The sequence below is a fragment of the Molossus molossus genome, unplaced genomic scaffold (genome assembly GCF_014108415.1).
Source record: "Molossus molossus isolate mMolMol1 unplaced genomic scaffold, mMolMol1.p scaffold_m16_p_8, whole genome shotgun sequence".
Classification (NCBI taxonomy): domain Eukaryota; kingdom Metazoa; phylum Chordata; class Mammalia; order Chiroptera; family Molossidae; genus Molossus; species Molossus molossus.
Genome location: NW_023425402.1, coordinates 4,192,951 through 4,264,712, shown reverse-complemented (window position 1 = coordinate 4,264,712; position 71,762 = coordinate 4,192,951). Strand labels below are relative to the sequence as shown.

The 71,762-nt window shown below is 43.9% G+C and overlaps 2 protein-coding genes and 1 non-coding gene across 3 annotated transcripts; all 3 read right to left on the bottom strand.

Annotated features, from left to right (window-relative positions):
- Positions 1 to 26,563: 26,563 nt before the first annotated feature.
- Positions 26,564 to 28,740, bottom strand: LOC118621676 (mitogen-activated protein kinase 6-like). Its single transcript, XM_036249035.1, is given in 4 exon segments — positions 26,564 to 27,689; positions 27,691 to 28,247; positions 28,250 to 28,684; positions 28,687 to 28,740. Coding segments are annotated over 4 exon segments (2,172 nt in total).
- A 4,585-nt stretch (positions 28,741 to 33,325) lies between these two features.
- On the bottom strand, positions 33,326 to 33,432 carry LOC118622065. The gene has a single exon (XR_004957903.1). It is a non-coding gene; the product is annotated as a U6 spliceosomal RNA (small nuclear RNA).
- Positions 33,433 to 34,937: 1,505 nt separating this feature from the next.
- LOC118621122 (HLA class II histocompatibility antigen, DQ alpha 1 chain-like) lies at positions 34,938 to 40,485 on the bottom strand. The gene is made up of 5 exons (XM_036248415.1): positions 40,351 to 40,485; positions 36,482 to 36,730; positions 35,771 to 36,052; positions 35,393 to 35,566; positions 34,938 to 35,223 (listed from the first exon to the last, which is right to left on the bottom strand). Exons 1-4 carry the CDS (start codon positions 40,430 to 40,432, stop codon positions 35,412 to 35,414), a joined length of 768 nt encoding a protein of 255 aa, XP_036104308.1. The 5' UTR covers positions 40,433 to 40,485; the 3' UTR covers positions 34,938 to 35,223; positions 35,393 to 35,411.
- Between the last annotated feature and the right edge of the window lie 31,277 nt (positions 40,486 to 71,762).

Sequence of the window (71,762 nt, the reverse complement as noted above, 5' to 3'; positions counted from 1 at the left end):
TTAATTTCTTTTATTTTTTTGTTACAGATATTTCACCTTTTTTACCCCATTGGCACCACCCTCCCCACCCCACCCCCGCCCCATCCCCGGCTTAGTTGTCTATGTCCATTGGTCATGAATACATGCATATAAATTTTGTGGTTTATCTCTTCCCACTCCCCCCACCCCCTCTTCTGAGGGATGTCAGATGTGCCCTACTTCCATGTTTCTGGGTCTACTGTATTCCTCAGACTGTTATGTTCATTATATTCCATATATAAGTGAGATCATGTAGTATTTGTCTTTTTCTGCTTGGCTTGTTTCACTTAGGATAATACTTTCCAGATCCCTCCATGTCGTCTCAAAGGATAAGAGATCTTTCTTTCTTAAAGCTGCATAGTACTCCATTGTGTATATGTACCACAGCTTTTTGATCCATTCGTCTACTGATGGACACTTGGGCTATTTCCAGATCTTAGCTATTGTAAATAGTGCTGCTATGAACATGGGGGTACATATATTCTTCCTGATTGGTGTTTCAGGCTTCCTAGGGTATATTCCTAGAAGTGGGATCACTGGGTCAAATGGAAGTTCAATTTTTAATTTTTTGAGGTAACACCATATTGTTTTCCATAGTGGTTGCACCAGTCTGCATTCCCACCAGCAGTGTATTAGAGTCCCCTTTTCACCACACCCTTGCCAACACTTGTTGTTTGATGATTTGTTGATGGCGGCCATTCTGACAGGTGTGAGGTGATACCTCATTGTCGTTCTAATTTGCATCTCTCTGATGATTAGTGATTTTGAGCATTTCTTCATATGTCTCTTGGCCATTTGTATGTCCTGTTTTGAGGGGTGTCTATTCAGCTCCTGTGTCCATTTTTTAATTGGGTTCTTTGTCTTCCTTTTGTTGAGTTGTATGAGCACTCTATATATATTGGAAATTAACCCCATATCTGATACATCATTGGCAATGATGTTCTCCCATACAGTGGGTTGCCTTTCCATTTTGATGATTGTTTCTTTTGCTGTGCAGAAGCTTTTTAGTTTGATGTAGTCCCATGTGTTCATTTTTTCCTTTGTTTCTGTTGCCTTAGATGATGTATCAGTGAAAATTCTGCTTCGTATGATGTCCGAAATTTTGTTGCTTACATTTTCTTCTAGAATTTTTATGGATTCATGGGTCACATTTAAGTCTTTGATCCATTTTGAGTTTATTTTTGTGTTTGGTGTAAGTTGATGGTCTAGTTTCATTTTTTTGCATGTAGCTGTCCAATTTTCCCAACACCATTTATTAAAGAGGCTGTCTTTACTCCACTGTATGCTCTTGCCACCTTTGTCAAATATTAATTCAGCATATTGCCTTGGGTCCATTTCTGGGTTTTCGGTTCTGTTCCACTGGTCTATATGCCTGTACTTGTGCCAGTACCAGGCTGTTTTGGTTACAGTCGCTTTGTAGTATAACCTGATATCTGGTATTGTGATCCCACCTACTTTGTCCTTCTTTTTCAAGATTGCTGTGGCTATTTGGGGTCTTTTTTGGTTCCATATGAACTTTTGAAATATTTGTTCTAGTTCTATGAAATATGTCGTTGGTATTTTGATGGGGATTGCGTTGAATCTATAGATTGCTTTGGGTAGTATGGACATTTTAATGATGTTAATTCTTCCAATCCATGAACAGGGTATGTGCTTCCACTTTTCTATATCTTCCTCTATTTCTTTTTTCAATGACCTGTAGTTTTCTGCAAATAGGTCCTTTACTTCTCTGGTTAAGTTTATTTCTAGGTATCTTAATTTATTTGGCGTGATGGTAAATGGGATTGTTTTTTCAGTTTCTCTTTCTGTGAGTTCATCATTGGTGTACAAGAATGCCGTCGATTTCTTGACATTGAATTTGTATCCTGCTACTTTGCCACATTCATTTATTAAGTCTAGTAGATTTTTGATGGAGTCTTTAGGGTTTTCTATAAATAATATCATGTCATCTGCAAATAATGACCGTTTCACTTCCTCCTTTCCAATTTGGATCCCTTTTATTTTTTCTTCATGTCTGATTGCTGTGGCTAAGACTTCCAGTACAATGTTAAATAAGAGTGGCGAAAGTGGACATCCCTGTCTTGTTCCTGTTCTTAATGGAAATGTTTTTAGTTTCTCTCCATTGAGTATGATGTTGGTCGTAGGTCTTTCATATATGGCCTTTATTATGTGGAGATATGATCCCTCTATTCCCACATTACTGATCATTTTTATCAGAAATGGAAGCTGGATTTTGTCGAATGCTTTTTCAGCATCTATTGATATGATCATGTGGTTTTTATTCTTCATTTTGTTTATGTGGTGTATCACATTTATTGATTTGCGAATATTGTACCAGCCTTGCATCCCTGGAATGAATTCCACTTGTTCATGGTGAATAATTTTTTTGATGTATTTCTGGATCCGATTTGCTAATATTTTGTTCAGGATTTTGGCGTCTATGTTCATCAGGGATATTGGCCTGTAGTTTTCTTTCTTCGTAGTGTCTTTTTCTGGTTTTGGAATTAGAATTATGCTGGCCTCATAGAACATGTTTGGAAGTCTTCCTTCTTCTTGAATTTTTTGAAATAGTTTGAGGAGAATGGGTGTTAGTTCTTTTTTGAATGTTCGGTAAAACTCCCCCGTCAAGCCTTCTGGGCCTGGGCTTTTGTTTGCTGGGAGAGTCTTGATTACCTCTTCAATTTCCTTAGTTGTTATTGGTCTGTTCAAGTTTTCTATCACTTCCCGGTCTAGTTTTGGGAGACTGTGTTTTTCTAGAAATTTGTCCATTTTGCTTAGATTGTCAAATTTGTTGCCATATAGTTGTTCATAGTAGTTGTTAACAATCTTTTGTATTTCCGTGGTGTTGGTTGTTACTTCTCCTCTTTCATTTTTGATTTCGTGTATTTGGGTCCTTTTCTTTGTTTCTTGGTGAGTCTAGCTAAGGGTCCATCAATCTTGTTTATCTTTTCGAAAAACCAGCTCTTTGTTTCATTGACCCTTTAAATTGTTTTTTTGTTCTCTATGTTATTTATTTCTGCTCTGATCTTTACTATTTCCTTCGTTCTACTTGCTCTGGGGTTTTCTTTTTGTTTGCTTTCTAATTCTTTACGTTGTGAGGTTAGACAGTCAATTAGAAATTTTTCTTGTTTTTTGAGGTAGGCCTGTAGTGCTATGAACTTCCCTCTCAGAACTGCTTTCGCTGCATCCCATAGATTTTGTGTTGTTGTGTGTTCATTTTCATTGGTTTCCAGGAAGTTTTTAATTTCTTCCTTGATCTCCTCGGTGACCCATTCATTGTTTAATAACATGCTATTTAGCCTCCATGTGTTGAAATGTCTTTGCATGTTCTTGTTGCAATTGATTTCTAGTTTCATGCCATTGTGATCTGAAAAGATGCTTGATATGATTTCAATCTTCTTGAACTTGTAGAGATTTAGTTTGTGTCCTATCATGTGGTCTATCTTTGAGAATGTCTCATGTGCTCTTGAGTAGAATGTGTATTCTGCAGTTTTGGGGTGTAATTCTCTGTAGATATTTATTAAATCCATTTGGTCTAGTGCTTCATTTAGAGTCTCTGTTTCCTTGCTAATTTTTTGCCTAGAGGTTCTATCCAGTGCTGTCAATGGGGTGTTGAAGTCCCCTGCTATGATTGTATTGTTGTCAATTTCTCATTGGAAATCCTCCAGAAGATTTTGAATATATTTTGGTGCTCCTATATTGGATGCATATATGTTTATCAAGGTTATATCTTCCTGTTGGATAGATCCTTTCAATATTATGTAGTGGCTGTCTTTGTCTCTAGTTATGCTCTTCATTTTGAAATCTATTTTATCAGATATGAGAATTGCTACCCCAGCTTTTTTTTGCTTTCCATTTGCTTGGACAATTTTTTTCCATCCCTTCACTTTCAATATATGTGAGTCTTTTGTTGTGAGGTGGGTCTCTTGTAAAGAACATATAAATGAGTCATGCTTTCTTATCCAATCAGCTACTCTGTGTCTTTTTATGGGAGCATTCAATCCATTTGCATTTAAGGTGATTATTGATATGTACTTATTTATTGCCATTTTTGTTTAGTGTGGTTCTATTTTTCTTCCCATTTCTACTGCTATTTACAGCAGTCCTTTTAACATTTCTTGCAGTGCTGGTTTGGTGCTAATGTATTTCCTTAGCCTTTTTTTGTCTGGGAAGCTCTTTATTTGACCTTCTATTTTGAATGATAGCCTTGCTGGGTAGAGTAGGCTTGGATTCAGATTCTTGTTTTTCATGACCTTGATTACTTCATGCCATTCCCTTCTGGCCTGCAGTGTTTCTTGTGAGAAGTCAGGTGAGAGCCTTATGGGGTTTCCTTTGTAGGTAACCTGTTGCTTATCTCTGGCTGCTTTTAGGATTCTCTTTCTGTCTTTAATTTTTGGCATTTTAATTACTGTGTGTCTTTGTGTGGGCCTATTTGGGTTCTTCTTACTTGGGACTCTCTGTGCTTCTTGAACTTGAATGCCTTCTTCCTTCACCAAATTAGGGTAGTTTTCTCTCACTATTTTTTTGAATATATTCTCTATCCCTTGCTCATTTTCTTCTTCTTCAGGGATTCCTATGATGTGAATATTATTACGTTTCCAGTTGTCCCACAGTTCTCTTAACCTGTCTTCCTGTTTTTTAATAGTTTTTTCCTTTTGGTTTTCTGATTGGTTGACTTTTTCTACCCTGTCTTCTAATTCACTGATCTGGTCCTCAGCTTCCTCTACTCTGCTTTTTAAACCTTCCAATATGTTTTTCATCTCTGATATGTCATTTTTTATCTCTTCTTGATGGTTTTTAATTTCCAATTGGCTTATTTTTAGTGTCTCTATGTCCTTACTCATGCTGTTCAGCTTCCTCAAGATCATGGCTCTGAATTCTAGCTCTGTTAACATGCCTAATTGGTCCACATTGATCTCATCTTCGGTGGATGTCTCTTGCTTTTTCATTTGGCTTCTGTTTCTGTGTTTCACCATTTTGGCTATCACTATGGGCTTTGGAGCCTGTCAAGTTTTCCCTTGGGTGTTGGTGTTCTGCTGTTTGTGGCTCCCTCTCCTGTGTTTAGATGAGTGAGGGAGGACCCACGTTAAACACCACTGTCAAGTCTTACTTTCCTGGTTAAAGTTGCTAGCCCAGGAAAGGTACTGTTATCCTCTAGTTTTTTGCCTGGAGGCTAGCAGTCGAGGTTACTTGCTGAGTTTTGGGTTGTCAGTTGATTGAAAAACTCCCTCAGGTGCTCATCACAAGGGGATTTCAAGAGGGTGGGGCAGATGCTGGTTGTTAATGAGCCTCAATTAGCACTTCAATGGCCTACAGGGTGGTGTTGGATCTCCGAGGGAGGAGCTGCTGCCTCTCCTCAGAGCCCTTGGAAGGAGCAATATGACCACCCTCCTGCTTGGCTGCACTCAGCAAAAGCTCTGAGTACCCTCCAAATCCCGAGTGTCCCGACACAGTTCCAGTCCAGTCTGCCCTCCCTCTGCCGGAGCCCAAGGTGAGTGGCTGTGGCTGTTTTAGCCTCTGTCCTGGCTCTGCGCTGTGGAGCCCGCTTGGGAGTGTGACCCGAGGGCGCTGCTCACAGCTGAGGCTGCTGCCGAGCTGTTGTCTGTGGGCTCCCAGCCCCCGTCTCGCGCCTTCGCAAGCCTACCACGATTGAGTCAGTGTCCCTGGTTATATGGTCCTCGCAAGCTGCTTTCCTGTTGTTTTTTTCTCGTCAATTTGTCTGTGTTATAGTTGTAATTCCAGTTTGGTTCTGGGAGACGGTCTGTGTTGCTTCCGTTCACTCCACCGCCATTTTTCTGTCCTGGAGAGCCGTTTTCTAATCAGGGCTTCATCCTGCCATTGTGTCTTGTGCTTCATGTCATTTTCAAATAATGACAGTTTTACTTCCTCCTTTCAATTTGGATTTTTAAATTGTTTTCTTCTTGTCTAGTTGCTATGGCTAACACTTCCAGTAGTATGCTAAATAAGAGTGTTGAGAGTGAGCATCCCTATCTTGTTCCTGTTCTTAAGGGAAATGCTTTTAGTTTGTGCCCATTGAATATGATGTTGGCTGTAGGTTTTTCATATATGGCCTTAATTATGTCATGATATGATCCCTCTATTCCTACATTGCTGAGCATTTTTATCAGAAATGGGTGTTGGATTTTTTTGAATGCTTTTTCAGCATCTATTGATATGATCATATGGTTTTTATCTCTCATTTGGTTTATGTGCTATATCACATTTATGGATTTGTGAATATTGTATCAACATTGCATCCCTGGGAAGAACCCTAGTTGGTCATGATGAAGAATTTTTTTGATGTATTGCTGGATCTGACTTGCTAATATTTTGTTAAGGATTTTGGTTTCTGTGTTCATCAGGGATATTGGCCTGTAGTTTTTTTTCTTTGTAGCGTCTTTATCTGGTTTTGGAATTAGAATTATATTGGCCTCATAGAATGAGTTTGGAAGTCTTCCATCTTCTTGGATTTTTTGGAATAGTTTGAGGAGAATGGGTGTTGGATTATCTTTTAGTGTTTGGTAAAACTCCCATTAAGCCATCCAGGCCTGGGCTTTTGTTTCCTGGGAGTTTCTTGATTATATCTTCAATTTCCTTAGTTGTTATTGGTCTATTCAAGTTTTCTATCTCTTTCTGGTTCAGTTTTGGGAGACCATTTGTTTCTTGAAATTTGTCCATTTTGTCCAGATTGTCCAATTTTTTGATGTATAATTGTTCGTAGTATATTTCAATAATCCTTTGTATTTCTGTGGTGTTGGTTGTTACTTCTCCTCTTTTATTTCTAATTTTGTTTATTTGGGTGTTCTCTTTTAGTTTCTTGGTGAGTTTGGCTAAGGGTACATCAATCTTATTTATCTTTTCAAAGAACCAGCTCTTTTGAATTTTTTTTTTTTTTAATTTCTATGCCATTCATTTCTGTTCTGACCTTCACTATTTCTTTCCTTTTACTTGGTCTGGGTTTTTCTTTTTGTTTACTCTCTAGTTCTTTTAGTTGTGGGATTAGAAAGTCAATTAGAAATTTTTCTTGTTTCTTGAGGTAGGCCTGTAGTGCTATGAACTTCCCAGGACTGCTTTTGCTGTATCACATAGATTTTGTATTCCTGTATGTTCATTTTCATTGGTTTCCTGGAAGTTTTTAATTTTTTCCTTAATCTCCTTGGTAGCCCATTTGTTGTTTAATAACATGGTATTTAGCCTCCCTATGTTTGAATTTTTGTGTGTGTTTTTGTTGTAATTGATTTCTAGTTTCATGCCATTGTTATCTGAGAAGATGCTTGGTATGATTTCAATCTTCTTGGATTTGTGAAAATTTACTTTGTGACCTAACATGTGATCTGTCTTCAAGACTGTCCCATGTACACTTGAGAAGAATGTATATTCTGCAACTTGGGGTGAAATGTTCCGTAATATATCAATTAAGTCCAGCTGATCTAGTTGGTCATTTAAGAACTGTGTGTCCCTGTTAAATTTTGTCTAGAAGATCTATCCAGTGGTGTCAATGGGGTGTTATTCACTATGATTATGACTATGATTAGTTATTCACTATGATTATATTGCTATTAATTTCTCCTTTGAAGTCTTCCAGAAGTTTTTAAACATATTTTGGTGCTCCTGTGTTTGGTACATATATGTTTACCAGGGTTATATCCTCTTGATGGATTCTCCCCTTTAATAGTATGTACTGACCTTCTTTGTCCCTTATTATGACCCTCATTTTGAAGTCTATCATATCAGATATAAGTATTGCTACACCAGCTTTTTTTTTTTTTTTCATTTCCATTTGCCTGGAATAATTTTTTTTCTCCCTTTATTTTCATTCTATGTGAGTCTTTTGCTCTGAGGTGGGTCTCTTATAGACAGCATATATATGGGTCATGTTTTCTTATCCAGTCAACTACCCTATTTTTTTTTTTTATCCTCACCTGAGGACATTTTTCCACTTTTTGTTCAGATAGAGTGGGAGGGAGAGAGAGGAAGAGAAAGAGAGAAACATCGATGTGAAAGGGACACATCCAGTGGCTGCCTCCCGCACGACCCAACCAGGGCTGGGGACAAACTGCAACCAAGGTACATGCCCTTAGCGGGAACCAAACCTGGGTCTCTCTGGACCACAGGCTGACGCTCTAACTGCTGAGCCAAACCAGCCAGGGCTACACTATGTTTTTTGATTGGGACATTTAAGATTATTATTGATAGATACTTATTAGTTGCCATTTTTATTTTATGCCTGTGTTCCTCTCTCTCTGTTTCTTCCTCTTCTTACAGCAGTCCCTTTAGCATTTCTTGCAGTGCTGGTTTGTTGAAGGTAAATTCCATTAGCTTTTTGTTTGTTTTTTGTGAAGCTCTTTATTTCACCTTCAATTTTGAATGATAGCCTTGATGGATAGAGTAGTCTTGTATTCAAAACCTTGCTTTTCATTACTTTGTATACTTCATGTCACTCCTTTCTGTCCTGCAGTATTTCTATTGAGAAACCAGCTGACTGTCTAATGGGAGCTCCCTTGTAGATAACTTTCTGTTTCTCTCTTGCTTCCTTTAAGATTCTTTCTTTGTCTTTAATGTTTGCCATTTTAATTATGATGTGTCGAGCTGTGGGTCTTTTTGGGTTTTTCTTGCTTAGGACTCACTGTGTTTCTCTGTGACGTTTTCCTTCATCAATTAGGGAAGTTTTCTGTCATTATTTCTTCATACAGGTTCTCTATTCCTTTTTCTGATTCTTCTTCTTCTGGTACTCCTATGATTCAAATGTTGTTACACTTTGTATTGTCCCAAAGCTCACTTAAACTCTCCTCCTGTTTTTAAGCTTTTCCCCCCATTTGCTGCTCTATTTGGGTGTTTATTTGTAACTTGTCTTCTAATTCACTGATTTGGTCATCAGGTTCTTTTAATCTACTATTGAATCTTTCTAAGGTATTTTTCATATCAGCTATGTTGTTCTTTATTTCTTCTTGATTTTTGTTCATAGCCTCTACCTATTTTTTTTTTAAGCTGATGTAGTTTCCACTAAGCTCTCTATAATTCTCATTAAGTTGCTTTTAGTTCTCACTGAGTTGTTTGAGCACCCTTAAAATCATTGCTTTGAATTCTTTATCTGACACACTGCTGTCTTCCATTTCATGTAGTTCTTTTTCTGGTGATTACTCCTTTTCTTTCATTTGGGTGTTATTTCTGTGTCTCCCCATTTTAGCCATCTGATAGTTCTAGATCCGGTGAGGGATGTTGGGATGTATAGGCAGGTCAGTGTGTATCAAATAAGGCTGCTGTGCCTCCCAGACTGTTCTGGTTCGTGTCACCTCTTCCCTGCTGTGGGTCCTGGAGGATTACTACTGGCGGTTGGTATTGGTTTGTCCTGGTAGGTGCTGCTGCTGGATTGCGTGGGCCCTGCTGAAGCCATGCTCTCTACTCATTCTCGGTTGCTGGTGCTGCAGGCAGCTGTATTGCACAGGCCCCGCTGGAGCCGTGCTCCCTGCCAGTGCCACTGGCAGCTGTATCAGGTGGGCCCCACTGGAGCCCTGGAGCCCACTGCTGGCAGCTGGGGAGCGCTGCTGCTTGGTGGGGCTCAGCTCCTGCTCAGCCTCTGCTGAAGCTTTTGGGGATGGGTTTCAGCTGCCGATCTGTGCTGCTGCTGCCTGGGGATGGATGTCTGCTCCCAAGCTTCTGTTGTTTGGGGTGTGTCTTGGCTCTAGTCAGGCTGCTACTGTGAGGGATGGTGCTGTGTTCCCAGCCATTTGAGGCTTCTGCAGCAGGCACCTTGACAGTGCTGCTACTGTGCACTAGTCTGTGCTGACACAGTGAGGTCCACTGGTCTGATGGTGTGAGGTGCACTGTAGGCTCAGGTTGCTGGGCCCTAACCGCTCCCACTGCCTCCTCTCCAAAAAGACCAGGTATCTTCCAAAATGGTGAAGTCTCCTGACCGTGCAGAGCGAATCACCCTGAAGAGCCGCTTATCGCAGTAGCCAGCTGCTCCCTGTCCATAGCACAGGCACCTTCTGCTCCGCATTTCTGCACTGCTCGAGGTTGCTCGTTCACACTCACATCCACTCATACTCTCTTTCACACTTGCTCACTCTCTCATGCACTCACCCTCCCTCTGGTCCTGCCCACTGCCACCATCCAGTCTATTTCTGTTTTATTAATGTAGGAATTTCTCTCTATAAACTTCATCTTAGAACTCCTTTTGCTGCATCCTATAAGTTGGTGTGTTGTATTTTCATTTTAATGTGTCTCAAGATATTTAATGATTTTCATTTTGATTCCTTTTTTGGCCAACCAATTGTTTAGGAGTATGTTGTTTAATTTCCACGTTTGTGAATTTTCCAGCTTTCTTCCTGGTTTTGATTTCTAGTTTTATGCCATTATAGCTAGAAAAGATACTTGATATGATTTCAATCTTCTTACCTTTTTAAGACTTGTTTTTTGACCATTATAACATATAATCGATCCTGGAGAATGTTCTATTTGCACTCCAGAAGAACGAGTATTCTGCTGGATGGAATTTCTGTTGGATGGGATTTCTGTATATCTATGTTAGATCCATTGGCTCTAAAGTGTAGCTCGAGTCAAATTTTTATTGATTTTTAATCTTTATGATATATCCTTTCTTGAAATTATTATTATTGTACTCTTCTCTGTTTTTCCTGTCCGATCTGTTAGTATTTGCTTAATATATTTAGGTGCTTCTGTGTTGGGTACATTTATATTCGCAATTGTATATCCTTGATATTATATAATGACCTTCTTTATATGATGACTCCTTTATTATTATATAATGACCTTCTTTGTCTCTTTGCTAGTTTTTTTACTTAAAATGTATTTCATCTGTTATAAGTATAGCTGCCCCTGTTCTCTTGTTTTCCAGTCATGGAATATCTTTTTTCATCTCTTCACGTTGAGCCTAAGTGTGTTCTTGAAGTTGAAATCGCTTGTAGGCATCATATAGTTGGGTCTTGTTTTTTGTTTTTGTTTTTTTTTAAATAAATCTAACCACTCCATGTCTTTTGAGTAGATAATTTAATTGATTTATATAGAGAGTATTTATTGATAAAGACTTATTAATATCATCTGTTAATTGTTTTCTGGCTATTTTAAAGTTCTCTTGTTCCTTTCTTCTTCACTTTCCGCCTTCCTTGATGAATTAATGATTTTATGTAATGTTATGCTTGGATTCTCTTCTCTTTATTTTGTGTTTATCTGTTGTAAATTTTTGCTTTGTGGTTACCATGAGGCTTATATAAAACATCTTATAGCTATATGTCTATATTACACTGATAACATCTTTATTTCAATCATGTACCAAAACTCCACCCTTACTAGATTTACAGTATTTACCCACCACATTACAGTATTTTTAATTTGACTATGTGCTTACCTTCATCACTGCATTGCATATTTTAATGTTTTTATATTACTAACTAGTGTCATTTTATTTCAACTTGAATAACTCCTTTCAGCATTTGTTGTAAAGCAAGTCTAGTGGTAATAAATCCTATGAGCTTTGTATTTTTTTGGTCTGGAAAAGTTTAACTGCTTCATCTGTGAAGAACAACTTTGTCAGACATTATTTTTAGTGGTATTTTTTTTCTTTCAGCAATTTGAATATATTATTCCATTCTCTCCTGGCCTATACGATTTATGTTGAGAATTTTGTTGATAGCCTTAGGAGAATTTCCTTGTAAATTACAAGCTTCTTATTTCTTGTTGCTTTTGATTATTTCTTTGTCTTTGATTTTCCCCAGTTTTATTAAATGTGTCATGGAGAAGATATTTTTAGGGTGACTTTGTGTTCTGACCTTTAAGATTTATAAACTTGGATATGTAAATCTGTCTTCAGATTTGAGAAGTTCTCAGCTATTGTTTCTTTAAATAAGCTTTTTGCCCCCTTTTCCCTCTCTTCTTTTGGGACTCCAGTGATTTGCATTGTTTCTTTTGGTGGTTTCTCATAGATTACTTAGACTTTCTTCATTATTTTTATTCTTTTTCTGCAGAGACTGGATAATTTTAAAGTTCCTGTCTTCTAAGTCACTCATTCTTTCTCCTGTGTGACCTTCTGCTGTTGGTGCTCTGTTGCATTCTTCATTTCATTTGTTGTCTTCAGAATTTCAGTTTATTTTTTTATGATTTCTACCTTTGTGTTCAACTTAATTTATTCATGTATTTTTTTCCTGCTTTTGTTGAATCCTCTTTCTGTGTTTTCTCATAGCTCATTGAACTTTTTTAAAACAGCTATTTTGGGAGATCTGGTCAAGATGGCAGCATAGACAAACATTGTACTTGCATCTTCCCACAACCACATCAGAATCACAAGTAAACTACAGAACAACTATCATTCCAAACCACCTGAAATCTAGCTGAAGAGAAGTCCTACAACTAAGGATTTAAAGAAGAAGTCACATGGAGACTGGTAGGAGGGGTGGAGACATAAAATGGGCTGGTCCCATACTTACATGTGGTAGATAATAATTGGGAGAGATATCTCAGCTGCAGCGGTCCCCACTAAGGAGGTAGGGATCCCAGCCCCACACCTGGCACCCCAGCCTAGGGTTCTAGTCCTTTATCTTCAGGCTGTAAACACCAGTGAGGATGTTGGCTGAGTGAGATGAAGGGCTTCCAGAGTCCCAGGCAGTTCCTCTTAAAGGGCCTGCAAAGGACTTATGTGGAATCATTCACTCTGAGCTCCAGCACTGGGGCAGAAGCTCACCAGGCACCAAGAAAATATAAAGAGAAACTAAATTGTCTGGCATTAGGGCGAGAGCTGGGGGGAAGCTTACTGGCAGACTTAAGTGCTGGCAGGGGCCAGTGTTTTTTTTTTTTTATGAGCCCTGCCCCAAAGAATCAACAGGCAGGCACCATATCTAAATCAACCTGGCTCACACTGTTGGCCTCCTCTGGTGATTCTCTGAGACTCTGCTCCACCCAAACTGTGGGCCCACCCGAGCAGTTTCCAGTGGCTTTTCCATAGAAATGTTGCATGCTTTAGACTTTCCTAAAATCTCTCAAATAAGTAGCATCTGGCTTAAGTGTGCCCTGTACATCTCACTAAGTGGCCCCAGGCCCAGCAGTAGCTGTAGCCAGCCTTGGTTCATAGCTTGGCCTCACCTGGACTCTGCCAAGCCCAGCACAAGTAGCAGCCATCAGAAAATTGCTCTGTAGCTCATGTTGGGAGGTCCCAGGCAGAACATAGGCAGCAGCTGACATTGGCCTGCATCTCCCAAGAGGACCTAGAGCCAGAGCCTTCAACCACCTCCATAAGTGATACATTCAAGGGGCAGACTTAATGGGCACCAGAGCCCTGCTGAAGTAAGTCCTGCTCTGTGGGTTGGGTCCCTGCACAGCTGATCCTCCATGGTCATCAGTGGTTGGTGGTTGTAGTCATTTCTTAAAACCAATCAGTCTGGGGGTAAATCCCTCCTTTGCCATGCCAATAGCAATTAAGGCTCAACTACTCTAGGAGGGTGTTACATAGCTCCCATGGGGGGCACACCTGGAGTCCCAGCTTGGGTGATTGGGGAGTCTGTGCCAGTGGACCTTACAGAACATCAATTACATTAGGCCACTCTGCCAAGCCCATGAGACAAAGCTTAATTCTACCTAATATATAGAAACAAACACAGGGAAGCAACCAAAATAAAGAGTGGACAAATAAATGGGTCCAAAATGAAAAAAAAAAACAAACAAACAAAAAAAAACAACAAAATCCCAGAACAAAATGGAAGAAAAAGAACTGAACAAAATGGAGACAAGCAACCTACTATTATAAGAGTTCAAAACACTGATTATAAGAATAATTAATGAACTTAGTGAGAACTTCAACAAAGAGATAGGAAACTTAAAAAAAGAACCAGTCATAAATGAAGAATACACTAACTGAAATGAAGAATACATTACAGGGAATCAACATTGGAATAGATAAAGTAGAGTATCAAATCAGAAACTTGGAAGATAAGGAAACAGACAATACCCAATTAAAATATCACAAAGGAAAAAGAATCCAAAAATATAAGGATGGTTTAAGGAGCCTCTGGGACAACTTGAAGTATACCAACATTTGAATCATAGGGATGCCAGAAGGAGAAGAGAGAGAGGAAAGAATGGTAAAACTATGTGGAAAAATAATGATGGAACACTTCTCTAACCTAGTGAAGGAAATGCACATACAAGTCCAGGAAGCACAGAGAGTCCCAAACAAGATGAATGCAAAGAGGCCCACACCAAAACACATCATAATTAAAATGCAAAAGGTTAAAGACAAAGTGAGAATACTAAAAGCTGCAAAGGAAAAACAGTTACCTACAAGGGAGTACCCATAAAACTGTCAGCTGATTTCTCAACAGAAACTTTGCAGGCCAGAAGGGATTGGCATGAAATACTCAAAGTGATGAAAAGCAAGGACCTACAACCAAGATTACTCTACCCAGCAAAGCTATCATTTAGAATCGAAGGACATATAAAGAGCTTCTCAGAGAAGAAAAAGCTAAAGTTGTTTATCACCACTAAACCAGTATTACGTGAAACGTTAGTCTTCTTTAAGAAGAAGAAGGAGAAAAAAGATAAAAAATATGAACAATAACATGGCAATAAATACCTATCTATAATAATTGAATCTAAAAAACAAAATAAGCCCTGGATGGTTTGGTTCAGTGGTTGGAGCATCAGCAAATGGACCAAAGAGTCATGGGTTCAATTCTGGCCAAGGGTAGAAACCTTGCTTGCAGTTTGTCCCCGGCCCTGGTCAGGTCATGGCGGCAGGCAACCAATCAATGTGTTTCTCTCACATCAATATTTCTTTCTCTCTTTCTCCCTCCCTCCCTCCCTCCCTCCCTCCCTCCCTCCCTCCCTCCCTCCCACTCTATCTGAAGATAAATGAAAAAATATCCTTAGGTGAAGATTAAAAAAACAAAATAAGCAAACAAGCAGAACAGAAAGAGACTCATAGATACAGAGACATTTAGATGGTTTTCAGATGGGAGGAGTTTGGGGGATGGGTGAAAGAGGTGAAGAGATTGGGAAGTACACATTGGCTATTACAGGATAGTCATGGAAATGTAAAGTACAACATAGGGAATATAGTCAGTAATATTGTAATAACTATGGTGTCATATGAGTATGGGATTTATCAGGGTGATCACTTGGTAAGTTATATAATGTCTAATCGCTAGGGTGTACACCTAAAACTAATATATTTCAACTGTAATAGCAAAATAAAAAATGATATAAGCCCTGGCCGGTTTGGCTCAGCGGTTAGAGCATCAGCCTGCGGTCCACAGAGACCCGGGTTCGGTTCCCGCTAAGGGCACATACCTTGGCTGCAGTTTGTCCCCGGCCCTGGTTGGGTCGTGTGGGTGGCAGCTACTCAATGTGTCCCTTTCACATCGATGTTTCTCTCTCTTCCTCTCTCTCCTTCCCGCTCTATCTGAGTAAAAAATGGAAAAATGTCCTCGGGTGAGGATAAAAAAAAAAAAAAATGATATAAATTTAAAAATAAAACTAGCTATTTTGAATCCTTTATTGGCTAAATCACAGATCTCTATGTCCTGGCATTGGTTATTAGAAAATTATTTTGATCCTTTGGTGGTGTTCTCACATTTCTTGAAGTATTGTGTTGCTTTTGAAGTAGTATTCAACTCTTTCTGTCTTTACTAAATGACTTCAGGAGAGAAATACCTTTCATCAGCCCTGCTGGTGATGCTGAGGCTCCAAGCTTCTTGCTCCCTCTTATAACGGAATTTTTAAGCATCTATCTATTCTCTCTCTTTTTTAAATTAATTAATTTATTTTTGTTACAGATGTTTCTCCTTCTTCCCCTACTGACAAACCCCTCCCCTCACTCCCCGCTCTGTCCCCAGCTTTGTTGTCCATGTCTATTGTTCATGCATACATGCATATAAGTTCTGTGGTTTATCTCTCCCCCAACACCCCCTGTTCTGGGGATTGTCAGTCTGTACCCCACTTCCATGTCTCTGGGAACCCCCCATTTCTCAGACTGTTAGGTTCATTATATTCCACAAATAAGTGAGATCATATGATACTTGTCTTTCTCTGTTTGGCTTGTTTCGCTTAGGATAATACTTTCCAGGTCCCTCCATGTCCTCTCAAAGGATAAGAGATCTTTCTTTCCTTTAGCTGTATAGTACTTCATTGTGTATATGTACCACAGCTTTTTTATCCATTCATCTACTTATGGACATTTGGGCTGTTTCCAGATCTTAGCTATTGTAAATAGTGCTTCTACGAACATGGGGGTACGTATATTCTTTCTGATTGGTGTTTCAGGCTTCTTAGGGTATATTCCTAGAAGTGGGATCACTGGGTCAAATGGAAGTTCGATTTTTAATTTTGGGGTGTAACACCTTATTCTCCACAGTGGCTGCACCAGTCTGCATTCCCACCAGCAGTGTACTAGAGTCCCCTTTTCTCCACACCCTTGCCAGCACTTGTTGTTTGTTCATTTGTTGATGGTGGCCATTCTGACAGGTGTGAGGTGATACCTCATTGTTGTTTAAATTTGCGTCTCTCTGATGATTAGTGATGTTGAGCATTTCTTCTTATGTCTCTTAGCCATTGCTATGTCCTGTTTGGGGCGGTGTCTGTTTAGTTCCTCTGCCCATTTTTAAATTGGGTTCTTTGTCTTCCTTTTGTTCAGTTGTATGAGCACTCCCTATATATTGGAAATTAACCCCTTATCTGATATATCATTGGCAATTATGCTCTCCCATACAGTGGGTTGCCTTTCCATTTTGATGGTTGTATCTTTTGTTGTGCAGAAGCTTTTGAGTTTGATGTAGTCCCATGTGTTCATTATCTCCTTTGTTTCTGTTGCCTTAGGTGATGTATCAGTGAAAATTCTGCTGCGTATGATATCTGAAATTTTGTTGCCTACAGTTTCTTCTAAGATTTTAATGGATTCATGAGTCACATTTAAGTCTTTTATTCATTTTGAGTTTATTCTTGTGTAGGGTGTAGGTTGATGGTCTAGTTTCATTTTTCTGCATGTAGCTGTCCAATTTTTCCAAAACCACTTATTAAAGAGGCTGTCTTTACTCCACTGTATGCTCTTGCCACCTTTGTCAAATATGAATTGAGCATATTGCCTTTGGTCCATTTCTGGGTTCTCTGTTCTGTTCCACTGGTCTATATGCCTGATCTTATGCCAGTACCAGGCTGTTTTGATTACGGTGGCTTTGTAGTATAACCTGAAATCTGGTAATGTGATCCTCCAACTTTGTTCTTCTTTTTCAAGATTGCTGTGGCTATTCGGGGTCTTTTTTGGTTCCATATGAACTTTTGAAGTATTTGTTCTAGTTCTATGAAATATATCGTTGGTATTTTGATGGGGATTGCATTGAATCTATAGATTGCTTTGGGTAGTATGGACATTTTAATGATGTTAATTCTTCCAATCCATGAAGAAGGTATGTGCTTCCACTTTTTTATATCTTCCTCTATTTTTTTTCCCAATGACCTGTAGTTTTCTGTGAATAGGCCCTTTATTTCTTTGGTTAAGTTTATTCCTAGGTATCTTAATTTTTTTGCCGCGATGGTAAATGGGATTTTTTTTTTTTTTTTTTTTTAGTTTCTCTCTCTGTGAGTTCATCATTGGTGTATAAGAATGCTGTCATTTTTTAATGTTAATTTTGTATCCTGTATCCTGCTTTGCCAACTTCATTTATTAAGTTCAGTAAATTTTTGATGGAGTCTTTGGGGTTTTCTACGTATAGTAGTATCATGTCATCTGTGCTATCTATTCTCTTAATCCCACAACATATCGGGCTGTGTGCTGATAGCCTCCCCTTTGTCTCCTAAGGGTGGGTCTAAAGCTCAAGTTTGTCTCTCTCCCTGGCCCATGGATTCAGGCTGGTTTTCTGTGCTACTAATTCGTTGTCCAACAAAGCTTGCTCTCCTTGCCATAAGGAGCTCACACAGGAAGCTGGCCACAGTGTGGGGAGTGTGTGTGGGGGGCCCATGGAGTGTCGAGGGTGCCTGTAGGCCAGTTGGGGGATCTGCTGGTGAGGTTCCCCAGTGGCTTGTGGATGGCTTCTTGGTGAAGTCCGTGACACAGTTCGTAGGATCCATGTCCCTTCAATGTCCTTCAAAAGTCACATCTGCCCCTCTCCTAGCTTCTTCCTATTCCTAGTCATACAGCTCACCTCTCAGCACTCTGGGTGTGGTGAGAGGGAAATGGTCCTCTTGGCAGCATCTGCACAGCAGGGGATCTGGGCACTCACACACTCTCACTTTCCCCACAGGAAAGACCACAGGCCCAGCTGGTCTCTTTTGGCACTGAGCTGTACTGTCTTGGTGGAGGGGTGATGTAGGTAAAGTCAAATTGTTCCTCAGTGCATCCAAACTCACGTCTTTGCTCCAGTGCTGTGCTGGAACTTCTTAGCTGGAAACCTGGACTTCCACAATGTCTCTCTCATCCTTGGGTGATTGATTGTTAAGACTGTTCTCCAGAGGCTCCCTCCCAGGCCACAGCTGAGAGGTTGGAGTTCACAGGCTACTGTAGGGTCCACAGGGGCAACTATGGTCCATATGCCTATTGCATGTGGGCAAGACTCCTCCTGGGTTCCTTGACATATGGTGCTGGATCCCGTAGCTCCCACAAAGCCACTTCTGTCTGTGGATGGGTACAGTTTGTTGTTAAGAGGGGGATATGAACAAGAGACCTCTTATTTGGCTATGTTTCTGACATCACTCCCCAAGTGCATTCCTATTTCCTGATTAATAATCTCACTTTACAAATCATATTCTTAATCAAATTCCAATAATTTGAGGCTACACTATGTATGGTAGATAAATTTTATATCCTTTCATGTCTTACAGCATTTTATTCTTTCTTCATGACTGACTGTGATTTTTAAAAGGTATACATTTACTAATAGAAAATAACTTTTTTAGAACTCTAGGCCTTTCTCGTTATCTGGATGATATACATACCTGGCACTCTGACTTTATCTTTCATCAGTATTTGTTTTGTTTTCTCCCACTGAATATTCTATGATTTTCCTTTAACCTTTGAAGTTCTGAAATTTTAAAAATGATGTGTTTAGGTATAAATGCTTCTCATTAATTTTGCTATCTGAAAGTCCCATTATATGTAAAGAATTAGGTTCTTTTTATCTGGAAAAATTTTCCTTATTATTTGTTTTGGTAATTTTCCTCCTTTATTTGTTTCTCTCTCTGTCTAGTATTATTACTTGATGTTGGCCTTCCCAGTCTATTCTCTTTGTCTTATCTTTTCTACCATATATTATATTTATTTGTTTGTTTTCCCCCCAGGGAGATTTTCTTGATTTAATTTTCCAAAACTTTAATTAAAATTTCCAGTTTCTTATTCCACTATTATTACTTTTATAGAAGCAATAAAACTTACAAACTAATTTAATATTTTCATTTGATATATGAGATTTATGATTTTTATTTATTTTTTATTTTTATTTTTTACATTTAATCTCATTTTATTCATGCTTGCCTTGGGATGGGGAATAGATTATTCAGTAAAAACATACAGTAAAAACAAAATATGTCTTATCATGTACAACTTTTAAACTATAATAATGATGTACCTTAATTACTTCCATGCACACAAGTCTACATTACAGTTAGTTTCTTTTTAAAAAAATAACCACAAATAAGACTTCTAGGAGCATTTTATAATAAAGTAATCCCTAATTTTTCTTTGTAGATACATCAAGCACCTCCAAAATACAAATTCCTATACACAGTGAGCACGTTACTTAAAATGAATACTTAAGTAAATTAAGTACGGGGACAGCCTTGGGATGAGTTGACATTATATATTCAGCTAAGTAGGCAACAAACCATAGTGCCAAATGAAAAAAGTGTATTTGTGAATAAATTTCAAAAACTAAGTTAACTTTTTATAATTAAATACAGAAAATATACTAATTTGCTAAAATAAATAAGATGTGATGTAGTAACACTTCACTATAAAGAATGCATACCAGAACATGTATAAATGGTGAGTGACTCTTATTAAGAATAGTTTAGAGATCGAGAAAAAATGGCGGCGGAGTGAATGGAGCTACACAGACCATCTCCCAGGACCAAACTGGATTTACAACAAAAATAAAGACAAATCGTCAGGAAGGGGCAACCGAAAGGCAGCCTGGAGACACTGACTCAATCCTGGTAGGCTTGCAAGGACGGGAGAGGGGGCTGGGAGCCCACAGTTCGCAGCCGCCTGGGCTGGGACCAGCAGACTCGGCCAGGACCAGGGGACTCAGCTGGAAGCTGCTGCCACCTCGGCTGCATCCGGGAACCACAGCTGAGTCTGGCGAACTCGACTGGGTGCCACCCCCTCGGATGGTGCCACAGACTTGGCCGCCCTTAGCTGAGAGCAGCACCCTCGGGTTAAAAGTCCCAGGCGGTGCCTCGACGCAGAGTCTGGACAGAGGCTAAATTGGCAGCAGCCACTCACCTTGGGCTCTGGCAGAGTGAGGGCAGACTGGACTGAAACTGTGTGGGGACACTCGGGATTTGGAGGGTGCTCAGAGGCTTTGCTGAGTGCAGCCACACAGGACAGTGGTCATCTTACTCCTTCCCAGGGCCCTGGAGAGAGGCAGCAGCCCCTCCCTCAGAGATTCAACCCCACCTGGTGGCCATTGACATGCTAATTGGGGCCCACTAACAACCAGCATCTGCCCCACCCTCGGGAAATCCTCTTACCCTGAGCAACTGAGGGAGTTTTTCAGGCAACTCAGAAACCAAGGTTCTTTAGGTGACCGCTACTAATAGTCTCCAGGCAAAAAAAAGCTAGAGGATAACTACCATTCCCTGGGCTAGCAACTCTAACCAGGAAAGTTAAGACTTGACAGTGGTGTTTAAAGTGGGTCCACCCTGCCTCATCCAAACCCAGGAGAGGGAGCCACAAACAGCAGAACACCAACACCCACAGGAAAAATTTGGCAGACTCCAAAATCCACTGTGATAGCCAAAATGGTGAAAAACAGAAACAAAAGCCAAATGAAAGAACAAGAGACCTCTACCGAAGATGAGTAAAGGAGGTGCAGTTAAGCAAGTTAACAGAACTAGAATTCAGAGCTATGATCTTGAGGAAGCTCAACAGCATGTCTAAGAACATAGAGATTCTGAAAATAAGCCAATTAGAAATTAAAAACCACCAAGAAGAGATAAAAAATGACATATCAGAAATGAAAACCACATTGGAAGGTCTAAAAAGCAGAGTAGAGGAAGCTGAGGACTGAATCAGTGAATTAGAAGACAGGGTAGAAAAAATCAACCAATCAGAAAACCAAAAGGAAAAAACAATTAAAAAACAGGAAGACAACTTAAGAGAACTGTGGGACAACTAGAAACATAATAATATTCACATCATAGAAGTCCCCGAAGAAGAAGAAAAAAAGAAAGGATTAGAGAATATATTCAAAGAAATAGTGACAGAAAAATTCCCTAAGTTGGTGAAGGAAGAAGGCATTCAAGTTCAAGAAGCACAGAGAGCCCCAAGTAAGAAGAACCCAAACAGGCCCTCACCAAGACACATAGTAATCAAACTGCCAAAAATTAAAGACAAAGAGAGAATCCTAAAAGCAGCAAGAGATAAGCAACAGGTTGCCTACAAAGGAAACCCCATAAGGCTCTCAGCTGACTTCTCACAAGAAACACTACAGGACAGAAGGGAATGGCATGAAGTAATCAAGGTCATGAAAAACAAGAATCTGAATCCAAGACTACTCTACCCAGCAAGGCTATCATCCAAATAGAAGGTCACATAAAGAGCTTCCCAGAAAAAAAAAAAAAGGCTAAGGGAATACATTAGCACCAAACCAGCACTGCAAGAAATGTTAAAAGGATTGCTGTAAATAGCAGGAGAAATGGGAAGAAAAATAGAACCACACTAAACAAAAATGGCAATAAATAAGTGCATATCAATAATCACCTTAAATGTAAATGGATTGAAAGCTCCCATAAAAAGACACAGAGTAGCTGATTGGATAAGAAAGCATGACTCATTTATATGTTGTTTACAAGAGACCCACCTCATAACTAAAAAGACTCACATATATTTAAAGTGAAGGGATGGGAAAAAATCTTCCAAGCAAACGGAAAGGGAAAAAAAGCTGGGGTAACAGTACTCCTATCTGATAAAATAGATTTCAAAATGAAGGCCATGACTAGAGACAAAGAAGGTCACTATATAATATTGAAAGGATCTATCCAACAGAAGATATAACCTTGATAAACATATATGCATCCAATATAGGAGCACCAAAATATATTAAAAATCTTCTGGAGGACTTCAAAGGAGAAATCGATAGCAATACAATCATAGCAGGGGACTTCAACACCCCACTCACATCACTGGATAGATCCTCTAGACAAAAAATTAGCAAGGAAACAGACACTCTAAATGAAGCACTAGACCAAATGGATTTAATAGATATCTACAGAGAATTACACCCCAAAACTATAGAATTCACATTCTTCTCAAGTGCACATGGGACATTCTCAAAGATAAACCACATGTTAGGGTACAAACTAAGTCTACAAGTTCAAGAAGACTGAAATCATATCAAGCATCTTCTCAGATCACGATGGCATGAAACTAGAAATCAATTGCAACAAGAACATACAAAGAGATTTGAACACATGGAAGCTAAATAGCATGTTGTTAAACAATGAATGGGTCACCGAGGAGATCAAGGAAGAAATAAAAAACTTCCTGGAAACCAATGAAAATGAACACAGAGCAACACAAAATCTATGGGATGCAGCGAATACAGTTCTGAGAGGGAAGTTCAAAGCACTACAATCCTACCTCAAAAAACAAGAAAAATCTCTAATAGACTATCTAACCTCACAACTTAAAGAACTAGAGAGCAAACAAAAAGAAACCCCAGAGCAAGTAGAAGAAAGGAAATAGTAAAGATCAGAGCAGAAATAAATGACATAGAGACCAAAAAAACAATTCAAAGGATCAATAAAACAAAGGGCTGGTGTTTTGAAAAGATAAACAAGATTTATGGACCCTTAGCTGGACTCACCAAGAAACAAAGAGAAAGAACCCAAATACACAAAATCAGAAATGAAAGAGCAGAAGTAACAACTGACACCACAGAAATACGAAAGATCGTTAGCAACGATTATGAGCAATTATATGGCAACAAATTTGACAATCTAAGCAAAATGGACAAATTTCTAGAACACAGAGTCTCCCAAAATTGTACCAGGAGGAGATAGAAAACTTGAACAGACCAATAACAACAGAAGAAATTGAAGATGTAATCAAGACTCTCCCAAAAAACAAAAGCCCAAGCCCGGATGGCTTCACGGGGGAGTTTTACTGAACATTCAAAGAAGAACTAACACCCATTTTCCTAAAACTATTTCAAAAAATTTAAGAAGAAGGAAGACTGCCAAACTCCTTTTATGAAGCCAGCATAATTCTAATTCCAAAACGAGAAAAAGACACTACAAAGAAAGAAAACTACAGGCCAATATTCCTGATGAACATAGATGCCAAAATCCTGAACAAAATACTAGCAAATTGGCTCCAGCAATACACCAAAAATTTATCCACCATGACCAAGTGGGATTCATCCCAGGGATGCAAGGCTGGTACAATATTCGCAAATTAATAAACGTGATACACCACATAAATAAAATGAAGAATAAAAACTACTTGATCATATCAATAGATGCCGAAAAAGCCTTCCAAAAATTCAGCATCCATTTCTCATAATCAAGCTCAGCAATGTGGGAATAGAGGGATCATATCTCGACATAATAAAGGCCATATATGAAAGACCTACCGCCAACATCATACTCAATGGGCAAAAACTAAACGCATTTCCCTTAAGAACAGGAACAAAGCAAGGATGCCCACTTTTGCCACTCTTATTTAACAAAATACTGGAAGTCTTAGCCATAGCAATCAGACAGGAAGAAAAAAATAAAAGGGATCCAAATTGGAAAAGAGGAAGTGAAACTGTCATTATTTGCAGATGACATGATACTATACGTAGAAAACCCCAAAGACTCCCTCAAAAATTTACTGGACTTAATAAATGAATTTGCCAAAGTAGCAGGATACAAAATTAACGTCAAGAAATCGATGGCATTCTTATACACCAATGATGAAGTCACAGAAAGAGAAACTAAGAAAACAATACCATTTACCATTGTGGCAAAAAATTTAAGATACCAAGGAATAAACATAACCAAAGAAGTAAAGGACCTATTCGCAGAAAACTACAGGTCATTGAAAAAAGAAATAGAGGAAGATATAAAAAAGTGGAAGGACATACCCTGTTCATGGATTGGAAGAATTAACATCATTAAAATGTTCATATTACCCAAAGCAATCTATAGATTCAATGCAATCCCCATCAACATACCAACGGCATATTTCACAGAATTAGAACAAGTACTTCAAAAGTTCATATGGAACCAACAAAGACCTCAAATGGCCACAGCAATCTTGAAAAGGAAGCACAAAGTTGGAGGGATCACATTACCAGATTTCTGGTTATACTACAAAGCCACCATAATCAAAACAGCCTGGTACTGGCATAAGATCAGGCATATAGACCAGTGGAACAGAACAGAGAACCCAGAAATGGACTAAAGGCAATATGCTCAATTCATATTTGACAAAGGTGGCAAGAGCACACAGTGGAGTAAGGACAGCCTCTTTAATAAATGGTGCTGGGAAAATTGGACAGCTACTTGCAGAAAAATGAAACTAGACCATCAACCTACACCCTACACAAGAATAAACTCAAAATGGATAAAAGACTTAAATGTGACTCGTGAATCCATTAAAATCCTAGATGAAACTGTAGGCAACAAAATTTCAGACATTATATGCAGCAGAATTTTCACTGATACATCACCTAAGGCAACAGAAACAAAGGAGATAATGAACACATGGGACTACATCAAACTCAAAAGCTTCTGCACAACAAAAGATACAACCATCAAAATGGAAAGGCAACCCACTGTATGGGAGAGCATAATTGCCAATGATATATCAGATAAGGGGTTAATTTCCAATATATAGGGAGTGCTCATACAACTGAACAAAAGGAAGACAAAGAACCCAATTTAAAAATGGGCAGAGGAACTAAACAGACACCGCCCCAAACAGGACATAGCAATGGCTAAGAGACATAAGAAGAAATGCTCATTATTTCTAATCATCAGAGAGATGCAAATTAAAACAACAATGTGGTATCACCTCACATTTGTCAGAATGGCCACCATAAAAAAATCATCAAACAAGTGTTGGCGAGGGTGTGGAGAAAAGGGGACTCTACTGCACCGCTGGTAGGAATGCAGATTGGTGCAGCCACTATGGAAAACAATATGGTGTTACCTCAAAAAATTAAAAACTGAACTTCCATTTGACCCAGTGATCCCACTTCTAGGAATATACCCTAAGAAGCCTGAAACACCAATCAGGAAGAATATATGTACCCCTATGTTTGTAGTAGCACTATTTACAATAGCTAAGATCTGGAAACAGCCCAAGTGTCCATCAGTAGACGAGTGGATAAAAAAGCTGTGGTACATATACACAATGGAGTACTATGCAGCTGTAAGAAAGAAAGATCTCTTATCCTTTGAGAGGACATGGAGGGACCTGGAAAGTATTATCCTAAGCGAAACAAGCCAAACAGAGAAAGACAAGTATCATATGATCTCACTTATTTGTGGAATATAATGAACATAACAGTCTGAGGAATGGGGTAGTCCCAGAGACGTGTAAATGGGGTACAGACTGTCAATTCCCAGAAGAGGGGGTGGTGGGGGAGAGATAAACCACAGAACTTATATGCATGTGTGCATGAGCAGTGGACATGGACAACAAAGCTGGGGACAGGGAATGGAGGGAGGGGGAGGGGAAAATCAGTGGGGGAAAAAGGAGAAACATCTGCATCAAAAATTAATTAATAAAAACTAAATAAATTTAAAAAAAAAGAATAGTTTACTACAATAAATGCTGGCTAAATAGAAGTGCATATTGTGAAGCACCATGGGTGGTATATGTTTTGCCACATACTTTTGTTACTTTGAGGTAGATAACACATGTGTACCAAATTCAGCATTCATTTTCGGTTGCTGCTGGTATCATGTGTTTTAAGAAATGTGTACAGTATGAAACAACTTGAAAATACTCATGAATGAAAAATGTTTTAGGAGAAAAATAGATATTTTTATGCAATTATGTACAGTCTCACTGTGTAAATTTCAAGGCAAGATTTTTGTTTCTTGTAAAAGAGATCATTGTTCTATGAGAGAATGTTTACTTGTCTTAGTGCATTTCTTTTGTCTCCTCCTGCATTTCATTATTTTGCTGTATTCTTTACTTTTGTGTGCAAACGACATGCCAGTTAAAATGAAAACCATATCACATGTAGAAAAAAGTCTGGATTTTAAAAACCAAGAATAAAATCCTTTCTAAATGAAACCATCTGATTCAAGTAAAAAAATGACTTAAACACCAGTAATAAAAAAGACAAACACATTTCATAAAGAATACAAAGAGAAATGTCTGCTGAGTCTTTTAGTTCACATGTTTCAGAATGCTGCTGTATGTTTTATGAGGAATCTGAGGGGAAGATTTCATAGCAGAAGGTGTTAATGTGGCCTGTATTGACTTAAGTGGTGACCCACCTGGACTGTGAAACTGCGGGATGCCTATGGATTCAAGCTGCTTGTTAAAGAGGAACTCACCACTGTTATTCAGAAATCCTTCCTCATTTCCTCTCTCCCCAAGCTTCCCATCTTCTACAGGCTCAGTGTGTAGCATTTCAGTATCTTCTTTCCTACTAAAGAACTTGTCCAAATAACTGGTGTAAGTGTTTTCCTTCTCAATTTGTTCATCCTTCCTTACCTCACAACAAAACTGATTTATGAGAAAATATTCCTCCCCACTACCCACAAACTGGCTATCCCAAGAAGATTGGTACAAGGCTTCTAATTGAGCCAAATTTGCCATTCCTTTTTCCTGTTTTTCTCAGCTTACTGACTTTGATATCAAACTTTTCAATTCAAGTTGGGACACTGAGCTATTCGAGTCATTTAATTTATCAACAACATCAGTAGGCTCATGTTGTGAACTAAGTTAAATAGTTCCTGCAATAAAGGAATCGGAGTCAAATCCCTGGTTCCTTTCCCTTTCTTTTTCAGCCAGTTGCTGTGATGCTTCCCCTAGAGCTATCTGGGCTTTAACCAATCCATTCCTTTCACATTTTGACTTGCCTTTTTTATCAGATTTTTCTTTGCTTTGTTCTTTCCAATTGGAAAGATCTATAATAAGCTTGGGTTCATAGTAATGGTTAACTTCACTCTCTCTCCACACTAAGTTATCTAAATATGATGATGACCTCATTTTGTAGTTACAAGTATGGCTACACTCCAGATCACAATACTTGTTTTCATGATGATCTGAGTATTGCCAACAAGGCTCAGTGGAGTAATTGGTATCAAAAGCAGGATCCTCCAAATACTTTTCACGATCTCCATCCAAATATTTTCGAGGATCAACTTGTACTTCTTCTTCATCAGTGACATCAGACAGAACTCTTGGGTCATGCTGAACTTCATCAATATCAAAGTTGTTATGTATAGGCCAATCAAGCTCTGAAAACTGACAATCATGGTACCTTTCCCAGTTATAAATGTGACTGAGTTTCATCTATAAGCAAAATATCATCAACTTCATCTTCAATATGAAAAGGATGACTGGAAATTGGCTCATCCGTTGCAAAAGAATATATACTCATGTAAGGATGGCAAAACGCTTCTTCTGCTATCAACCAATCCATGGGGCTAAATGTCAAAATTTGTTCCAGGAAATCCAGTGCTTCTCGACTAATTCCTGGAAGCAGCTGAGTTAAAGGTTTGTGTGGCTCAGTCATATCATTTCTAATGTAAACTGGAATTACACTGAGAAGCTCCTGACAGTCTTCCTCATGAACAACAGGTACAGATTCTAAAATCAGATGCATCTGTTCAAGTTCATGTGCACCTGCAAAGAGGGTTTTACCAGTCAGCATTTCAGCAAAGATGCAGCCTGCAGCCCACATGTCAATGGTTTTAGTATAATTATTAGGAGAAAGTAAAAGATGTGGAAATCTGTACGATTTAGTAACCAATCCTTCAGAAAGATGACCCTTATGGGAATAATGGGGATCCATGATCCGCGCAAGACCAAAGTCACCTATCTTCAGCAGCAAGTCTTCACTTCAGTATTAATAAAAAGATTAGCTGGTTTGAGATCTCTGTGCAGTACATTTGCAGAGTGAATATATTTGAGCCCACGTAGCAGCTGATACATGAAAAGCCGGGCATGCTCTTCCAGTAAAGGGCTCTGCTCCAGCACATTAGCCAAGTCTGTCTCCATGTACTCCTGAACAATGTAAACACTGTTCAGTTCAGTGAGAGAGCCCACATCGTCTGTCAACTGGCTTCCACTAGGACCAAGAATTTCAAACACTTTCACAATGTTATCATGGTCAAGTCTTCTAATAATTTTGATTTCACGTAGAGCATGTTTGACACTCTGGGGATCAGTAAGGACAGTTTTCTTGATGGCTACTCTTTTGTCATAGTCATTGTCTACAGCAGAAAAAATCAAGCCATTGCCTCCACAACCCAATGGTTTTAAATCCATATACGTACCATAGAGCCCAGATCAAAACCATGAATATTCATGAGACTTTCAAATTTCTCTGCCATTTTGAAACCCTTACTACTGCCTTTTCCTTTTGAATTGTTGAACTTGTGTAAACAAGAAAGAAAACTGGCATCAAAAGGAAGGATCTTCCAAAAAGAGAGAAAACAATTTTGCTTCCACAGCAAGATGGTTTCTTGATGTTTATTGCATATGCCAACCAGGCTCATTGAGTTCCCCTCAGATTTAATGCTCAAAAAGCTCTCCTCATATTGAGAATTAAAAAGATTGCAGTACTCATAATTTAAGAAAGGGGCAGCAACTCTGCAGACATTTAAAGAAAACACTCGAGAAACTCAAACGGAATGAAATGACATACTATGCACTCAGCTTTACTGTGCTAAACAATTTAACATTTAACAAAAATGTGAATAAATATGCACACAACAGGCATCTATGAACATTCTCCTCACAGTGCAGATGCATTCAGTGTTGGACTCTGAGCAGCGTCTAAGGTGCTGGTAAGCACTATTTCCGTTTTGCTTCTTTTCTTCCTTTGTTGCTGTATATTTCAACGGGAAGCCCTGGCAGCTGTTGTTTAACAGAAGATGTCTTTTGTTAGTGATCAGGTGGCTCCAGCTCACCACAATCACAATCAAAGCTACCGTCCATCTTACTCTGATACAACCGGACTCCTCCGACTCGTCAGGGAGTGAGGGGCCCGCGGACAGCCCCTAGTGTCGGCTCAGGTCTCCGGCTGTGCTGGCGGCAGCGGCGTCTCCGAGGCTCTCGCTTTGCCGCAGTGGCCGCCTTGTAACCCCGACCCGCAAGAGAGGGCGAGGGAGAGGGGGCGGGCAGATTCATGATTTTTAAAAAGCATAAACTAATTTTGATGATAAATATATAAGAATATGTACTCAGGATATTTTATTGAAAATAAATAAAAACAACCATCAGTTTTTCCCAAATAAAAATCCATATATAGAGAGTCATGAGACCCTTTATCTTACATGTATAACTAACTTTTCCAAATCTGTTTATGAAATATTTTTATTCTATGACTACTGGTCTTTTGCAGGATCTTAAGCTTTCTTTCCTAGGATCAAAAATAAATGAGACTGAATCTGCATTGGCAGAAATTGAAATGGTAGCATCTAAGCATCTTCAGGGATTAGCTTTGCAAAGTGAGCAGTAGAGGCAATATCTTTGTTACTAAGGATTCTAAGTATCTTGTTTGCTCTTACGTAAATGTTCTCTACTAAATAAATCAATGATAATTTTAATTTTATTTTATTCTAGTCTTCCTTTTCATATTGCAAGATTTTCTCAAATATTTGCTCTTCCTTCCTCAACCTTGTTCATTAGATACGAGACACCATCTTATTTTATTTCAACAAACATTTTTTCAAGCCTCCTCTAAACTCCACCATATCATATTTGGTTCTTGTACAATGCTCTCTCACATTACCTTCTTCCTTACCTTTATAAATTCTTTAGAGTTTGTAATTCTATGTTTCTCAAATTATTTAATATATGTATATTTCCCCATGGTAGTGTAAGTTTTGTGAAGACCATCATATGAATGCATTTGTTTTCACATGATGTTAATATACTCAGAACATATAGTATGGTATGTATCACAACACTGCTACTCAGTGACCATTTTTGCATTATGAATTGAGTTAGTGAATATATTGACACAGTTTGGGACTTATTCCAGCCAATAATAAAGAGAATGTTACTTTGCTTTTCTTTGTTATTATTCCTTGTAAAAGATACATTCTTTTATTTTTTTTGATTTTTAGAGAGAAGAAGGGGGAGGGAGAGAGGGAGGGAGAAAAACGTTGATGTGAGAAACATTGGTCAGTTGCTTCCTGCACATGCCCAAACGAGGCTGGGGATCAAACCTGTCACCTAGGCATGTGCCCTTACTGGGAATCAAACCCGCAACCTTTTGGTGCATGGGATGGTGCTCCAATCAACTGAACCACACTGGCCAGGGCAGCATGACATTGTTTAGGGTTACATTTCTGAGAAGTTCTATGGTCTACAGCAGAATTTGGTTACTCAGGGTCTCCTAAGTATGATAAAAATTAGAAAAACTTTCAAAACCAACATATCTTCCTATAGAATGCTCCTCTGCCTATATTTTGGCTTTCTTGGAATACTTAATTTTTTCTTGTATTATGAAAAATTCAACTATATAAAGTTGTAGAGATAATAGTGCTGGGTATCAGCAGTCCAGGTTTAATGATGATCAATTCAAGGGCAATTCTGTATGCCCACTACTTAATCTTATATGCTCACTGGGTTATTTCAAAGATAACACCATATTTTGCTCATAAATATTTTATTTTGAAGATCTACAATAGAATGGCTTTTTAGAAACATAGCAACAATGTCATTACCACACCTAAAATTAGATAAATAATCCCCTAACACAGTAAGTGTTCAATTTCTCTGACTGTCTGACAAAAATTTTGTAAGGTTTTTTGTTTGAATGAATCCAAACAAAGCCTAGCATTTAATTGATATGTTTCTTTAGTTTTTAGTTTTTTGTTTTTTTTAAATGCATGGTCTTTCTGGTCTCTATTTTCCTTGCAAGCTATTTGCTGAAGAAACAATTATTTGCCTAGTAGAACATCCCCTACTCTGGATTTTGTTGGTTACATCCCTGTGATGTCATTTACTATGAGATTGTGTCCTGGGATCCAGAAAATAACACTAACACCAATTATAACACATTTTGACTGCTTACTATATGCCAAGCTGTGTGTGAAATGCGTGCTATGTAAGACAAAATGTAATCCTTCAAAATCCCTAGTTTTTATGTGATAAGTGCAAATCTGATATATTTTATGTAATTTTTAAATTATATGACTTTTATTTTTATTTTATTTTTTATGTTTTTATTGATTTTTTAGGGAGAGAAACATCATTGTGAGAGAATCATTGATCAGTTGCCTCCTGCACGGCCCCCAATGGGGAATCAAGTCTTCAACCTGGCATGTGCCCTGACCAGCAATCGAACCAGGACCTCTTAGTCCACGGGACAAAGTTCAATCCATTGTGTCACACCAGCCAGACAAATTATGTGACGTTTAAATAGTAAATATTAATAGAGCCATACTTTATGCACACAATTCGAAATAATTAAAATAACTTAAATAATTTTCAAGAATCACATAATTCAAAATCATAAGGACTGATTTCCAAGCATATTTATAGTAATGTTATGTGGTGATCCTCTTTTTAATTTTTAGCTGATAAAAAGAAATGATTGCTCTTGTTTTAGAACTGATTTTACTATTTTAAAATTATACGTATACTTTATAAATGAATCCCTCTAACAATACAAAGAACAATAACTATGCTTTTCTCAGTACTTTATGGGGAAGGAGTCTGAGTAGGGCAGCATTTGTATATTTCTGGGACACGGGTCATATTGACATTCAATATAACTTTTATATTACAGTAATACACACATACACACACACACACACACACACACACACACTACCTGCATAATGTTGAGTTTTTACCTCATGAATCATTGAAATTTAAAACTCTTCTCTGCATATTTGTGCATTTGCAGGTCACCTATGTTTTTTTCTCTTACTAATATTTTTATTTTATACATTTGGGATTGTAATTATTGATGTTTTGTTTTCTTTTTTTAATGCATTTTATATTATAGGTCCAGCACGCTTCCGCTGCGCCACTCTGCTAATGCATTTTATTTTAGAGTAATTTTAGCGTCACAGCATAATTGAGCAGAAGGTACAAGATTTCCTGTGTACACCCTGCCCTCACGTGCACAGCCTCCTCCATTAGTGACATTTCCTATCAGAGGGGTACATTGTTACAACTGATGAACATACACTGACACATCATTATCACCCAGAGTCTATGATTTACATTAGAGTTCACTCTTGGTGTTGCACATTAGATAGGTTTGGGCAAAGGTATAATGACATGTGTCTACCATTATAGTATACAGAGTATTTTCACTGCCCTAAGAATGCTCTGCTCTGTTACTTACATTACCATGATCCTCTCTGGTTCAGATTCCCCCATGTACTAATTTTAGTCTGCATTCTTCACTATTCTCTTACTTCGATCTCAGGTAGCTTTTTCTCATTGTCTTTCCCACCTCCTCCTGAAAGTAGACATGCATAAAAATCTGTTGCATATAACATATTTGACTAAAATTTTATGGGCCATAAGGAAACAACATATAATTTATTAGACAGTAAAAACCTAAAGTCATATGTTACAACGTTTTGCTCTAGTTCTCTTAGCAACCTCTTTACCAATAATATGTCACTGACTACTATACCCCACCTGTTCTCTCAGCCTAACCTGATCTCAGCCTCTTTCTAAAGAGGAAAAAATAAAAAAATTCTCCAGTTAATGTATGAAAAGAAATTTATGCATAACTCCACATTTGAATCTCCTTTATCATTGAAAAGCTCAAAAAACAAAAGTGCTTTTCAAATAATATGATTCATTGTTTTTAATAAATTAATTATGCATGTAACTACTAAAATTTTTCTTTTTAAAATTTTTATTTTTCAATTACAGTTGAAATTCATTATTATTTTATATTAGCTTTAGGTATATAGTACAGTGGTTAGACATTTATATAAAAAATTTATGGAATACTTCACAAATGTGCATGTCATCCTTGGGCAGGGGCCATGTTGATCTTCTCTGGATCGTTCCAACTTTCTAACAGGAGCTGCTGGAGTGTGCACTAGCGATGTTTTCTTACATATTTGTATACTATCTTTAAGGCACTCCTATATATCAAGAATATGCAAATTCTGTCAATAACTATGCGAAGTATTATTACAGCACTGTGGTTGAGAAAAACATGGCTCAGAATGTTAGATACTTAACCCCAGTGTAACAGAGTTTAAAATACTAGCTATAAGGTACAGAGTCCTGGATTTGGATTTAAGTTGCTTTGTACTAAACGATGCTGTATCATTCATTATGTCAATATTTGCCCCCCCACTCCCCCGTTACACTGGAGCTCCCTGAGGCCAGTGGTACGGACAGGGCAGCCTCAGCCTTCGGCAGCTCCCCCGCGATGGCGTCCTGGGTGCACGTGCGGATCGGGGACTGCAGAGCAGAAAGCTGAGGCGACGGGCTGAGGACAACTTCAAAGGCGCAATGACTCCCAGTCAGGCCACATCCCCTCGCAGAGTGAAGTGTTGGACACCCCCAGAGAGCCAGCGCATCCCCCAGTGATCCTTCACCCTGGAGGGTTTCCCCTGGAGACAGCGAATCTAGGGGAGGATCTGCACCCACAGCTGCATGATCCCAACTGTGTTGTATACCTCCGGTGATGTCCCTCACAGGCCGTGCTCTCCGTAGCCCGGAGAGGAGGAGAACAGGGCTGGGGACAGTGGGCTGTTCTGCGGCCCCCAGGGCTCACAGGGACACATGGCGCTTAGTGAGCCTGACTGGGCTCACTGCCCCAACCACCCTGCAGCCATCGTCACCCCGTCCTGGACACGCCAGGGTGGCACAGGAAAACCCACGTGGTTACCCGGCAGGACTTCACCCAGGGGGAGAGGCAAGCTGCCCCTGTGATCCAGGGCCCCGAAGTGTGCCTGCGGTTCCTACCCCACCCTCTCCGTCTGCCACTACCCCAGTAAGGACAAAGTGTTCGGTCCTCGGGTACCTGCACTACTGTCTGCTCTAATGCTCTCCTGACCCACTTCCACCTCTGCCTGGAGCATTCTGACCTCAGGGGTGAAGAGAAGACAGGAGAGCTTCCAATATTATCATTCATTTCTTACAAATTTAAAGTTTTGGGAAACTTTTTTACTTGCTGGTACCAAAATGTTGACTTTTGGTACTTTTGAAATTCAAATTTCCTTTCCCCTAACTTACTTTTCTGGTGTAACTTTTAAAGGCTGTATTACAATAAGCACGGGCTCCCTTCTCGGTTTTGTATTTCTGCTGTAACAAATCTCCACCGAGGGCAGAGGGTGTATGATCCTTACTGATGCCTGAACTGGGGGTGAGTGGGAGGGGCCAAGGGTGGGAACCGAATGAAGAGACATCTTAACCATCTAAGATATTACCAGGCTGCGTTTGGCTGCTCCTGTGTTACTGGGCATGAAAGGTGATCTGGGAGATAAGATCAAAGGGGCCTGAGGTGTAAGGTTTGCCATTCTTGGCCATGTCCTAGTCAGCCCTGAGGTGAAAGAGGGGAGTCCATTCAATAAAAACCTCATACGGAGATTTATTGTTTCCATGGAGACCGCAGATTAGGGTAACAAGGAATTAGGTAGCTATGGCCTGGCCCAGGAATTTCCATAGTAGGTAAGGACGGAGGAGGGGAAAAGTATCAGGAGGTGAGAGGGAGAATCCCAAGGGGTGTGTGAGCTCTGAGCCGATACAGCACCTTACGTCCCAGAGAAGAGATGACAGGAGGGGCACTGGAGGAGAGAAGGAATGTGATGGACTTGGCCACCGGATAGTGCTAGGTCACCGCACGTCCAGGCTTCTGCTCTTGAGGGTGGGCAGGGCACCTGCAATAACAGGAGGCCATGAGGTCCATAGGTCTCAGGAGGCTCCCGTGCTACCTTCTCGCTGTTTCCCATCACCCTTCAGCCACAAGTGGGGCCACAATCTCTTCCCACTTTCCTTCCTCCTGTGCTGTGTCTCCAGGTCCCAGCTGCAACACATCTGTATCCTCACCTTTCCTTCCGAGTGTGACTTACAAGGGCCCTTGGGGTCTGGAGGTGCCACCTGGGCGCAGGCCCTGGGTGATGAGGACGGTGCCCACCACGATGCCCACGAGGCCCACGGCCAGCCCCAGCGCGCAGACCACAGTCTCCGTCAGCTCTGACGTGGGGGCCGGAATCTCGGGCTCTGTGAACGGGAGGGTGGGGTGGGGTCAGCGTACAGAGCTCCTGTGCGTGTACATGGGCGGGGTGGGGAGGGGCTGGGAGAGAGTGCAGTCTCTCATGGGACATCCTTGAAGTGTTAGTTTCAGGTTCATGGGAGTTCGGGGTCACAGGCAGGACGCTCTGACCTGCCGGATTAAAGAAGGCCCGGAGCGGAGCTCACACGCACCCCAGTGCTTCAGCAGCGGCTGGTCCAGGCCCCAGTGCTCCACCTTGCAGTCGTAAACGTCCTCAGCGGACGGGAGGAAGGTGAGGTAACTGAACTTGAGGAAGGAATGATCACTTTTGGTGAGGAAGCTGGTTTCAAAAACACCCTCTGTGACTGCGTGCCCATTGCTCAGCCATGTGATGTTGATCACAGGAGGGAAGATGTTGTCTACGGCACAGATGAGGGTGTTGGGCTCACCCAGCATCACGGGAGACTTGGGGAACACGGTCACCTCAGGAACCTCTACGGTAAGGAAACAGCACTAGCATTAGCATCTCGAGTAGCTCTGCCCTGAGGTCCCCATGGCACCTGGAGGGGCCTCCCCCCCTTTCCCCATCGGTTAGTGGATCAGCTGGTTTCCCTCCTGCTGTGACTGCCTGCTCGCCATCCTGTGCCCTCTGTGGGTCTGCTGCTAAGTTAGGGTGTCTGTGGGAGCAGTCCTTGCAGGATCTGAGGATTACAATATGGGAGCAAGGATCTTTATAATACATGGGAGTATGTGATTCGTAAAAAAGGAGAAAATGAGGGTTCAGCAATTACCTTGAGAAGATCTGGGGACTCCTTGGAAAGGAGAGAGTTTTATTGAGTAGTGAAGGTTCTACCTGAGGGAAGAAGGGAGTGGGGCCTGCTCTGAGGGGTAGATTTAGTCAAGACAGATTGGTGGATACACACCATTGACAGCAGAGGTAAAGTTGAAGAGTTTAGGCAGGGTGTCCATGTCGTGTTTTTCTGTAGCAATGTTTGTCAGTGCAAACTGTGGGTCAAACCCTCCAAATGCGCTAAGCCCAGGCAGCCGCCACACAGTCTCCTTCTTCTCCAAGTCCACGTGGAACTCCTCGTCGCCATCAAACTCAAAGGTGTACTGCCCAGAGGAACCATAGGACTGGTAGAATTCTGCGCCATAGCTGCCAATGTGGTCAGCTGATGAGGGAGGGTGGAGGGCAGGGAGGTGGGAAACACAGGGAGAGAAAAAGACCTTGTTAAACCAAGTGACAGAGAAACTGACTTTCACACACTGTGGGCTCCACCTTGGGCAGAGTCTGCAGACACAACGCCAGTGGCCACCCGGTCCCCGTGGCTGTCCTGTGGGCATGCAGCCTGCCTTCCCACACCAACACCGCTGCACAAGAGCAGGCTCCACGGGCTTGTTGACTGCTGTCCCTGCGGCCCGCTCGGCGCCTGGCCCCGTGGGCTTACCATGAACACTGTCACAGGATGAAATGGAACGAATGACCATGGCATTAGCTTTCTGTCCCAGAGACTCAGGTCACCTCCCTCTGCTTCATATGTTTTCTCTCTCACTTAATTTCTTCATCAGTTAATAACACATTCATTGTGGGTCCTCTGCCTCAGGACTGGCTCAGAACAACATTTTGTATACATGGACTCCTTCCTTCTTTTATTTTTAAACCAAGTTAAAGCACATATGAGATTATTATTTTAAAAGTTTCCTTTAACTATTTTAGAATATAACAAAGGGTATGATAAGGACAGTGACAATACTACAAAATACATAAAAAGTAAGCAATGTTTCTAAGGTTTCTGCTTCTGTAACAGTGGTGATCCTTAGAGGAAAACATCTGATTTCCTCTACAATAAAAAATAAAAACTTTATTAGATTTTGCATTTCTGTTCTTTCCCACTCCTCTTGTTTTTCTTGAAGGGCATTACTAAACTTCTCCTTTTCAGACTCAGCAGGGACACGTGCGGAGGAGTCAAGGTAAAGTCTGGCCCCGCCGGAATGGACAGTGACCTGCGGCCCAGAGCAGAGGCAGCCCGCGCAGCTCCACCCAGGGCGCCTGATGGGCACTTGTCTGGGCTTTTCCCGTTTCCTCTCCCCCCCTCCCCTCCTTCCTGAGCGTCAACAAGGCCTCAGACCTTGTGAGGACCCAGGAGTAAAACCCGGATCCTGCCTGGTTTCTGCCACCAAGGAGCTTGTTGAACAGGGAGAGTCAGGTGTGTGAGGGGCCGAAGTGGGGTACTGTGCTGTGTCCCCCACAAATACCTCATCTGCCAATCAAACCAAATGACACCACCCTTTCATGTTCCTTGGTCTTTATAAGGGTCTGTTTTTCTCCCTAAAATTATTTTGTAGGATTTCCTGGACACCTCCAACCCTGGAGTTCCAACTCTGGAACTTCCTGCTTAGTTACCAACTCCCTCGCTAAGTCCTCTCAGTAAGTGTACTTTTGAGCACGTTAGGATCTCCAACCCTCCAGGCTACATCCTTCTCTGCACGTTTATCCTCACCCCACCCAGCACCACCCCCTTGGTCACTTCAAAGGCCCCCTTGAAGGCTCCCAGTCCTTGTAGTGAATCTTCTCGACTCCATTTTCACAGGGATGTGTGTCTGCTCCTGCATCTGCAGGGCCCCGGCGGCAGGCACACCGCTGCTGGGACAGCCTCGCTGCGGGGCAGCTGGACGGGCTCCCTTCACAGCTTCAGCCTCTGGCCCACTGTCCTGCTCAGCAGGGGCCTGCTCCGGGCACCAGGCTGTCTGCATGGCCCACCCAGCACCCCTGGGGCGGGCAGCGTGTGGGAACACCCGGCACTGAGCTCGGGTGTTCACACTGTGCATCCAGGGTCAGCTGCGTTCCCCAGGACGGCAGACTTTGGGGAAGACTCACAGGCACAAAGTGACCTGGGCCCGAGGCTGAGGCGACTGGATTCCATTCTTATGTCGGCCTCTTGGCTGAGGCGACTAAATGACTCCATTTTTATCATCAGTGGACCTTCCTCGATATTTTTCCAATAGTAGGTTAATTACCCCCAGAAGTAAAGGAATTTTGCCTAAGATTATAGTTGCCCCACGTGTTGGGAGGCATTTGCAGTTTCCAGTATTGGTATTTGCAGGCATTTGTGAGCCCGGTGAATAATGCTAATTTTGACCTTCTGTAATCACTGTCACGCCCACTATTGTACCAGTCCCCTGAGGAAGGGGGGAAAAGATCGGACTAGCAAGAAGTATCGGGGCTGCTGATCTGAGGGGAGACTAGGCCCTCCTCAGTCCGCGGGCCAGAATAAAGCGCTCCTTTACAATTTGGCTGTGCGTCTCTGGTTATCTCGCTGACACATTATAACAAAAGGTGGCAGAACCCTGTGGGAGTTAGACTCAGCGGTGACCCTGCTGCATTATGATTTGTGAGCCCCAAGCACTACTACTTAGGTGGGGACTTTATTTTCCATAAAAATATTAAAAAGTCACATTTTAGGACCATACTGGTAGAAAGACAAATATAATCCAGATTATAATCCATGCTAAATTAAAACAGTTTCTTCTACCCTAAAAATTCATTTTTCCTTCTAATTCTAAAAGAAAGTAAAACATGTTCCTGCGACCCCACAGGTTCGAAGGCACCCGGCCCGGTGCCCCCGTGGTTGATGGGACTTGGAGCCTTAGCAGGGCTCCTGGAGCGACTCTGACAGGGAAGTGTGGCCTTGCCCTGCAGGACCAGGAGAAGCGCTCACTACCAAACCAAGGATGGCGCAGCCCTGCTTAATAAGCCCTTGAAGATTCACCTCCGTTTCTCTTCCCCTTTGAACTGTGTGGCTTTTCTACTTTGCTTTTACAAACCCACTCTTCAGGCCAATAAGCCAACAGGGAAGAGAGCCAGGGGTGGACCCTGCAGGAAGGAGGACAAAGGCACGCAGGAAGAGAGGGGGAAGAGGTGAACAGCACAGGGGGAGGGGCCCCGGGCACCAAATCATGACCCTGCTTACCCAGCCTCCCCTTACAGAACTTCCTGTAGATGGGGAGAGGGCAGGCCTTCTGAGCTAATATAATTTAACTCACCTAGTTTTCATCACAAAGTTCTCAGTTTTAAAATAAAAATTAAGACATCCCCTACTTTCCTAAAAAAAAATTGTACAGCTATACCTGTAATAGTAATAATTTTAAAACAAAAACACTATTGGCATGCATGTGTCGTCATTACTTGGGGAGCATGTGTACATTCCTGTTTCCCTTGATCTCTGTGAGCTGACACGTACTGTCACTGAGATTACGTGAGGACCGCGTGAGAATGGCCGTCTAAGGCATTCCCTGGTGCTGCACCCCCACCCGCGCCAGTTCCCAGCGTGCAAATGTACGCAAATCACAGACAAAGCAAGGAACCCTTCTTCATGTCCACACAGTACACATAACTCATGAAACTCTTTGCCCCAACATAAACTACAGGATGAATATATTTAAAAATTCCAAAATTGTTCAGAAAAACTTGGGAGCAGTAGTTCATGGATTTTAGTAACAAAACATCCACTGGTGAGCACCAGGCCCTGCTCTGCGAGGCTGTCACCCACAGAGCACTGCAGCCGCACCCAGGTCCAGGGTCAGAACCGGGATGAGTCCGGGGTGGCGGGTGGAAAAGAGCATAGGTCCGGACTCTGGCTTCAGAAACGAGGAAGGACCATAATAGTTGGATCTACTTAATACTGAGAAAGTCTGTGAGGAATCTCTACCATGTCTATGCCAGTCTCTACCTGTTTACCCTCCGATTCTGTTTCCCACGTCTTGTCCCCACAGGGCTCAGCGGTGAACTCACCCACAATGTCTTCACCTCCACAGCGACTCATGATGGCGGTTAGGGCGAGGGCCCCCCAGATCCCAGCTCTGTTTAGGATCATCCTCTTCTCAAGGTGGTCCCAGCAGGTGCTGTTCTGAGTTGTAGAGCAATGGTGAGGACCCAGCAGAGAATGACCTGAAATCACCCAAACCCAACCCTCCCCATCCGGTTCTGGCCAATCAGAGAAAGCCTCTGTGATGACACCGCAGTTGCCAGCTGAAGAGCTTGTGCTGGGAGGCCGGCGGGATGGGGACTTCCCGGTGACGCAGCCCCGCTGGAGGGGCCAAGGGATGCTCTCCACCGGGGGGAGGCGTGAATCAGGGTCTCCTGTCCTGTGCGCCTGCTGGTGGGAGAGCGGTGGGGATTCTGAGCAGCCACGCGAGAGCTGAGGTGTCACTAACCTGTGTCCCTCGGGATGTTCTGGGTTACAGCCGCCAAGGTTTCTCCAGGCGGATCCTCCTCCCTCCGCCCAGCGCCCTCCCCATTCCCTGGTCTCCATGTGTGGTCAGGGGTCTTTCCTTTGGCTCCCACAATGCACATGGACTCCTCTACATTTTAGGGGACCCTCTCACACCAGGGGGTCTCTGCTGGTGGTAGCCAAGGCGTGCTTGGCCTTTCCTCGTACATAAATCCTGCTGGAAAGTTCCTTCTCGTGCTCTGGACAGCTCCAGGGTTTGCCGGGCGCAGGAGGACGGAGCTCGTGCTGGGGGCAGTGGGCGCCCCGCCTCCTGCTGAGAGTCCGCGCCCGGGGCTCCGCAGGCTGCGGTCAGCGCTGCCGATGGACCTGGAAGGGCACCCCGGACACTGATCATAGCCAAGGAAGCTCTGCCGGCTCCCTCCGTGAATTTTTTGGTTTTTTTAAGTTTAATAATGTCAAGTAGAATGTTGAGGGTGGAACGAGGGAATTGCTGTGACTTAGAAAATGGGTTTCTTTCCCTTAATTTGCTGAACCTTTTCATATTCAGTCCTGTCACATGAACATTCCATGTGTTTACGAGGATCCAGAGAATGAGCCAAGGTCACAGGCCATCACAGGCAGTCATTAGAAGGACACTTTCTTCGTCTCAGAAGAATTTATTTTCTGTGTCTTGGAAGCAACAAGTTAATGGGGGTTCCAGTCCGAGTCAACCACCCTGCCCATGTCAGATGGCCCTCAGCTCTCAGCGCCATGTCCTGCCTCACAGTGACAGTGCTGTGAAAATGGGGGACAGAAGGCCCTGCAGTAGGGAGCTTCCTGGTGCTTTAACCAGGCCTGGGGTCGCCAGGAGCTGGCCCGGGACTCACAGCTGTTCTGGTGTTTTCCTGCTGAACATTAGCAATTTAATAGGACAGAGTATCGGACAGCCACTCTGTGACCACGGCGGTCACCACAGAAAACAAGGCCACTCAGCATCCACAGCTCAACACAGACCAAGCATGAACCTTGTCTGAGCCACGAAAATGACCACGCACACGTCTCTCCCCCATAACGTGAATGACTGAGGCTTCTTGTCCAATTAGAGCTTTGGCTCAGCGCTGTCTCCTTCCTTCCAGGTAAGTTCATTAACATACCCAATTATTTTTTGTTGTTGTTAATACTTACCTGAGGACATTTTTTTTCCATTGATTTTTAAAGACAGTGAAAGGGGGGCGGAGGGAGAGAGACAGAGTGAGAGAGACAAATCAATTGGTTGCCTCCTGCACGTTCCCCAATCAGGGCTGGGAATCAAACCCATGTCCCTTCATTCCAAGGGCCAGTGCTCTAACCACAGGCCCACACCGGCAAGGTCTAATGATCAGTTTTGTGTGTCAGCTAGGTTATAGTCCCCAGTTATTGAGTCAAACACTGATATTTTGTAGATGTGATTAAAGTCCTGACCTGTTGACTGAGAAATACCGGTCATCCTGAATAACCCGAGTGAGCCGGTCCAATTAGTTAGTCTCGGGCGCAGAGCTGAGGTTCCCTGAGGGGGTGGGTTCCAGTTCCGGCGCAGCTTCAGGCTGTGCTGGGAGTTCCAGCTGCCCCTCCTGACAGTTCCGCCCTGTGGATCTCGACTGGCCTGGTTCCCCACAACTGTGTAAACTGATTCCTTGCACAAATTCTCTGCTCAGGCATCTCCTGCTGATTCTGCTACTTTGGTTCCAACACCCTCTTACTGAGATGCCTCCCAGTTCCCAGACAGGGAATTTTCTTCCCTGTCGCAGGAACAATCTCCTCAACTTGTTCATCCGCAGGTGTGCTCCCGGTGGCCTTTGGCTGGCCACTGACAGCACCTCCTTAGGTTGCTGTGAGGACACAGACCGCACTTGGAGCGGATTCCTAGGGCTCGTTAATAGACTTCTCCTGCTGTAGCATCAGTCCATTTCCCCAGGAGGACCTGGGAGCTCAGGGGGGCGAAGGAATGTGTCTGGTTCACAGCTGATGGTGGCAGAGATGAAATGTGACAAGGGCAAGCCAGAGTCCTTCGTGTGGATTCAGAACCCAGTGCCCTGGAATCATTAGGACAGACATTTGACCCTATAGGTGGCCTCATTGTTCTTTTTAGCCTCTGCCGCTGTGAATCAAGAGGTTCCACTTGAGACGTGCTCCACTTACAGGGTAGTACCCCTTTCTCACAGTAAACCACATGTTCCATGCTTTTTCCCAGACCCAGACTGACCTGCTGGTACCTGGCAGAAACTACTCAGGATCTTGCTTGGCAAACGATTGAAAACTTTCTTGACCAATGAATGAAAACTTTCTTGATGGCACTCAAATATTTCACCTATAAATACAAGTTTTAAAAAGTCAACTTAAATGAAGAAGTTAGTGGTAAACTTGCGGGATCAGAATTGTGTCCTGAATGGAGTTGAAGGCCCAGCTCAGATCCCACATCCTGTGAACAGAGCGACAGTCCGAGTGCGGCACTGTCCTCAGCTAGGGGACAGTGGAGGAGCTCTGTCCCTAACCCGACTCGTGTCTCCTCCTCCCGCTCCACCCAGGTGTCACACTATAGACTTTGTTCCAGTTGCTTCTGTCTTCAGGTCATAATTTTAGCATAAAGTAAAATTACTAGTGAATTAGACTCAGATAGAGGAATGCTGTAACACTCTGACAAAAAAACTAATTTGTCACCTTTGTCTGATAGCAAAATTAACTTCTGGTTGGAAAAACCAGCAGGAACTGAGGCTCAGGGAAGTTGAAGCGGCTGGAGCTCCAGGCAGCTCCTTAAAGGGCCCGCGCACGAACTTATCGGACTCTCTCCCTCTAAGCTTGGAGGGGAGGCAGCTCGAGGGGCGCCAGAGACATACAGGGAAGAAATGAGCTGTTTGGCACTGGAGCGAGGGCTGGAGAGGGGGCTTTCTCGGGGACAGACGTGCTCTCAGAGGCCTTTGTTCCTTTGGTGAGCCCTTCCCGGGGGCGGCAGACAGTCTCCATATCTGGGACTCCAGCAACCTGGCTCACACTGGTAGCCCCGCCCTGGTGACTCCCTGAGGCCCCACCCCGCCCCACCCAACTTTCAGGCCCATCCAAGCTGTTGCCACTTGCTTAACCATAGGATTGGCTTGTCTTGGATCCTGCTTCAGGTTTTTCCTAAATTCTTTCAAACAAGCAGCATCTGGTCTCAGCTAGCCCCATACCTCTCGTTAAGTAATACACAGAAACAAACACAGGGAGGCAGCCAAAATGAGGAGACAAAGAAACAGGTCCCAAATGAAAGAACAGAACAAAACCCCAAGAAAAGAACTAAGCGAAAGGGAGATAAGCAACCTAACAGATGCTGAGTTCAAAATACTGCTTATAAGGATGCTCAATGAACTTAGTGAGAACCTCAGTGAACTTAGGGAGGGCCTCAAGAGCATAAAAAAGGACCACTTAGAAATCATGGATACACAGTTAGAATTGAAGGAGGCATTAACTGAAATAAAGAATAATTTACACAGCTTCAATAATAGAGTACGTAAATCCAAGGAGCAAACCATCGATTTGGAATATAAGGAAGCAAAAAATGCTCAATCAGAACAGCAAAAAGAAAAAAGAATCCAAAAAATGAGGACAGTGTAAGGAGCCTCTGGGACAACTTCAAGCGTGCCAACATTCGCATCTTGGGGATGCCGGAAGGAGAAGAGCGCGAACAAGAAATTGAAAACCTGTTTGAAACAATAATGGCAGAAAACTTTCCTAACTTGGTGAAGGAAACAGACATACAAGTCCAGGAAGCACAGAGAATCCCAAACAAGATGAACCCCAAGAGGCCCACACCAAGACACATCATCATCAAAATGCAAAAGGTTCAAGACAAAGAGAGAATCTTAAAAGCAGCAAGAGAAAGGCAGCTAGTTACCTACAAGGGAGTTCCCATAAGGCTGTCAGCTGATTTCTCAAAAGAAACTTTGCAGGCCAGAAGAGAGTGGCAAGAAATATTCAGAGTGATGAAAAGCAAGAACATACAACCAAGATTACTCTATCCTGCAAAGCTGTCATTTAGAACCGATGGCCATATAAAGAGTTTCCCAGACAAGATAAAGTTAAAGGAGTTCATCACCACCAAACCGTTATTATATGAAATGATGAAGGGTCTTTTTGAAGAAAAAGATAAAATATATGAACAAACAGAATGGCAATGAATACATATCTATCAACAATGGAATCTACAAACAAAATGAACAGGTAGAACAGAAACATTCTCATAGATACAGAGAACATTTTGTTGGTTGCCAGATGGGAGGGGGTTTGGGGGAATGGGTGAACAAGGTGAAGAGATTAAGAAGTACAAATTCATTGCTAGACTGACAAACCTCAAAGGGAAAGGGGTTGGGGGTGGGTGGGAAGAAATAAATCAAAGAACTTATATGCATAACCAATGGACAGAGACAATAGTGTGGGAAAAGGCAGGAGGGGGGCGGGAGTGGGGAGGAGACGGTCAATGGGGGAAAAATGTAGAACATCTGTAATACATTTTACATTCAACAATAAAGATTTAAAAAAATAAATATGTTTTTATTAATTTTTTAGAGAGAGAAGAAGGGAAAGAGAGGTAGAAACATCGATGTGAGAAACATGGATTGGCTGCCTCCTGCACGCCCCCTACTGGGGATGGAGGCCACAACCCAGGCATGTGCCCTGACTGGGAATGGAACCGGCACCTCTGTCCTTGGGACGACACTCAGGCCACTGAGCCACACTGGCTGGGCTGTGACTGACTTTTTAAAAAAATAATGATTTTTAAGTTGAGATATAATTGACATATAACATTATTTTAGTTTCAGGTGTACAACATAATGATTTGATATTTGTATATACTGTGAAATGGTCACCACAATAAGTCTAGTTAACATCCATCACCACATAGTAACTAATTTTTCTTGTGGTGAGTAATTTTCAGATCTACTTTTTTAGCAACTTTCAAATATACAGTCTAGCATTATTATTTTTTTATTTTTATCCTCACCCAAGGACACTTTTCCATTTTTTGTTCAGATAGAGTGAGAGGGAGAGAGGAAGAGAGAAACATCAACGTGAAAGGGACACATGGAGTGGCTGTCTCCCTCATGACCCAACCAGGGTCGGGGACAAACTGTAACCAAGGCACATGCCCCTAGTGGGAACCGAACTCGGGTCTCTCTGGACCTCAGGCTGATGCTCTAACCACTGAGCTAAACCGGCCAGGGCCAGTCTAGCATTATTAACTGATGTTGTTATAATGTGTCAGCAAGATAACCAGAGACACACAGCCAAATTGTAAAGGAGCACTTTATTCTTGCCGGTGGGCTGCGGAGGACATAGTCTCCCCTCAGATCAGCAGCCCCGATACTTCTTGCTAGTCCAATTTTAAAGACAGAAGCCCCATTCTCCTTTTACCCCCCCTCCCTCCAAGGACAGGTACAATAGTGGGCGTGACAGTGATTACAGAAGTCAAAATTAGCATTATTCACCGGGCTCATAAGTACCTGCAGATGCCTCCCAACACGTGGGGCAACTATAATCTTAGGCAAAATTCCTTTACTTCTAGGGGTAATTAACCTACTATTGGAAAAATATTGAGGCAGGTCCACTGATGATAAAAATGGAGTCATTTAGTCGCCTCGGCCAAGAGGCCGACATAAGAATGGAATCCAGTCGCCTCAGCCTCGGGCCCAGGTCAAAGTCACCGTGATGGTCACACATCTCCACGAAGTATTTTATACCTGGACGTGGTGTAAATCCCTGACAGTTGCTTTTTTGCTTATTCCGGTGGAGGGGGGTGCCTGACACAAAGCTTTGAGTGCCCAGGAGTCACTGCAGAGACAGCCATCGTCACAATGGAAACATCCGGCTACATGAGATACCAGGCACCGCCCCCGAGGGTCCTGTGTTCTAGAATCTCTGATGGATTTTGGTAACTGACCATTTGACTACTTGGTTTTCCTCCCTTGGACTTCAATTTCCCCTCTTATGTTTTATTCTACTTCTTTTTCAAGTAATTTGTATTTATTGTTATTAAAGGTACTGTACAACATTATATTAGGTTCAGGTGTGCAGCATAGTGATTTGACACTTACACACCATATGCTGTTATCACCCCGCAAGTCTACTACCTGTCACAGTGCAAAGTGTTTATATTTGAACTGCTCCCTGCGCTGTCCCCCTATGGCTTATTTATTTCATAACCAGAAGTTGACCTCTTCTTCCTCTCCACCTTTCCATCCACCCGCCCACCCCTCTCCTCTGGCAACCATCAGTTTGTTCTCTGTATCTATGGGTCTGTTTTCATTTGGTTTGGTTTAGATTTAACATATAATTTTATAATTCACAAGTAAAGAGTGAACCACAAAACACTAAACACCCCCATCCTCAATCTTGATAAAAGCAGAACCCCAGCCTCTCTCTCTCTCTACATGTGACCTCGCCGTGGGGCCCCAGGTGTGCCATGCATCCTGCAGGAACTGTGAGTAATAAATCTTCTTTTCTCCCCAAAGTTTCCGCTCATTATTGCTGAGGATCAGGCCTTCACAGTGAGAACCTTAGGGCTGGTCCAATGGAACACTGGTTCTGAGAGGGGAGGCATCTGTGGGGACTTCGCTTCAAGGATACTGCAGTGAGCACGGAGTGCAGATATCTTTCCGGTCAGTGTTCTTGTTTTCCTTGGGTAAATACCCAGACACTGAATTGCTGGATGATGTGTGTGGACGAAAAGGGGCCACCTGCTAACCTGACAAGCTCAGGGGAGGCCTGCGGGACAGCCTCGCAGACTCAGACCTGAAGTAACCACAGGGTGGTCTGAAATGTGAACGTTTTAAGGTAAAGCAGTTTATGGCAGGTAGTCATGTCCTAGGCCAGCATCTTCCCTGACAGAGGTCAGTCTTCACCTTAGCAGAGCCTGTTGTCTTTCTGCATCTAAGATAGCAGACCTTTGGAATGTGGGGTAACTTCCTTTTTCTAGACCCCTCAGGGCACATCACAACCTATGCACCAGGGGGAAACCACAAATCCCTTCATTGTTGTTATTATCATGTCACCTGTTTACTGTTAACTATCCTGTACCCATCTAAATAAAAGGTGTACCTGTCTACCATTTTACTTTTCATCCAGTCCCAGAGATCCCCCCTCCCTAATTAATCACCAATAGATTTTATGTACCCCATTTACACCTGTGACTGTAATGTATAAAGTAAAGAGTAAAACTGCCGTTCTCTGGAGCGTTACCTAAGTCCCTTGAGGTTTTGCTTCCTGGCTGTGTCCACAGTTTGGCTCCAAGAAACTCACAAAATTCTTCACAGGTTTGAACGTTTCTTACGCTGGCGTGTGGTAGTTGTAGTTTTCATTTTGGTGAACAGTTTCCCACAGTGGCTGTACTAACATATATTGCCACCAACAGTGCACTAGGGTTCCTTTTCTCCACATCCTTGCTCACACTTATTATCTCTTGTCTTTTTGATGGAAACGATTCTAACAGGTGTGAGGTGATATTTTTATCTACTCATGTATTGATGGACACTTAGGTTGTTTCCATGTGTTGACTATTGTAAATACTTCTTCAATAAACATGTGGTGCGTGTATCTTTTGAGTTAGTGTTTTCATTTTCTTTGGATAAATACTCATAACCCGAATTGCAAATTGCTAGCTGGCCAAGAACTGTCTCTGTATTTATTACAGTCCTGTGGGAGCCAGAAACACAAGACCAGGTGTTTGGAAGCCACAGCAGGTGATCAAAGGTCATTGGGTAGAATCCAGAAAAACCAGGGTCCCAGACATAAAAATGGGCAGCAGACGCATGTACAAGCTTCCTTATAGGAGACACTGGAACTGTGGAGCACGGCAGAGGTAATAGGTCTGAGTGGGAGGGAGGTCACATCCACAACGCAAGGCCAGTGTAGAACCCAATGGCTTTATTGCATGCGCCTGGGTGCAGGGGGGCTGACTCCTTAAAAGAGCCCAGCAGCAAAGTCTCTTTGTTCTTTGGGTTTTATAGTTACAAACTACAGAAACAAACAAACAAAAAACTGCATTAAAAAAAAATCTACATTCTCTTGGCACCGTGTAATTGGTGTCGGGGCTGATACAAGCTGTCTCAGAGGTAAGGAGTCTGCTCCAGCAGAGGTCTGGGCCATCATTAATCTCTTTCTTTTTTATGGTCCTTCAAGTTTCCCAAGGCACCATTAACCCCTTATCTTCATGGTTCCTCTGGGTGTCAGTCCCAGGGTTTATAGAAAACTGCTCAAGTGTTTACATGTAGAAATAACTGGTCAGAATGGAGTTTGATTTTGTTAAAACATTACTAACCCTTTTATTCCCACCTTATAATGATGGTAAAAAAAGGAAAAGGGGTGAAGTTTCTCTTTGTCTACCTCCTGCAGGTGTGGGGTGGTCGTGGACCCCTAAAAAGAATGTGTGAGATAACTTCCTGGGGAATGGGGTGAGAGGGTCCTTTCACCTGTGCTGCAACGAATTGTCTACTGTCTGGTTGACTAAAATTTGCAGTCGATTTTGTACAAACCTCGTAATCAGGAGCAAGAGGCAGGGACCGAAAAGCAATAATAAGAAGGCTACCACTAGGGGCCCTATGACGGGGAGTAGCCAGGTTAGTTTAGGCAAGGCTGCTTCTACACTTGTCCAGGTAGATTGGGCTGGGTGATCCTGAATGAATTCCTTTAGCCACTGGGCATCGTCTAGAATTCGTGTGTCCTCTGCTCAACCTGTCGAGTTCCATTAACAGAGAAGCAACAAGATGTATTTGCAATCATGCACACGCCCCCTTCATTAGCTAGTAAATAGTCTAGTGCAATGCGGTTATCTGTTACCATACAGGCAAGACAGTCGAGGGATTTTGAAAGAAGCTTAAATTTTCACCTGCATCTCTACCTGTATTTGCCTCGGTGGCCGTTATGTGTGTGCTGTTCCCGCTTCCTAAGTGATCCTCCCGCGAGGCCGCAGTGGTGATTGCAGCTGTGCCTTCTGCTATGCGGAGTCCGACTCCCCTTTTTGCCCGGTGATGGCCTCTGGGCTCAGGGCCTGATGAGGCTGAATTAGGGATGAAGGAAGGGATTAGGGTATTGGCTGGGGCGACAGATCCTACAGCCCATAAGCCGCCCTGTTTTGCTGGGTTTAGACATTGAATAGCAATCCCTCTCCTGGGGGCAGAAATGTCTAGTGCCCCTAAAAACATTTCCGCTGGTAGGCAAAGCAGCCCAGTCATATTTGGGCCCGGGAGGTGTTTGATAGACCCCCAGTAAGGCTCGAATGGTCAAACCATGATGGGGCGGGGGGGGAGCTAGTGGCACCAGAGGAACTGCTCCCTGGATAGCAGCTAATTTCCCTGGAGTGATTTTTTGGTATTGCATCAAGTCCCTCTGAGCTTGCACATACAAACTCCCATTGCAGGGGTCAGACACATCATGAACAGTTAGATTACAGGTGCCCCTCGTAAGGGTATAGTGAGGACATTATACGTGGTGCCTGCTCGGTATGTTGAGTTGAGTAAAATGTGTCTGGGGTTCAGGGGTTCAAGATTGTCATGTAGCCATCATATTGGAAGTGACATAAAGGTGTTCGGGTGTTGCCCATCCCTAGCAAATAAGGTGGGGTACAAGAATGCCTGTCCCCTGGGTTTGTGACAGGGAATAGAAGATTGGTGGCCGGGGGGAGATGCACGCGGGTGGTGGGATTTGTCTCGGTTTGAACAGAGATAGAGACCAGATGGGGCTCAGGGTCAGATTGTTTCCCCGAACAGGTGGATTGGAAATGAGGTCAGCTCGGTTGGCTGGGAGCTGTGAGGTCAGGCGTCTTCCCAAGGGGAGGTTGCTGGCGGCAGACCCTTTGGGAAATGTGAGAGGACGTGAAGATTTGACGTCCTGCAGCACTCGCAGTTTGGAAATGGAGTTATTTTGCCTTAGAGTCACAGTAGCGTTCGGCATAGGAGTGAAAGTAGGTAAACAGAGATTAGACTTTTCACAATGAAAGAAAGTTCAGGAATCGAGAGCTAGATAGTTCCCTCAGGTATTGGAGTGAGTCTGAGAGGAGGGAGCGGTGACCTCTGCTGGCCAGGTGGCCTGCTGCTCCCCGGGACCGCCCTGACCTCTGTCCGATGGTCCCGCGGGAGTCCGCGCCCCTCCCCGCTGCGGCTGCTGCAGTGACCCAGAGGTCCGTCCACCCGGCGGAAGCTCGTCCGAGAGCGGGCGGACCAGCACTTCCTCCCCAGCGAGGCGGTCCTCTGTGCTAGGCCCGGTTCTGGGAGAGGTGGCCGGCGCAGGCAGCCTCCCGCGGGAGAGTTCTGGTGGGTTTAGAGCAGGGACACATCTCCAACAGGAGGCGGACTGGCTGGGTCTGGGGCAGAGGTGAGCCGCTACACATTTGCTCCAAAGGGCTATAAAAAGTGGGGCTTCTCGGTATCGACCTGGTCCTCCTGAGCGCTAGAGGTAAGGCCGTGACCCAAGTCTGTCTCATTTCCTGAGTCAATTTGATCAATTGTGTCTTAAGAACTGAATTCATTTTCCTACTTTACCGGAAGATTGCTGTTGGTAGGGTATATGGAGGTGCCATTTATATTTAAAGTTTCTGAAACTTCTTGGGCGGTATGACTGACAATGGCTGGACCATTGTAGGACTGCGCGCTGTGACCCGAGTCCGGGAACGATATGGTCCAGGAGAGTGTGACTGTCCCGGCGGTCCCGGAGGTGCTGGGACAGCCTCAGCCCACCCTGAAGAGGTGCCCACCAACACTAGAGGTGTTTGATTTTCTTCAGTGGGGGCATATGTGTGAAATCAATTTGCCAATCGTGTCCCGGGGCAGACCCCTTGCCTGGTGTGTGGGGTAAGAAGGAGTTTAAGGCACCTTGGGGGGAGACAGTGTAGCAGAGTTGACACTTTCTAGTTATTTTCTGTAATCTGTGTGACAGGCGCGAGCAAGTACAGGGAGTCCTAGAGGGGTCAGGGGTCTGTGGCCCACATGGAAGGACTGATGTAAAGGGTGTAGGGTGGAATCGGCCTGTTCTTCAGGCAAAATATATCGGCCATTCAAGAGGAACCAGGGGCCTTCAGTGTGGTATCCCTGTGCTTGACAATCTGCTTTTCGGAGGGAGAGTAAGCAGGCCCTACTGAGGCCAGAGAAAGAAGTGGCCCTGTAGGGGCTCCTTGGCTGCCTGTTTGGCAATTGTGTCAGCAAAACTGTTGCCTGGAGCAGTCAAGGGTCCAGGGTTTGATGACCCCTGCAGTGTATAAGAGCTGCCTCCAGGGACAGTGGGCCGGGTCAAGGAGTTTCTTAACCAGTGTACCGTCAATTACAGGTGTGCCCTGGGCTGAGAGAAAGCCCTGTAGCCCGAGGGAGCACGGGCGTGTAGGACGCGGAAGGCTACGGAGTCGGTGAGGATGTTCCCGAGGGAGCACGGGCGTGTAGGACGCCGAAGGCTACAGAGTCGGTGAGGATGTTCCCGAGGGAGCACGTGCGTGTAGGACGCGGAAGGCTACGGAGTCGGTGAGGATGTTCCCGAGGGAGCACGGGCGTGTAGGACGCCGAAGGCTACAGAGTCGGTGAGGATGTTCCCGAGGGAGCACGTGCGTGTAGGACGCGGGAGGCTACAGAGTCGGTGTGGATGTTCGCCCTCTGGCCTTTGCTGGGTCAGAGCTCTGACAGGGAGACTGGTTCTGCCCTTTGAGAGGTTGTGCTTGGAGGGCAGGGCCGGCCTCAAAACTCCTTTGGTTTCAGAGTTTCAACTGTATAACAGGCACAGGAGGCCCCTGCTTGCTGTAGGCGCTGCCATCAGTGAACCACTCTGATCTGCTCCTTGACATGGGAAAGGGAGATGGACAGGCGTCTGAGATTTCCAAACAGCAGTGTCTCTTCCTTTTCTCCTTTGGGTGGTAAAGGAAATAATGGGAGAGGTAGATGCTACTGAGACCTGATGCATTTGGAGGAATCGGGTGTTAGCTGAGATAGCACATCTTTTAGGTTGTGAGAGGAGTGGACAGTGACTGGGCCATGAAAGGTAAGTTAGGCTCTCTGGGTGGGGGGAGGGACTGCCCTGCTGCTAAAGCCCTAAGGCACGGGGCCGTCCCAGAGCGGTGTCATCAAGTTCTTTGGGGAGGGACACTACAGACTGGAGGGTGGGCCCCGTCAGCTGCCCCAGGAGCCCCATCGCCACTCCCTGTCTTCATCTATGTGCAAAACTAACAGCTTGGTTAAGTCTGGCAGAGCGAGGACAGGAGCCTGGGGGAGGGCTTGCTGTCATTTCTGAAAAGGGGCCTTAATGGGAGTGACAGGATTTAAGGTTCATCAAGACCCCCTTTAGCACCCTGAGAGAGAGTTTAGCTAGAAGTGGGAAATGAGGAACCCACAGCCCGAAGTAACCCGCCAAGGCTGAAAATGGAAGAAGTTCTTGTTTAGTCCTGGGACTGGGATTTCAAAGGTGAGGGAGATCCAGCCTGCGGGGATCCCTCTGGAATGGGGAGTAAGAGTGAGCCCTAAGTGGGTTACCGTGGAGTTGTAAGTTGAGCTTTTTTAGGAGAAACCCGATACCCTTTTTCTGCAAGGAAGTTCAATAAACATGCGGTATGATTTTCAGAATCCTCTCTGGTGGGGCCTCAGAGAAGGTCATTACATACTGAAGAAGGGTGGACCCTTTTATGTCTAATTAAGTCACTGGCTATGGCCTGCTCAAAGAGGGGGGGCTGTTCCAAAATCCTTGAGGGAGAATGGTCCAGGTTAGCTGTTGGGACTGTCCAGTGTCCGGGTTGGTCCAGGTGAAAGCAAAAAGGGTTTGAGAGTCTGGATGTAGGGGAATAGTGAAAGAGGCATCTTTAAGGTCTAGGACTGTAAAGAACTGTGTGTCAGCCGAAATTTGAGAGAGAAGGGTGGATGGGTGAGGAGCAACTGGGTGTATTGGCCGTACAGCCTGAGTTATTACGCGGATAAGGTCTGATTTATAACGTGGAGCTCCTGTACTAGGCGATAAGATCCACTGGGCTTGTGTACAAACAAAAAGGGAGTGTTATAGGGAGAACTGGTGGGGGGAGTAAATTTTTCTTCAAGAGTCGCGTTATGACGGGTTTCAGTCCTTTTTGTGCTTCTGGGGGGAGAGAGTATTGTTTCTGGGAGGGGACAAATGAGGGATCTTTGAGAGATACTTTGATTGGAGTATGGTGCTTAGCTACAGAAGGGAGGGATGTGTCCCACACTGTGGGGTTAACTAGTTCTGGAGGTAGTGGTAGGGGGGTTGCTTTAGGAGAGGAAGCAGATTCTTGGAGGAGACAAAGTAAAGAATGAGAGCGGTTGGTGGGGAGAGAAGGAGTAAGGATTAAAGCAGCATGGAGTTTGGACAGCATGTCCCGCCCTAACCAGGGAGTGGGGCAGGCTGGTAATGCAAGAGGAGAGTGGAGAAAGATACGGGGGCCTGAAGAGCAAGTGCGTGTCTGGTTGCCCTGGGCTGCGATATTTGGCCGTCAATTCCCACAACTGAAACCCCAGAGCGGTGAAGAGGTCCCCTGAACTCGGGGAGGGCAGAGTAGGTTACCCCGGTAGCAATTAAAAATGAAACGGGCCTACCTGCTGCCATCAGAGTTACCGAGGTTCGGAGTTCGAGATGACAGTCGGGGCGTCCGGTCCTGGGCACCCTCAGTCTTCAGCCGCCAGGCCAATCAGACCCAGGCCTGGACTGCCTGTTCCGCCAGCCCAGGGAGGGAGGAGGACCGGCTCTGCGCAGTCTGTCCGCAGGCCGACTCCCAGTGGGGCCTCCGCGTGGAGGACACGGGTTAGGCGGTGGTGGGGGTTGGGGCATTGTCTCGCCCAATGACCAGTCTGATCACACTTAAAGCAGGGACCTGGGAGTCCGCTCTGCTGACCCTGGTGGGTGCCCTTCTTCTGTCCCCTGAAGGGGTTTGCTGACCCCTTTGATTAATAGGCTCTGATGGCAGAGGCAGGCATCTGGATTCTGCTGTTCTTTGCTGTTTAGCCTCTTCATCGCGGTCATTGTACCCCTTAAAGGCTAGATTTAGAAGTTCCTGTTGAGGGTTTGAGGGCCATCTTCCAGTTTTTGTAACTTTCTCCTGATGTCTGGGGCTGACTGAGAGATGGATCTCAGGTTTACAATGACAGTCCCTTCTGGGCTGGTGGGATCTGAGTTGTTACATCTTCTCACGGCCTGTGTAAGGGGGACAGAAAGGCTGCAGGGTGTTCACTCCTTTCCTGGATTATTTCTGACAGTTTTTCATAGTTAACTACCTTGTGTGAGACTGTTCTGAGTCCCTCAATGAGGCATATTACCATATGGTCCGGGCTTTCCTACCTGCCCCATTGTCCTGAGAGTTCCACCTGGGGTCCTGGCTAGGGGGCAACTTGGGCCCTGCGGGGTTAGTGGGGTCTGTCGCCTCAGAGCATCGGCATGGCCCAGAGCACTAACCCAGATTCGATTTTTATCTTCCAGATAAAGAGTGGAAGAGAAAACATGAATATCATTCCAAGTTAGATCACAGGACTGGGTGAGGTACTCGAATTCCTGAGTATAATTGGTGGGATCCTCAGTAAAGGATCCTAGTCTCTTATTTATCTGGGACAAGTAAGAAGGGGACATGAACTCTGACAGTCACTTCAGTTCCTGCTGCTTCCCTCAGGGGCCATTCTAAAACAGGGGCCGAGGTAGGGGATGGGTAGGGACCAAAGATGGTTCTCGATCACATGTGTGCGGGAGTCATTTGCAGTGGTACAGGAGTCGAAACTAGAATAGGAAGCTCAGGGTAGGGTGGGGGCCGCAGAAGGGGCTGGAGGAGGAGGCTCAGGGTAGGGCGGGGGCTGCAGAAGGGGTTGGAGGAGGAGGCTCAGGGTAGGGCGGGGGCTGCAGAAGGGGCTGGAGGAGGAGGCTCAGGGTAGGGTGGGGGCTGCAGAAGGGGCTGGAGGAGGAGGCTCAGGGTAGGGTGGGGGCTGCAGAAGGGGCTGGAGGAGGAGGCCCTGCAGGAGGGGCTGAGGGAGGAGGAGGTGGAGCGAGATCACTGGGGCAAAGGAGGAAACAGGAGCAGGTAGGCGCTGTCTTCAGGAGTTCTGGAGGGTTAGAGTGCAGCAGGAAGATCTGGGAGGGGGAGCAAGAGTCGCATAAAGAGGGGTGCGATCTGAGTGCAAAGGGGCCTGGATGTAAGGAACCTCCGACCATTTTCCTTGCCTTCAACAGAAATTGTCTAGATCAGTGAGAATGTTGAAATGGAAGGTGCCGTTCTCAGGCGATTGTGACCTACTGTCTAATTTGTACTGAGGCCACAGTGTGGCAGTAAAAAATGAGCCACTTGGGATGTAGGTCCCGAGCACGACCTAGGGTCTGTAGACGTTTTAGGAGACCTCCTAGGGGTGTTGTATGAAGGAGGGCAGATTGAGCGTTTCCCATGCTGTGGTGTGAGATGTCGTGACCTAGTGGTCTGATGGATACACTAGAGGAAGAAGAAGGTGTCCCCGCTCCTCCCCTAGAGTAGAGAGACGTGTGACTCACCTATACCAGGCGTCCCTAGATACATGATGAGCTGAGGGAACCTGGTTCCCGAGGAGCGTGTCTGAACCAGTGCTGGATTTTCAGAGGGACGATCACAAAAAAGTGTATGAGAGCCTGGCTCTCATGTCCTGGACGGGGAATAACAAGGCAGCCCGGAAAATCAGACCAGTAGGCAGAAAAAAACACTCACCAGTGAATTAGTGTCCAGTGTTGATGCTGGATTGGCAGGAAAGGTTGGAGGTCTGGTATCTGGCTGAGGGTGTGATCCATCCTGGTCCAACCAGAGGCCCGGAAGACTCCGGGGGCCGCAGTTGTTCCCTCTGTGGGATCCTCATGGACCTCCCGGGTTTGGGCACCAAATAAAAGGTCTGAGCCGGCGGGAGATCACATCCACAATGTAAGGCCAGTGTAGAGCAAAATGGCTCCATTGCACATGCCTGGGTGCATGCGGGCTGAGTCCTTAAAAAAGCCCAGCAGCAAAGTCTCTTTGTTCTCTGGGTTTTATAGTTACAAAGTACAGAAACTAAAAAAAAAATACATTAAAAAAACACCCACATTCTCTTGGCACTATGTAATTGTTTCCGGGGCTGATACAAGCTGTCTCAGAGGTAAGGTGTCTGCTCCAGCAGAGGTCTGGGCCATCATTAATCTTCTTTATAGTTCTCCAAGTTTCCCAAGGTCATTAACCCCTTATCTTCATGGTTCCTCTGAGCTTCAGTCCCAGGGTTTTTAGAAAACTGCTCAGGGACTTACGTGCAGGAATAACTGGTCAGAATGGAGTTTAATTTTATTAAAACATTATTAACCCTTTTAAGAGGGAGGGCACAGAGACAGCTCCTCCCTCCAGGGTCTCTGGGAAGGATCACTGTCAGCCCTTAGATGTGCGTCATTAGGAGCCTGCCCCTCTGGCCACGGCTGGGAGACAAGCCAACAGCCTCTTCCACAGAAAAAACAGCACGTCAGCCCATTGCGTCCCGCTGTGCCCGGGGTGTACTCAGCTAGGACCGCCCCTCCATCTCTTACCACAGGACCAAGGGCAAGCACCGTGGGCACCAGAGACAGGCAACGGAGGGTATTCCTTGGGTGGCAGAGGCAAAGCTGGGCTCCCGATGAGGGCACCAGCTGCCCCCGGGAGCACTGGTGACTGGGAGCGAGAGAGGGCAGCTCGGTGGCCCCTGGATGTGCCAAAACATGAGAGCCAGGCTCTCATACACTTTTTTGTGATCGTCCCTCTGAAAATCGAGCCCTCCTGGTTTCGCCTGAACTCTCTGTGCTGGGCCCTGAGGGTGGTGGCCAGCCAACAGCTGTCTGTCTGTTTGTTAGTCACAGGGACTCATAAATGGAAGCCCCACAGAGCCCGATGATCATGGGGTGTCTGCTAGGCAGCCACCACCCAAACCAGGGCACCACAGGTAACCCCCGGGCTTCCCTCCAGGGGAGACCTGATCTGACGGCAGAGAGAGGGGGAAGGCAGAGCCCCGGAGAGCCCTGGGCAGCATGACGACTGGCCTCAGGTGTGTCTCATTAGGAGCTTCCCCTGAGGCTGAGCTCGGGAGGTAAGCTGATGGCCTCTTCCACAGAAACGTCGGGGTGCCTTTCAGCTGAATGCTCTGGGCCGGGCCCTGGGGGGGGGTCCCCACGCCCCCTTTATGACCTGCTCCTCAGTTCGCTATCGCCTGTGGTCTCATGGACAGGGACCCCTGGCATTCAAAGCTAGATGTTTTGGAGGCTTGTCTGTCAGGGGCAGGTCTTAAAGCTGGGCGCCATGTGAGTGAGGTCCGTTCTTCTCCCTCCTCAGGGAGAACTCGAGTTGCAGGTCTCATGACTGGGGTGACTGGGGGTTGCTGCGCCAGGGGCGGGCTGATTGCAAGCTTGTGCCTCGGCCTTTCCTACTCACCTCAAGGTCCGGTTCCCGTTGGCCCAGCGTCTAGGATTCGCTCCTAGTTTTGGGGGTTTCTTTCAGAGAAAACTGCTCCACATGTAACTGGAGCTGGCGTGTCTGTGGCAGCTGGTGAAGTCAGGACCCTCCTGTGCTGCCACGTTGTGCTGGAACCAAAACTCCTGTGATTGTTGTGGTGGTGATTACGTTTGTATACGTTGTACATGTTTGCCAGACCCACAGAGTTAGAAACTCAAAAGGGTGAATTTTAATATATATATATAACCTCAATTAAAAATGGAAAAATACCAGTAATGAAGCCATCAAAACTGTAATATAATTTAAAATAATTATCATAAAAACATGGGAGACCTCTAAATTAAAACCCAAAATATATAGTTGAGAGAAATTTAATGAGATATAAAAACATTGATTACTACATTGCAGATGAGAGAGGGGGCTATGCAATACTCTGACTAGCTCAGGGGGGTGTGCCCACGGCTGGCCTGACGAGCTCAGTGACCCAAAGTGACCACACAGGTGACTTTTTCTTTCACTCACTCACTCACTCACTCACTCACTCACTCACTCTCCCAAAGGTGCAGTTGGTCCTTTGTTTCCCTAGACAGGATCATAATAGGAACTAGTCTGATACCTCCCTGTCTTTTCTACACCTCAGTTTGGGTTTAATATTTCACATAACAACATCAGGTTACAGTGAACACAGTGACGCTCAGGGTTTGATTCCCGCAGGAGTAAACTCAGAGCTCTCAGAGACGCATTAGGGTTTATATTGTGAGGCCGAAATTTCCCGAGTTAGACGTATAGAAACCCCAACGTGGAAGTGACAAAATCCAGTGCTGAGTATAAGGCTCTCTGTCCACAGAGACTTCTCCAACCACGGAGAGCAAGGAGGTGTGTGGTGGATGAGAAAAGAAAACTTTATAACTGATCAAAATTTTGGGACTTAATTTTCCTAGACATGGGATAATATCAAAACAGAGAGAGAGAGTGAGCTCTCAGTTTCCCCCCCTGGGTCATCAATCCCACATTGTCCTCTTGATAGAAACTTCTAGAGGCTAAGAGAATTACTTGTGCCCTTCCAGGGCCTGGTAGGACATGAATGGAAGAGGGGACCTTACTTTTAAGGGAAGCAGCACTATTCTTCTCCTATTCTTCTCTCTTCTCTACCTGAAATACTCAGTCCTGGTAGGTGGGGGTAGAATAATGCGGTCACCTGTACTTAAGTGGGAGAAGACATGTCCAGAGAGGGGTGTCAGAGCCAAAGCAGCTTGAAGAAGCATCTGTGCGGGTAGGTGGCCGCTCAGGGAGGCCAGAGCCCAGGTGAGAAGAGACGGGCACCTACTCCGAAGGGGGTCTGCCTCGGGGTAGAACTTGGTTACTCTGAGCATGGCATCTGGATGTGTGGCCTGCTGTTGGCTTCAGAGCCTGCGCAGGGGACAGGGCAGCGGTGTGAGATGGTGGCTCAGGTTCCGTGTGAGAAGGGCATCTGGACAGGGAAGGGGTTGGGGGGAGAAGGGAGATTGTTTATATACTGGGGGACTGCAAGAAAGTACAGCGATGAAGAGTAGCAGGGTCCAGATTCGTCGTTGTGGGTGAAGGGAGGCTCACAGGCTCACCTCGTTTGATTGCACTTCACCTCAGTGTGCTTTGCAGATACTGTGTTTTTACAAAGTAAGCGTTTGTTCCACCCTGTGTCAGGCAATCTGTGGGCACATGTTCTCAATAGCATTTGCTCATTTCATGTCTCTGTGTCACATTTTGGTAATTCTCATAGTATTTCAAATTTTTTCATTATTATTATATTTGTTATGGTGATCTGTGATCAGTGGTTTTTGATATTACTACTGTAATTGTTTTGGGGCACCACGGACCATGATGATACAAAACAACAAACTTTGTTTAAAAATGTGTGTACTGGTTGCTCCACCAACCATCTCTTTCCCTCTCCTATTACTGCGACACAACAGTATTGAAATTAGACCAGTTAACAACCCTACCATGACCTCTGAAGTTTCAAGTAAAAGAAAGATTTGTGCATCTCTCACTTTACATAGAAAGCTAGAGATGGTAAAGCTGAGTGAGGAAGGCATGTTGATAATCAACACAGGCCAAAAGCCAGGCCTATTGAGTGAATGATTAGCCAACTTGCAAATGCAAAGAAAAAGTTATTGAAGGATATTAAAAATGCCACTACAGTGCCCACAAAGATGATAAAAAGGGAGAACAGTTTTATTGCTAATATGGAGAAAGTTTAGTGGTCTGGAGAGAAGATCAAAGAAGCCACAACATTCTCTTAAGCCAAAACCTGATCCAGAGCAAGGCCCAGTAACTCTCTCTAATTCTGTGAAGTCTGAGAGGTGAGGAAGCTGCAGAACAAATGTCTGAAGCTAGTGGAGGTTGGTTCATGAGATTGAAGGGAAGAAGTCATCTCTATAATGTGAAAGTCCCAGGTGAAGCAGCAAGTGCTGAGGTAGAAGCTGCAACACATTATCCAGAAGATCTGGCTAAGATAATCAATGAAGGGGGCTACACTAAGCAATAGATTTTCAATGTAGATGAAACAGCCTTACATGGGAAGAAGAGGCTATCCAGGACTTTCATAGCTAGAGAGGAGAAGTCAATGCCTGGCTTCAAAGCTTCAAAGGACAGGCTGACTCACTTGTTAGAGGCTAATGCAGCTGTGATGTTCAGTGAAGCCGATGCTCATTCACCATCTGAAAATCCTAGGTCCTTTAAGAATTATGCTGAATCTCCTCAGCCTGTGCTGTTAAAATGACACAACAAAGCCTGAATGATAGCACATTTGTTTACAACATGGTTTGCTGAATATTTTAAGGCCACTATTGAGACATATTCGTCAGAAAAAAATATTCGTTTCAAAATATTGCTCATTGATTATGTACCTGGTCACCCAAGAGGTCTAAGAGAGATGTACAGTAAGATTAATGTTATTTTCATGCCTTCAAAGACAACATCCATTCTTCAGCCCATGGATAAGTGAAAGTCAGATTTTGACTTTCAAGTCTTATTTATAAGGCTATAGCTATCATAGAGAGCAAGTCTTCTGATGAATGTGGGCAAAGTAAAGTGAAAGCCTTCTGGAAAAGGTTTACCATGTAGATGTCATTAAAATATTTGTGATTCATGGAAAAAGGTCAAAATATCAACATTGATGAAAGTTTGGAAGGAGCTGACTCCAAGCCTCATGGATGACTGTGGAGGGTTCAAGACTAGTGGAGGAAGTAACTGCAGATGTGGTGGGAACAGCAAGAGACTAGAATTAGTGGGGCCCGAAGGTGTGACTGGATTGCTGCAGTCTCATGATAGAACTTGAATGGGTGAGGAGTTGCTTCCCATGGATGAGCAAAGAAAGTGCTTTCTTGAGAGGGAATGTACTTCTGGTCAAGATGTTGAAATGACAACAAAGGATTTAGAATATTACATACACCTAGTTGAAAAGGCGGTGGCAAGGTTAAGAGGATTGATTCCAATTCTGAAAGAGCTCTACTGTGGGTAAAATGCCGTCAACCATGTGATAGCACTTTATGTGACTCGCTTTACTAGGATATTCACTTCATTGCAGTGGTCTGTAACCAAACTCACAGTGTCTCTGGTGTATGCATTTATAGGAAGGGAAATAACTAGATTTCACCCTGGCCAATTTTGCTCAGCAGTTAGAGCATCGGCCCGCGGACCAGAGAGTCCCAGGTTTGGTTCCCTCTAAGGGCACGTACCTTAGTTGTAGTTTGTTCCCGGCCCTGGTTGGGGTCATGTGGGTGGTAGCCACTCGATGTGTCTCTCTCACATCGATGTTTCTCTCTCTCTTTCTCCTTCTTTCCCTCTTGCTCTATTTGAAGATAAGTACAAAAATGTCCTCGGGTGAGGATCAAAGAAAACAACTAGATTTCTCTCTGTCATGTGTAGAAATCAGAAGTCTGAGAACTTTTGTTTTTATATATACATGTACATTTTCTATATTTGTAAAGATGATGTAAAATATGTATGGAAATGTGTTTGTCTGTATCCCCTAAGTGAGAGTGCTTGGGTACAGCAACACTCCAACAGCAATGAGCACACCCGACATCCAGATTTTGCCTTCTAAATACCATCTCAACTTAAAAGACTCAGGGTTACTTGAATGAATGACTGATTCTAGGGATGAAGCATGAGAAGCAGAAGAGAAGTCTGTAAAGGCTTTTGTGACAGAAATTAGGGAAGTCCTCAAAACATGATGGGGCATGTCAGAAGAATCGAGAAGACAGTTTGAGAAGGTTCTCACTGACCAAATTTTGGAAAATTTGAACATGAAAATAATGATAGCAGTGGATCATAACACACTAGTGAAATAGAAAACAATGAGTATATACATACATATATAATTTTTTGTATGAAATATTACACTTACTTAGTTTTAAAGACCCTTGTCACAAAATATTCAGCATTACCAAGAGACAAATGATATACTAACAGGGGAGAGGACTGGAAGACACCAGGTTTCTCAGGTAATCAAGCAGCTGTGACGGGACAGACAGGAGCGTGTGCCCCTGGCAGGGTGCGGTGGAAGAACAGGCGCCGCTCCTTTGACACTCCCGTCCCAGATGTATGACCTGAGTCTGCACATGCAGAGCCATTAGACAAAGTAAAACGAGAGGTTACTTTGTGAATAAGTGACCTATAGTCTTTAAGAGTGTCAAGGTTATGAACATCAGGAGAAGATGGAGACCTAGTCCAGTGATGGTGGTGTGTGGGTGTTCCTTCCTGGCACTTCTCTGGAAGTTGTATTTTTCCAAATCTTGAATCTCCCAAAAGTCAGTTGAGAAGTGGGGAAAGTGTGAGAGAATTAGCAATCAACATAGAAATGTTACTTGTTCAAAGAAACCTACTCATATCAAGTTTAGACAAGAACCAAAAACACTGACACATGGAGTCAAAGGTCAAGGTCATCATTTCCAGGAGGGGACCAGGAGCTATTAAGAAAAAGTCACTATTCCATCAATGAGCTTGGTGTAGCTGTTGCATGTCACGTGTGTGTCCAATGTCTTTGCTGGTAATGGAGAGTCATTCTGGCAAATAAAGCAAATAGCAATAAGCTTATATGTGTACTATTTTTAACACAGATCCTATGACTGCTGTTCCCAGAAACAACATGCTTTAGAAGCAAGATGAGTCCTTAAGTTGGCAATTTTGTCACATGATTGCATATAGTATTGTTAACCTCGCCTAGGAGATCCTAACGTTGCATCACTTGAATACAATCCAAGGATGCTGGCCATTACCCTGCTGAGGGTTCTGCTATTCACTCAACATGCAGTCACTTGTAAAGCTGACAAGTTATTTTTGTCGTTAAAGAAGGAAAGGAGTTTATCTGAGTCACCGAGTGCCCTCAAGTCCAAAATAAAGATGTTTTTAGGTGTACTCTTAACAATTCGGCGAACAGCATCACAAAATAGAAGAAATGTTCTGTCTGAAAAATTTCTAATGAGAGAAAGAGCAGAATATCTGATTGGGCAGTTAAAATTGTAATTTAAGAATGCTAACTTTTAAGTACTATATCTTTATTGTATTACTTTTCAATTTTAAGTGCTTTTATTGAGGAATTATATTCCATTAATGTTCTCTTTCCTTTATGGGTTCTATTAGCAAATATTTATATCAGATGACTATCATTTGACACTGTTTTTGAAATATATACTATTGGTGTGATGTATTCTTTTATAATAATAAAGCACAGATTTATTGTTATACTATTTACTTTTCTACAGAAAACCTCTGAAACATTAGAATAACCCTGTCACAGAAAAATGATTCCTGTTATCATTATTTTAAAACACAGAAAAAATAAGTATAAAAATATAGAAACTATGGTTTGGCAAATTCCTGGTAATTCTCCGGAATTCTAATGTTTTGTTCCCAAAATTTGAAGGCAGATATTTGTTAGGAATTAGAAACACTGGTTCTGTGTTAAAGATTAAAGGACCTGACAACTGAATGCATCATGATTTTGAGTTTGATTCTTTGCTCTAAAGGCAGTGTTTGGGTAGATTGATGGGGTCTGAAAATTAGACTGTAGTGATGTCTCAGTTTCTCGAATTTGATGGCTGTATTGTCACTATGTAGAGAATGTCTGTGTGTGTAGCAAATATACACTAAGGTATACAAGGGAAATGGGGTGCCGGGTTAGCAAGTTATTTCCAAATGGGTTGACAAAAATAAAAGTTATTAGTATTGTACTTGTAATGTTTCTGTAATTTATATATACACACAACTGCCCTGAGTTTATGATACAGACCACTCAGGGCGAGGATTTGCTGAGGTGCTGCCTGAGCCCTGTAAGAGGCAGACCTGTGATCAGGTGCCCCCCCCCCCACTCCTGCCCTTCCTCCCTGTAGACGGGCGCTGACTGCACCTGCACTGACAGAGGAAACTGCCCCCTGTGTTTGCTGCAGTGTTTACCGGGGTCCCAGCCTGCAGGTCAGGGTCTTTCCTCCCTGCTGACTGTGACCACCCTGCACCCATTTAAGACGTTAGTGCAGTGGTTCTCTGACCTGGCTGGGCAGAAGGATACGCTGGAGGAGAGTTTAGAATATGACCGAGACGCCCGGCAGGTGAGGCTCAGCGGTTGAGCGTGGACCCATGCACCAGGAGGTCTCATCAATTCCTGGTAGGGCACGTGCCCAGGTTGTGGGCCAATCCCCAGTTGGGGGCATGCAGGAGGCGGCCAATCGATGTTCTCTCTCATCGATGTTTCTGTCCCTCTCCCTTCCTCTCTCTCTCTAGAATCAATAAAGAAAAATAAAACATGCCTGAGCTGTACTCTCAGACATTCTCATTTGATCGGCTAGGTAGTGGGCCGGGCAGGAGGTGACCTGTGTGCAGCTCTGTCTAGGCCACCGTCCTGAAGCAGGTTCTAGAGCTGTGCTGTGTCCAGATGTCTGGGTTCGTGGTACAAGGCAGATCTGATTCAGCAGGTCTGGGGTGGGTGCTGCGCTCAGCATCTAACAACTCCCGGGGCTGCAGGTGGGCCTGGAGGTCAAGGCCCCGCGGGCTTCCTCAACCTTGACCTGCTGACATGTGACAGGGTCGTTCTTCATTGCGGGGTGTCCTGTGCATTGCAGGATGTTAGCAGCACCCCGGGCCTCCACCCCCTAGATGCCAGTGAACACAGAAATGTCTCCAAATGCCCTCTGGGTGAGGGGTCGGGGAGGTCGCCCTGAAGTGAGAACCACCACGCTCTAGTCTTCCTGTGTCCTCACGGCCTAAATCACATTAAAAATACAGTCTTGCTTTACTGCTGTTATAATGTGCAAACTTGTTTCCCTGCTCATCCCACGGATGAACATCATGAATATAACAGGCTGCGTTTTCCTCAGGGCTGTGCAGTGTTGGGGTAGGAGGGGAGCATCTCGGTCCTTCAGATAACAAACAGGCTGTCACAGACTTGGACCAGCGTCGCTCCTCAAAAACCCAGGAGGTGGAGTTTGAGAGAATGATGAGACAAGATTTTTGGAGGTGACAGCCTGAGCCTTTGGGGTGGAGAGGGGATTATTTTTTGAGGTCCCACATCGAGGCTTCAAGCATGCAGAGGCACCCTAGACTTCAAGAAGTCTGCTACCCAGCCTTGCATTTCTCAAGTACCCCAACATATGCAAACTACATACACAGCTGACAAGGGATTGTAGGTCTACAACCCGAACTAATGCGAAACTTGTCACTCAAGTGTTGGGGTCACCTCCGTGAGGAATGCAGCCACCATGAATTCACCTGGTGGGGAGTGTAGGGCCAGGTAACTGTGATTAGGTGACTCCAGGAATACCCCGCCCTCCCAGACTGCAAAAATACTTGAGAAGTTATTGTCTTCTTAAGAAATAAATCACATGCTTAGAAAAGGAAACACTTGAAAATTAAACAGCACGGTTGAGAAAAGAGGAATTATAATTCAAGTAGTAAGTTCAGTAGAAGAGAAAGTTTTCATTAGTCTTGCCGCCTCATCATTCCTACTCGCGTTTAGAATCACATTGTTAATTTTAGATGTTCGTGTGATACCTGCTTTTCATGTTAAGTTAAATTCATTAGTAAGGTTTTGTGATAGTCTTTGTTTCTTCTATATTGTTTTGTTGGTGTTTCTATACAGAGTAGCTCATTTCTTGTGAGTTTTGGGCTAGTCTTCCAGAGACAAGTGACGCTGCCCTACACCTGGACCTCATTGGCTGAGAGAATGTTTTTAAGGTCAGATTGCTGTTCCTCCTCACACACTGCGAATGCTCTATGCCAGTCATTTCTAGTTTAGCTCAGGCTCCCTTTGTGGGCATGAGGTGGGGGGCGGTGCTGAGCTGAGAAGGAGGATGCAAAGCCCTCCAGGGCTCCTGCTCTCCCCACCTGGAGCCCTGAGCTTCTCTAGGACTTGGCTCTCTGCCCAAATCTGTGCTCAGTATGTTGTCATCGGCAGTTGTGGACACAGCATCTGCGCATAAGAACAAAAAGAAGCAGCACATTGAAAATCAAGCGACATACTGTAGTAGAGAAAACGTTAATTAGTTTTGTAAATGACTCAGTAGAGTGTCAGTCTTGTATGTGTAGTCACTTTTTATATTGGGTTACGGAAATACAATAACAATTTTTAGAACCCCAGGTGGATGCTGACGGACACTGCACCCAATCTGTATATTCTCAGGGAGCATTGTATCCGCTCCACATTCTCATCGCCTTTTGCAGTCTCAGAAAAGTTTCTTTGTTCGTTTAAATATGTGTTCATTAAATTTTTCTTTTTTAGAGAGAGGAAAAACGAGAAAGAGAGATAGAAACATTGATGAGAGAGAATATCGATTGGCCACCTCCTGCCCGCACCCCACTGGGGATCAGGCCTGTGCCCTGACCGGGAATCTGCGACCTCTTGGTGCAGGCTCGATGCTCAACCACTGAACCACACCAGCTGGGCTCAGAAAAGATTTGTAATATTTTCTCTGATGATTCTTTCTATATTTTGTGAAATGTATAAAGATATTATATGTATATAAATTTACCCTTGTTAGTGGATACATTTTTCTTTTCCTATAACTGAATATGTTTTCTTGTAGTCCTTAGTCTGCCAGAGAGAAACGATGCTGCTCCCATACGTCTGCATGTGCCTAGGAGGAGAGTGTCCGATGTCTTAGTTCGGTTTCACGTTAGCCCAGCTCTGCAAGGCTGTCTGTCTCCACACCTGGCTGGAGAGGCCTGGGGTACGGAGCTGGGGCCTGGGGTGAGGAAGTGGCTGCCCTGCTCCTCTGTGTAGACAGATGTTCCTCGTGCGCAGAGGAGTGAAGGGCTCGGCAGGCAGATGAGGGAACACACGTCACCTTACGTGATCTCGTCACAACCCAGAGTTGGAACTTAAACCAAGGGTGGACTCACAGCCACAGGTCTGCAGGGAAATGACAATGGTCATATCCTAAGGGGATTCCACTTCTCGAAATTCAGGGGATACTTCGTTTCCCTATGTCCGGTCAGTTCCAAGTGGGTTTCAGGCTGTGTCATGGCCTGGGCTCTGGTTGCTAAAGTGCCAACACCCCCAAATCAACTATGAGTTTGACCTACAGGTGTAAATCTGATTTTACCTATTTCAGAGTCACCAACAAATTCCAGGATGTGTAAATGATTGGAAAAAATCAGGACCAGGGTGAGGGGAGGGACTCAGCTGTTTTCCCAGGTGTCGGGGGGCTGGTTAGTTCCCTGGAGAAGGAACAACAGTGTCAGAGTCCAAAGCATGAAATGGGTGTTCCCCTCAGACCTTCCCCCCTGCCCATTCCCACCGACATGGAGGAAGCCAGGCTTCTCTTGGGTTTTGAACTTGAGACGTTCTCCTCAGATGTGCTGGATACTTACCAGCCAGGCGATGAGAGAACGGTTCCCCACCAGCCATCGTGATAAAGGGAATCGATAATAAAGATAATAGTAATACAGCCTAATATTACTTGAGTGCTCAAGGCTGCCAGACACTGTTCTAAGTTCTTTTAGTGATCAGCGGATTTAATCTTTCTGACAACACCCTGAGGTCAGTATATTATTATCACTCCCCCTCCCATTTTACAGTCAAAAACTGCAGTGAGCAGGAGTTGGACCCTTGCCCAAGGCTGCATCACTCGGAAGCGGTGGGGCCGGAATTAAACCCAGGCGTCTCCCCTGCGCTGTCCCAGAGGGGCCCCTGCGCTCTGCCCCAGAGGGAGGAGACGCACACTTCCCCGAACAGCACCGCACCCCTGGCTGCACCTCTCAGTCCTGCTCAAGGAGTCACTGCAAGGGACCCGGTCACTACACCTCCGCTGACTCCTCCTGGCATGTTCCTCCAGGCGAGCCTCGAGGGGGAAAGGTGCATTTCTGCAGCCGACTCACCTTTCTCTGTGGACTCATGGATGGAAAGGACTCTTCCTCCTTCTCCGTTTCCCAGTCCTGACAGTGAGGAGAGAGGCAGGTTAGGCAGTGAGGACAGGACCGTGGGCAGGGATGTCTCCACACACAGGCAGCTTTAACCCAGGACGCAGTGCATCTGGAAGTTTATTCAGACTCTACAGATCTCCAAACTGTACTAAAATCAACATGGGAAATTGTGCCTCCAAGGCTAGAAACTCCAAGCTTATCTCGATCACAAATTAGAAGCTGCTGGAAGGAGCACCAGTCAATTACATAACCAAAAAAACCCCCGAAAGTCTGGTTTCAGGCAAGAGGGGAACAGCAATTGATTGTATAGTTCCTTTTTCTGGGCCCCTGATGGGTTTAAAAAAGAACTTTATTTACTATTAAAGAATATAGTGCTGGTGATGCTGACCTCTTCCAGTTAATAAGCTACTGGTTTCTGGGAGCAAGGCAACAGGTTTGCTGAATGAGTTCTGCTGCAAAAGTATAGAGTGTGTTTTTATTGCAGAAGCCAGGTTACCTCAGAAAGGATTGTAAGAAACCAAGGTTGCATTTGATGGAGAGATCTAAAGCAAAGGAAAGGTTGCTCCAGGGGCATTTCCCCTCCTCCTCACCAATAGTTTGGGAGAAGTTGAACTTCTCATAAAAAGGGAAGTCACTAAGGCCCCCATAGATACCTGGGGCTACTTTATTTGTTCTTAACCACACCCAAGTAAGTTGTCTCCTCCCCGGGAGTAAAGCTTCTGTGCAAATGTCAGAGATAGCAAATCAGTGTCTGTTTTTAAATCAGAACCTGTCCACTTCCAACTAGAGATTATTATGGAACAATATATATCTTGCTAATAAAATCTGCCCAAGTCACGTGATAGTGTGAGCTATTTTTAAATCAGTGATACACACATATGTTTCTCCCAGAAGGGTAATATGAATTTAGAGTTAGATGACCTAGAGCTGAACCCAGTTACGTGGGAAACACAAGCTTTAAAATGTACAGATGTCGCTAAGTCAGAATTCCTTGAAAGGACCATTCGGAAGCTAGCAAAGCATCTATCCACCTCTAGACTAAGGATCCTCAACGGGAACCTGATTGGGTCCCTCCCTACTGTGGGGAGTTGTCTATCTTTCAAATAAAGTTTGCTTTCACTTGCCCCTTTGTCCGTGAATTCATTCTTCGATTTGGAAGACAACAGACCTGGACCCAATCACCGCCCCTAGGTTTCATCAGCATCTGGTCCATGCTCACACATGTGCACATGGATGAAAACCCCTGGTCAGGTCTGGAATGATTTGCCTGGATCATTAAAGAGATGATACACTTCGCAGTCTTCATGATCAGCTGAAGACTGAAATTTTATTCAGTCACAATTTACTTTAAGGATAACAGAACTTTTCAGCTTCATCAAAAACCTGCCCTGGCCGGTTTGCTTAGTGGTTACAGCATCATCCCATGGACCAGAGAGTCCCGGGTTTAGTTCCTGCTAATGGCACGTACCTCAGTGGCAGTTTGTCCCTCTGGTTGAAGTCATGTGGGTGACAACCACTTGATGTGTCTCTCTCACGTCGATGTTTCTCTCTCTCTTCCTCCCTCTCTCCCTCCAACTCTATCTGAAGATAAATACAAAAGTGTCCTCGGGTAAGGATAAAAAATGATAATATTAATAATAATAATAACAATGAAAGAGCCAAAGAAATGCTCCTGAGCTGAGACCACCGTGCGATGGGGCCGAGGGCCAGGCCTGCACAGCCCGGACGTCCCACACCAACGCGGCTGCACTTGCCTGCAGAGGGGACATTTCCCTGAAAGTCCCTTTCGCAGGGAGGGGCTGAGCCTCAGTCGTGCTCGTCTCCCTCTGGTCACGTGAGTACCTCAGGGTCACGGGGTCAGAATTTAAGGCTCATCAGAGGTGGGGGGTGTTCACGTCTTTCCTGTTCTCTTTCTCTGTGAGACACAATGTAGTCATTACTTTAGTTCCATGAAGTGAGTGGTTAAAAAAAGAACACTTTGGATTCCAGAAAATGAGAAGTAGAAATGACTAAAAATATGTAAATGATTGAAAAGGAGGCTTGAGAGCCTGACTAAGATTGGAGACTTTGTGACACCGTCTTGGGGAGAGGAGGAAAGGCAGAGAATCGTCACAGTGGGGGCCACACGGGCAGGTAACTGCAGAAACTCTACCCAGCGCTCCACACACGTTTCTTCTTCTTCTTTTTTTAAAAAAATTTTCCCGCTTTATTGATTTTAGAGAGAGAGTTACTGAAAGGGAGAGAGAGAGATAGAAACACTGATGAGAGTGAACATTAGTTTGCCGACTCCTGCATGCCCCCAGATGGGGATCGGGCCCACAACCTGGGCATGTGCCCCGACCACAGCAATCAAACTGGCGAGCTTTGTACATGGTCGATGCTCAACCCTTGAGCCATACTGGCCAGACCACACATGTTTCATATACAGATTTCACTGCACTGAGAAGTTGATGGGATCCTCTGAGCCCAGCCCTGCCCCCACCACAGCAGTGGGTGTGCCTTCCCGAGGGGCCAGTCTGCCGGAGACAAGTGACGCTGCCTCCCCTCTGTGGCCTTATTAGCTGGAAGGAAGAGTATTTCATGATATATCAGGATTTCATGGAAATGTGGTTTATGCAAAGATTTTTGTCATCATCCTTCCTCTTCAAACACAACCAGGGTTTAATAACCACTTCTCATGCCCAGACAGCTCCATCCTGCCCACAAGCATCCATGTGTTATCAGTTTCTAGCAATATAGTCTCTGGTCAACCTCGAACAATCATCACACACAAAAAATGTGATGAAAAAGAAAGAACAATCTATAAGTAAGGATATCAAAGGAGTGTAAGTTAATACCCCGAATGTGAAGTCAATTTTTAATAAGGCACTGTATTTTACAGGATGCTTTCTGAGTATCCAAATCTAACACATTAGTAACTAATTTGCAGAAGTTTCTCCAAAAGAAAACAGGCATTTGGGAACCTATTGTGAGATGGAATAATGGCCATGGTCTCACTGGGCTTAAACAGTGAGGACTGCGTGAACCAGGGGTTTAGATAACTGAGTTCACACTGGAACAGAGGTTGGAGCCATGCTGGAGGCCCCCCTGCTAGAGGTCAGCCCCAAGCCCTGGTCACGTGCTGGGCCATCAGTAAGGACACAAGTGTATTTTCTGGAACAGTGAACCCTT

What these genes read in the sequence shown, in the direction of transcription:
- LOC118621122 (XM_036248415.1), bottom strand. Translation starts at nt 40,432, where the DNA reads ATGATCCTAAACAGAGCTGGGATCTGGGGGGCCCTCGCCCTAACCGCC. An exon ending in CTTTACCTCTGCTGTCAATG is followed by an intron (nt 36,053 to 36,481) that starts GTGTGTATCCAC and finishes TCCTTACCGTAG; the next exon opens with AGGTTCCTGAGGTGACCGTG. An exon ending in GCCGCTGCTGAAGCACTGGG is followed by an intron (nt 35,567 to 35,770) that starts GTGCGTGTGAGC and finishes TCCCGTTCACAG; the next exon opens with AGCCCGAGATTCCGGCCCCC.